Consider the following 68,579-nt stretch of genomic DNA (forward strand, 5'->3'; position numbering starts at 1 on the left):
ACACTCACCAGTGGGAGCCATTCCGGGGATTGTGGCCACTGTGGCAGCTTCTAGGCGCTGCTGCAGGTGAGAGCTGAGTGCAGGTCAGGACCAGAGGGGGGCAAAACTGCCCATGTGGACGTAACTGCCCCTTCTCTCGGGGTCCAAGAGCACTTTCCTTGGTATCAACGGAGGGAAATTGGAGGGCAGGTTCTGCAAATCCCAATTTCTGGCTCACCCCTGATTTCACTGCATTTTCAGAAAATGCCAGCCCGTGTCTTACGCTGTGTTTCTGCAAAGTAAGTGGAGGATCCTGCTCCTTCTACGCAGGGGCCCCTGGCCTCCGTTTGCCTGCCCTTCTCTCTCTCTTCACCAAACAACCCAAGATTAAGAATCGTAATGAAACAATGAGCTAGTTAATAAGACCTGATGGGATTGATTACTGAGAATGATAACACATTCTCACACACACCCCCAAGCCCATTTCGTCCAAAGGTCCCAAAAGCACGTCAGCAATATATTAATTAATTGACTAAGCCCAGTTAACCTTATCACAACACAAGCACTGCAAGGGGAGACTGCGCGACGGTTTTGGATTGCAGTGGAGCTCAGGCTCTGGGGACGATGGCCGGCTGCTGCGGTGATGGGAAAGCACCACACCTGCAAGACCAGCTCAGCCTGCTCAGGCCTTGCAGGCTTGCTTTGGGACTCGGCCTGCACCCAGAGCGGCCGAGTGCAGGAAGCCGAGTGGAGCCAATAAGGGCACCTGTTTGCCTCTGGGGATTATTTCCGCTGTGGCCGGACTCAGCATCTGTGCCAGGAGAGGGTATGGAGCGGGGGAACTGAACGTTGTGTGCACGTATGTGTGAGTTTGTTGGGGGTGGGCTGGGAGATCTTTGGCTCAATGCAACAATCCCACATCTTCACCATCTGACCTGCACCTCTCCAGGACACAACGGTGCCAGGACGGCCGCAGGGCTGTGCCAGCGCTTGGAGCATGCAGCTGTCACCTCCAGCTCAGCCTTGGATGTGGCGGAAATGGGGCTGGGGTGCGTGTAATCAGATTGATTTCCCAGTGTAATCTCGCGGGGCTTAGAGATAACCTAGGGAAACGGGGCATATTGTCATGTGGGAATGCCCCACACTAGCGGCTTTGGGTTCCAGGCGCATGTCAGGAAGAAGAGCGGTACAGAGACTTCTTCCGGGTGGAGTTGGCCAGAGCTATCAAAGCTAGTTGTGTCCCCCCTTCTGATGCTACAGGCGTGGAGAGCACGATTTTGTGGCCACAGTCCTAGGCAGGCCTTCTTCAGAATGGCACCGTCCCTTCAGAACGGTGGGTGCTCTGGTCAGAGATGGGGGGGCAGAACGATGGGCTGGCTGTGGTCTTCTGACTGTCCACTGTTGGAAGGAGGGTGCTGGGCAGAGTGGATTTCTGGTCTGATCCAGGAGCAGAGGGCAATTGGTGACTACAAGAGGGATCCACAGCAGCCTGCTGAGATCTCCTTTTTGTGTTTCAATGTTTGTTCAAGGGTGTTTTAATTGACACAGGGATTGGTGCCATGGGTTAATTAAATGTGCGGTGTGGGGCTGACCTGAGTCTGATCTAGCAGGCTCTCCCTAGGCCCTCTCAGACTTTCGGCCATCACTAGCTCCCCCCCCTTTCCAGGGCATAGAGTTGTAGACTTGGAAGGGACCCCAAGGGTCATCTAGTCCGAAGAGGGGCAGCTGGCTGGCACCCCAAACAGGAGCATTCCTCGCTGCATTCCACATTTTTATGATTTCTAAATGCAGGGGCAGAAGTATTGTGGTGGGAGGATGCCTTGAAGGACCTCTGAACCCCTCTAACTAGTTCCTTTCTCCCTGCTGCTCACCTTTCTGCCCAATAAACTGCCCCCGGGTGTTTTGGGCCCCTTCTGCATTCCACCCCACCCTGATCCAGCCTTGGCCCCATCCAGCAAAGTTCTCTTAATGAACTGAAAAGGTGCTAAGTCCTTTTAAGAGCTAGTCACGTGGCCACCTCCCCCCCCCCCGCCATCCAGCTCTTGGCCTTAGTCCCCCCCCATCTCCCCAATCCTTTGCCCCCCCCCTCCAGTAAGCTGACACAGCGTCTCTAAGTGTTATCAGCTTTGGTGTCTAATAGGCTTAGTCAAGTTTAAAACTGTCATTTGAGTGAACTAAACCCCCTTGATACCCCTGCCTTGCACCTCTTTAGCCAATTTGGCTTCAATTAGGGTAATTGGGAAACGAGGAAAGAAGTGTAGCATTAATATTTTAAAGTGATGAAGTGATTACAGGACCCGGCCTAGGAAGGAAATCAATTTGCTATCTGCGTCTTGGGAAGGCAATTATCATCATTGGGCAAATAATCGCCCTCCGGCTTCTTCCTCCTCTCTGCTCAACACCCTCCTTTGACGACACCTTAAGGAGGTTAGGTGGGGGGGGGGCAAGGAGGGGGAGCCTGGCAGGGTGTGGAAAAACTAAATCCTCACACCGCTCAGGCTGGCAGAGGGCAGCTGGGTTCGCCGCTTTCCTTCCTGCCAGAAACGGAGCCCCGAGATCCCTGGCTCCAGGACCTTTACCCTGAGATCAACCACTGTGCTTTCTGGCCCCAATCCGCAGCAGATCCACCCCCAGGTGAAATCTGAGCAGCATTGCATCAGGGGCATTGTGAAGCACCTCACAGGCCCTGCACCCCAGCAGAGGGCTTGCCTCACTTCCCCAGAGCTTCCTAGTGGTGCTAGCAAAGTCAGGTGCTAGTCCTCATGATTCTGAATGGGCAGGAACCTGGGAAGCCATCTTGCATCCAGCCAGACTATTCCTCTGTTTCCCCCAGTATGGTCCAGTCTTCAACCTTTTCAGAACCACCACCCACTTTTAACCAAAACATGCATCGGGGCGGGACATTTCTTCCTCTTTTGCCATGTGTTTGGAACCCACCTTGGGTCAGGCTCTGGACGTACCGGCTTTGGTCAGGGGAAAGGCAGCGCTGCTCAGGAGACCAGCATTTTCTGCCGGGCGACTTGCAAGCATCCTCCTTCCGTCTCCAGGGACACGAAGGACAACTCCTTCCTCTCTCTTTTAACTGACTCTCAGGCTTACAATCTAAGAAGAATGACTCCAAAGTAGGTTGGGAGGGAAGAGGAAATGTGTGAACTCAGGTTTAAGTTCTTAGTTACAAGTTATTCTAATAACTTTATATTGCCTTGCGGAAAAAGTATATTGGCCAAAATTGCATCTGAAAACATTTATATATTGGGGAAAATTTTTAGGAGGACTTTACAAATTAATGAATCTCAAACCAATGCAGAAACATGGAAAAATGAATTTTAAGACTGGGAAGATGAGAATCGGAGAGAAAGGAAGGTTAATCTTCCCTGGTCGTCCTGCACATGTTGTTGGCTCCCATCACCCCCCCCCCCCGGTAAATGGTGTCAGCCTTATGCTGAAAGACTTGGCCCTGGGAGCTCTCAAGTCCCCTCACCCCCAGAACAAGGAGGAAGCATCTAGCTTGGATTGGAGTCTCTCTTTCTTGTGACGTTAAATGCTTCCCTTTGAAAATAAAATGAAACGACGATTATTTTTAAAAGAACTTTTCTTCTTTAAAAATGGTTTTGCACGTGCATGTGTTGCAGTTGGTGAATAATAATGGCTCGTTTGCTCTCTTTCTCAGCTTTGCGGGTGGGCTGCTTATTACGCCTAAATAGTTGATTTAATTGAAATGTCATTTAATTAATGAAATGAATTTAAAGGAGCCCGACTCCACTTGGGACAGATGGTGGAAGCTCAGGGGTGGTAAAATCAAGACCAAATTGCCTTCTGGTTGAAAGAATGCCAGCGTTGCACTTCTAGGGGTGACAGCCTCCGTTGCTGGCTAAGTCGGGGGGGGGGGGCGCTGTACAAACTCGAAAGCTCTCTGTTCCCCAGCTGGACATTGGAGGGGAAGCATGCTGGTCCCAGCAAGAACACGGAGTGGGAGAAGGAGGTGCAATGAGCCGCATTAGAAATCATGCGGGGTTATTTTTGAACATTTTAAATCAGAACCTCTTGGATCAGGCCAAAGGCCCATGAGTCCAGCGTGCTGTTCTCTCACTGGCCAAGCAGATGCCCCAATGGGACCCCCACAAGTAGGGGGCATCTAGTCCAACCCACTGCAGTGCAATGCAAAGCATCCCTGACAGATGGCCACCCAACCTCTGCTTAGAAACCTCAAATATAAAATCAATATATAGTATATATTTTCATTGAGAGAGAGCTGTTGGAGAATCCAAACTAAGCCTTCGTTATTTGAGGGGGGGGGTTGTTTTTTTGAAAAAGCTATTTGTGCACAGAAACACGAAGGCGCACGGCAGAGGAGCATCTTCTCGCGATACAAAAACGTTTGAATCTTTTAATCCTCCACAGGCCAAACAGCAGGGGCATGGCTGGATTTTGCTCTTCTCACCAAAGAAAACCTGAGTTTGTGTGGGTTGTGCTTCCCTTAAAATCCATTTGAGAAACCAGCCTCTGGAAGACTTGCAGGAGGCAAAGTGTGGCCAATTTGCGTACCCTGAGCCTGCTCTGCCATATCAGTAAAGAAGGGCACAAAAACAGTTTTAAAATAGGCCACAAGCTTGGTGGTTACAGATGTCAATGAGTTTAGTGTTGGGCAAATGGACCTCAGAGGGAAGCAGAGGCTACTCTTCTCCCTCTGCCAAAGACCAGGAACGAACCCAGTGCCATATCCGCCAAAGTTGTGGGCAAACCCTCAGACAGGCCCAGTTCGCCTGAGGGGACAAATTCCTCCCTGGACCCAAAAGGGGCAACCATGAAACCCATCGCAAGGTCCCTCCAGGAACAGACGTGGTGGGACAGGAGAGGGTGCTGGGATGTTGCCAGGCCGCAAGCACCACATCACCAGGAAGCGGTCAGAGGATATTCGGGGGGGGGGGCATTTCTCAGACCAAAGGGAACCTGCGAAGCTTCCTTTTTATTTTTGCTGTGGGGTGCTGGAGGCCCTTTATGTAATCTTGCTATATTTACAGTGCTGCACTGAAATGTTGCCTTTTGCATGCGACTAGATTTGCTCTTGTGTTGTTTTGCTGCCTTCATTTCATAATAATTAAATTGTTTTTGCAAATGTGCTTGTGTTTTCTTTGCTGTAAGCCGCTTTGAGCGTGGTGTGTGAAAAAGACACAGAAATACAACGAACACAATGTAACTATGTTTTAAATCCTTTGCTCACAGTTTATACAAAATAGAACATTTCAAAGCTTACATTCTGAAAAGCAATCATGTTATGAGTTCTGTCAGATTCTTTACTTCCCCAGTCTAGAACGAGGCTGGGAAATCTCAGAGCCGCCCCCCCTTGCCCCCAGAAGCCTGCACGGAAGAGATTTTGGCCCTTACACTGAAAAAGGTCACTGGGAAACTGCATAAAAACTTGTGTATCATTCGGAGGAATTTGCACTAGAACACTCATGAATTTTCATGATGAAATAGCAATAATTGCAAAATGATGTAGAAATTTGAAGAACCGAACCTTAGACTGGGAAAAGTGAGAAAGCGAGAGAAGCCCAAACTGACTCAGCTGCCCCACCATAGTCAACATCTGTTAGTCATGGCAGGTGAACGGGAGCTGCGTAGGGAGAGGAACAGCTCCCACCCACAGCCGGCATTTAAAGCGCATTGAAAGCGCATGGCTTCTCCAAAGAATCATGGGAAGTTTAGTTTGTGAATGGTCCTGCAAATGGTAGCTCACTGCCCAGGGTTCTTGGGGGAAGCCATGTACTTTCAAGGTGCTTCAAATGTCTGCTGTGGATGTGTCTCCCTCTCTCTCTCTCCTGAGGGACAAAACGTGGGGCAGACCCTGGCTTGTGGGCTTCCCACAGATGCAGGTTTGAGAGCAGGATACCGGCCTCTCACCCAGCCGGGCTCTTCGCAATGGTCCAAGTATCTCAGTACATTTTGGAGGCCGAGGGCGTGGTGTCCAATGCAAAGAGGTGCTTCCCAGATAACGGCCTCAAATCCAAGGGCCACCATAGCTTCTCCATCCTGGCCACACACAGCCAGGCATCGGGGGGGGTGTCAGAGGGAGGCCCCCCCATAAGGCCTGGTCACTTGCATTTCGGAGGACGAAACGGGGGCGGAGGGAGAGGCCTGTGGGCCACAATCCTGCCAGAAGCTTCTCTCCTCCTGCATGTGCTCCTTCAAGCAGTGTCTCCCTACACTTGGACACACATCAGGGCTGCTGAAGCTGCTACTCGCTTGTGCCCAGGGCTCATCAGTGGCATTACGCCACCAGCCACATTCAGCTTTGCACCTGACCCCCCAAAGCGTCCTTGTGGTGCTTCCAGGCCTGCCATGCCAGTTCAGGCCTCCCTTGGCTGCAGAGCAAGGAGCCCAAGTTAGGAAGTGGCCCTCCTTCCACCCCCCCACCCCGCCCTGGGATCCATCCCTTCAGCCTGCTGCCCAAAGACAAAGGCCATTGTTTCCGCCCTCCCGGGCGGGGCGGAAACCCCCCTCCATTTCTGTGGCGCCCCTTCTTTTCTTCTCTCTGTGTCTAATCATTCTTTCCCTCTCCTGTAATGAGGGGATTACGAGGGGAAACTGCAGCGGGGTGCTTTTGTGTGGAAGACAATCCAAGTGGGGAGGGGGCGGGCGCCGCTTGGCCCATCATTGCGGTGCCTCCTCGGTGTCCCCTCCGCACCGCCAGCCGCCCCCAGCCCAGCCCAGCCCAGTGGATGAACCAAGGGGACACTTAGAGCAATTACTTAGCCAGAAAGTAACTGTCAATCATTCTTAAAGGGGAAGGCCTCCAATTAATAACCTCGTCCTAATCCGCTGGACTCATTTCCAATCTGCAAGGGTCCGGTGACATCTGCAAGACTAAATAAAGAATCTCCTTGGGGCTTTGGGCGAGGTGGGGTCCGTGACAGCTAAGGCGACCACGGAGCATCTTGGCTGCCAAGCCAGAAGATTGGGAGCGAGTGAGCCGCTTGTTTGGCTTCCTGAAGGGGACCGTCAAAGTTAAATACTTCTGAGCAAATCCAAGTAGGGCCGGGAGCAGGTAACAGAGCCTTCGTAACCATCTTTCTTTTCTCTTGTTTCCTTCCGTTATTATTATATCCATCGCTTGTTAATGTTGCTGCCCTGGGGGATTTTGCCAAAGATTCATACCAAATCCTGACAGAAAATTGAGACAAGTAGATTGTTTTCCTCTCAGTTCCAGAGAGTGCTAGAGGTTTGGTATGACTCCCAACCCCTGGAACAGGGGCTGCAAATATAGAGGATAATTGCTTTTTTTTATTTTAACAATTTGAAAGGGAGGAAGGAGAGCATAGCAGTGAGTTGCAGAGGGGCCCAAACTTAACCCCTCGACCCCACTGAAATCACGGCATCCCAACATAGATGTGAATAATAATACAAATTATTATTATTATGAAGAAGTGTGCATGCACACGAAAGCTCATACCAAGAACTAACTTAGTTGGTCTTTAAGGTGCTACTGGAAGGAATTTTTTTATTTTGAATACAAATTAAGGTCATCAATAGGCCGTTCAAGCTGATCAGCTGAAGCAAGAATATAACACCCAGCCCCAGTTGACCTGATTTCTACATTCCAGGAAGTCTCTCTCTCCTTCCCAAGAAGGCCGGCTTCATTGAATTCTACAGCTGGGAACTTTTATTACTTTCCTCCCCAATATTAGACCATATTAGGAGGGCATGGGGGACCCCCCCAATATTCCAGAACTGCTCCCCCTTTGCCACGTGGGCCCAGCAAAATGCCCTTTCTGCCCCCCATCCTGTTTCCAGTCCCTGTAACATTTCCGGAAAGCAAAAGTGTCTTTTAAGAATAAATCAACATTCGGATAGCAACTAAATCCCCAAGAGATTGTGCGTCTCGGCGATGCTTTTCCTTTCAATCTTCGAGCTTAAGAACTTAAAGCCAAAAAGGGGGAAAAAACCTGCTGTGCATAAGGTGGAGTTGATTGTTTCAGAAAGAAAAAAGATATGAGGGGGGAAAGGCATACGGAGCCTGGCTAGGACAATCAGGCAGGAAAACGTGGATAAATAAACTGTCTATTTTTCTAACTACATACATTTTAGCTAAGACCTTTTGTTAAGGGTTTGAAAATAAATAAATCAATCCATCACATCTTTTGACCTCCCCTCTGCCTTCTTGAGTCCTGGGAAGGCCAAGAGGCTGAATTGTGGAAGGAAGTGTTGGACCAAGAGAGCTGAAACTGACTCAGTTTCTTTTCCCAGGAAGTCACTTGTGGACAACTCCACCCCACCTGGCCTGGGCACAAATCCTGCAGGGCGGGGGCTACAGATGGAAATGCAACAGGGTGTCAGAAGAATTTTGTTGGGGTGGGGCGGCGAAGGGAAGGTGCCTAAGAGACAAACTTTCTGTTGCAGTGCGAAATTTTGTACAGGGAGGGGGAAATCCATTAATTTCAGTTTCTCAGATTTTGCGGGGGGGGGTTGCATCATTTCCATTCTTAAGTTCTCCACATTTCCAGGTTGTGGCTGGGCGGAGCAAATATTGTTTCGTTTTAGGGAGTGTGACTTAGGCAGGTTTGTCTTTAAACATGAACCAAATTGGATTCCTTCCCCCTTCTAATTTTGTGTAGGGCAAAATTAGGCCCTACACAAAATTAGGCCTGAGGGCCGGATCCAGAGCATCGCTGAGGGTGATGGATCCAGCCCAGGGAGTGGGGAAAGGCATAGCAGACCCAACAGGGACGTCTCCTGCACAAACGACAGGGCTATACATTTATTTTTTGCGATTATGTTTATATCCCCCCCTTCCTTCCTAAGGAGCAGGGGCGGTGGGGGGGGGGGACAGGCATCAGTAAGTGATCAAACAGTCTTTAAAAGAATTGCAAAAAGCAATTCTGATGCAGATGCAGATTGGGAAGTTCTCTACTTCAAAGGCTTGTTGCAAGAGGAGGCGCCCAGAAGACATTTAATGGAAAGGGAATTCCAAAGGGCCTACATTGGGCAGAAGGAAACTCCTGAGAAGGTGGCATCACCTACAGAGTCAATGGGAATATAGGGGGGGGGACAGCCTTTCAGGTCTCCTGATCCCACACTCTATAGGGCCTTTTACACCTTGAACTTAGCCCAGTAGGTCGCTATGTGGCAGCTGGTGAGAGCGACACATGCGGGTTGCACAGGAGAATTTCCTGTTGGATCAGGGCCCATGCAAATTACTCGCCACTTCCCGAATCAATATAATGCCACAAATGCTTACGCCGCCATAAGGTGTGCAAGGCCAGTTTTTCAGGGAGCAAAAATGATGGCTCAGAAACACAAACACGCCCCCCCCCAGCCTCCCCCCCCCCAGCAGCGTTCATTTCAGGCCACTTTAGAAAAGCTTCCCCCTTCCCAAAATCATTTGCTGTGCAACTGGGACCGGGGACAGTTTTCAGCCAGTGAGCCACAATGTCATGGTAGGCAGTCTTTGGAACAGCAGGACACATGGTGCTGGGGGTGGGGAGGGTCTCAGGCGCAAAACTGGGTGACTCCTCTGCACAAACAGCTACATCCTAGCCGCACAAGGGTCCCCCCCCCCACACCCCGTTCTCCATTCAGGCCAGGGAGAGGCAGCCTCAGAGGAAGTTGCAGGGCCAGGCCAGCGAGGAGGGGGCTGGGGGTATCCCTGGGGGCCCCACAGAATTATAGCGGGAGGCATTTGCCCCCTGGATCTGGGAGATTCCTGTCCCTACCCACACTGTGACAGGAGAAGTCCCGTTGAAATCAATGCACCATTAGCCTGCTCTTCGTATGGCACAGGGGGACACAATCCTGCCCCCACTTTCTCTGTATCTCCAAACTGCAATGATTGCTCCTCTCCCACAAGCCTCCCTCCCTCTCTCCTTTTATACCTCACCCTCTTATCACCATAATTAAGTTGGCTGCGGAGGTCCTGGGGGAATCCACAGCATGCCATTGGGAAACTGAGGCTCGAAATCCTTAACAGCTCCTTCTGCCAGTCGGCAGAAACTCATTTTAAAAGGAGCATCTGAAAAGGAGAACATATCTGTCTGGCTGGATCACGACATCTGACTGCAAGTCCCGTTTGTGTTGCTATGTAGCTGAACGCTTGCAAGCCTCTCCCTAACAGTTGGGGGGACATTGTTACAAGGGCACAAACTGGCGGTAGAGACTGGTCCAGTCACGTAAAGGGGACATTGCCCCACCAGCCTCAGTCCACTCTCATCCAGCCCCCCCTTTCCTGCCTTGCAAGCCTGCCAGCTTCCTGCTGCTCCATGGGCTCCGTGTCCCCCGTGCAGAACTCGGAAGGAGGCAGGAGAAGGGGACTCCCCGTGGGAGCTTCAGTCCCTGGTGGGGCTTCAAAGGGACTCCCTGTCTGCAGCCCTGCAGCCCCTGTTGCCCCACAGAGGGAGAGGGACTCCTGGACACTTCCTCAGTTCCTCTTGGAAACAATGGCCTTATTCAAGGCCATGAGGTCTAGAATCTTTGCCTTTGGGGGCAGGACCACCCCTTGGCTTGGTAGAAGGTTACCCTAGATGTGTGTGTGTGAGAGAGAGAGGGGGGGGAGGAAGGAAGTAGTGGCACGAGACAGGTGTCTCCTCGTCCGCCTGATCCAGGGATTTAGCCAGGATCAGGGCTCTTGTAGTGAGCTCGGCAGACCCAGCGTTGCGCCAACTTGGAAAGCAGCAGGCAGATCAGGAGCCTCTGACCGCTTCCACCTGCTGGCATCCCCCTTGGACCTGACATCTCACCAGGCCTTCTTCATTTTCTTCACCGAAAGAGTTCAAATCTGAGGTACTAGCACCCCACCCTGCTTTTAAACAGCTGCAATCAACTTTGGGGAATAATTAAATTGCACTAAATTGTACCCGAGGCAATGAGCTGGTCTGGGATTCTACTCCCAAACTGTTGATATTTTATTGTTGTTAATTATTATCTGCAAAAGGGGCGTTTTTTTCTTTTGCCTTAGAGAGGCAGGAAAGATGGCCCTATCCTTAGGGGACTAAGGATTCCCTTATTGCAACCCTAAAGGAGGGATGGAAAGACCCTTTCCCATTTTAAATTCAGCTTTCCACATTTCTGCCACAGCTTGTAAGAGAAAAACATTAATCCTTATGAAAATTCCCTAGCATTCTAATGCAAATTTATGCTAACAATCAGATTTTGGTATGCAGTTTTTACTTAACAAACACATTTTTGAAAGACATTTATCCTAACGTTATGTATCATTGAATGTTATTTTCATATGCATATATTCAATTTTATGCACACTTTCCTGTAATATGTTCATTTTTTAAAAGGTTGTTTGGTAGGAGAACTGCATCAAAAACAGGGTGTTGCGGATCTCATACAGCTTTGAACATTGCAAATTTGATAGATTCCTCTTTAAATGCATCAACTGCCTCCTTAGCATAAAGTCATAGATGACATTTCAGGTTGGGATGCAGTAGGGAGACACATGCTCTCAGTTTGACCCTTGGCATCTCCAAGCGCAATGAGGTCCTGTCAAACCAGACACCTGCTGCCAGTCAGTGTGGGCAACAGAGTTATGAGGACCAGAATCCTATTTCATTTTTAGGCGAAGAACACTAGCTCAGAGCTAGAACACTTGCTTTGCACACAGAATGTGGCGCGCATTAATGTGTTAATTGCGATTTCTCACAGTTTCTCATTTTCCAGTCTCAAGCTCAGTTCTCCTTGTTTCCACCTCAATTTGCAAAAATATTGTTTAAAGTGAGTCTTCATGAAAACCCATCAACATTTCATGGCAAATGCATCCTAATATGCCCATTTCTGTATGCAATTTCCCCAAGCACCCACACATATTTTTGCAAAGTGATTTCTTTTGATATAACGTGGGTTTCGTGGGTTATTTTCACTAGTTTGTGAATTTCTGAGACACACTTTTAGCTCAGTACAAACATTTTTGTACAGCTTGCTTGGCTCCTGCATTCATTGCAAAATTCGGGTAAGTGGAAAAATTCAAACGATGGCTATGTTTTGCTTTGTGCAAAACACTAGAAAGTTCTTCGCAATGTTTAGCCTAGAAACTCGGTTTACTAAACCTCTTGGCTAATTGCAATCATTCATATACCAAGCGGACTAGCCCTTGGCGGGCCCTTTAAATTTCTGCACTGGCTCTGCAGCCGCCATTGGCCAGCGAAGGAGGAACCAAGCAACCCATCGTTCCTCTACCCATCTCCTCCTCTCCTAATTGCCTGCCGGGAATTCCTGGCCACTGCTATGGGACCCACTATATCTGCCCCTGAAAAGTACGCTGCTCAGAACTATCCAGAGTTCTCTGACTTTTCTGCGCAGATCGACGGGCGAGATGTTCCTCAGCAAGTGCGAGGGGGAGCTGAGTGAGCTGCCGAAGAGCGTGGACAGCGAGGGGACCATGCCGGAGATCCTGGAGGAGGAGCAGCCCAAGAAGAAGCATCGCCGGAACCGGACCACCTTCACCACCTACCAGCTCCATGAGCTGGAGAGGGCCTTCGAGAAGTCTCACTACCCGGACGTCTACAGCCGCGAGGAGCTGGCCATGAAAGTCAACTTGCCAGAGGTCCGGGTTCAGGTGAGCAAGAACAACGAGGAGCTCTGGGGACAAAGTGGTGGAGCTGGCCGCTGAATTCTGCCCGCTGAATTTATTGCAATTATATAGTTTTTATCAATGTTTAGTTTATAGATAGATGATAGATGGATAGATAGATGATAGATAGATAGATAGATAGATAGATAGATGATAGATAGATAGATAGATAGATAGATAGATAGATAGATAGATAGATGATAGATAGATAGATAGATAGATATAGATAGATGATAGATAGATAGATAGATAGATAGATAGATAGATAGATAGATAGATGATAGATAGTTTTTCTGTTTTTAGCAATTCTTGTTTTTAAACTGTAAGCTACAATGAGTGCCATCAGGGGGAAAGGCAGGGTGCCAATAAATATAGAATAATAACAACAACAACAGTGATGATGATGCTGATGATGCCGTGGATGCTTTGAGAAGGTGCTTCTCCTTTTCGCAGGTCTGGTTCCAGAATCGGAGGGCCAAGTGGCGCCGGCAAGAGAAGATGGAGGCCAACTCCATGAAGCTCCACGATGCGCCCATGCTGTCGTTCAACAGGCCCCCCATGGCCCCCAACGTGGGGCCCATCGGCAACTCCCTGCCCTTGGACCCGTGGCTGACCTCGCCCATCTCCAGCGCCACGGCCGTCCACAGCATCCCGGGCTTCATGGGCCCCACGCAAGCCCTCCAGCCGGCCTACACAGGGCACTCCTTCCTCAACAGCCCACCCGCCATGCCCCAGAGCATGCAGCCCATGGCGCCCGCCGCCTACCAGTGCGCCACCACCTTTGTGGACAAGTACCCTCTGGAGGACGTGGACCAGCGCAGCTCCAGCATCGCTTCGCTGCGGATGAAGGCCAAGGAGCACATCCAGACCATTGACAAAACGTGGCAGCCCATTTGATGGCGGGGCAGGCGACCCACCGTGCCAAACCCTGGCCAGGAAGGGGGGCAGAGGAAGGAAGCGACACCGCGTGGTCTCTGGCCAGGCGACTCTCAGCTTCTTCCATCGCGGCCAGTGACTATGACGTGGCCTCTCAGGCACTGCGGACGGTGGTTCCGCTTCAAGCCAGCTGGGTTTACGCTGGCTAATGGCGACGGTTTCGCTGTCATAGTCGGGCGTTGCCTCGAATGAGAGAATTTAGCACCAGGGACTCAAATCCTGAAGTTCTTGCTCCCCCCACTTTCCCTCTGACTCTGGTTGGGGCAGTGGGATTAGGGAATTCCCCCCAGGGAATCTTCTCCTTGCATGGGGGCGGTTCCAGTGGTTACGGGGATGAAGGACATCTCTCCACAGAAGTTTGGCAGTTTGGGCTCTGCCATATTCCTCTTCTAGCAGATATTTGGGGGATATTCTGAGTTGTGGATTGGACTGGTTGGATTCAGTGATTCCTGCACCCCCTGGAAAGGGGATATCAAAAACAAGGAAGCGAAGGATGTGGTGGAGATTGCAAAAACAGGACCAGATGCCCTTGGCAAGGCTGTGACATCGCACCAAGTCACTAGTCCTCATAGAGGGCAGATTCAGTCTTGGAGCAACTGATTTGTATTGATTGCAGGAGAACAAAATGACTATGAACCATCTCGACTGGCCCCCATCAGTCGTAAATCCCTCCAGGCCAGATGGACAGCTCCTTTGTTTCTGCCCAAAGCAGCCAGCTACTCCAAAGGAGATTGCATTCCAAAGTGGGCACACCACTTTCTGTTTACACATCCATTTCCCTTTCTCTCTGTGTGGGTTTCACTTGCTCTGCTTTTTCTTGGGTAGACATTTCTCTCTGATGTTTGTCTCAGAATTGCCACATTTGGTGTGATTTCTATGCAGCAGAGTTCAGCCAACAGAATGAAGGAGGGGAAAATATTTTCTTTAATAATTTCTCACTTTCTCACTTCTTTCAGTCCATCTCAGCATAGTGAGAAAGACCGGTGTCTGCTCAGGCTGGTACTCAGACGCCTTTTGCTGGTCTCAATGCAGGACAGAGAGGTTTGTGCGTGTGTTGAAACTCGCTTACTGTACAAAGGTACCGGGGCATCCGCTGTTCCACACATTTTGCCTTCACCCACCCCTGGGACTCCCCCCCCCCCCGCAGCGAAGAAGGGAATGGGACACTCAGGCTGCAAAATGCTCCTCCCCTGCCTTCAGCAGCCGGTTTGCTCCCCAGGCGCCCATTCCCAATCTGTCAATGTGCAGTTAGCCGCACTGGTGCTGACTGGAGCTTGTTGCCCCAAAAGAACGGGAGCTGGGGGGCGGGGGGCGGGGGTTTGGGAACTAAAGGCTGCCTCAACCCCCTCATTTCTCATTTAAGGTGGGTTGTAGGGCTCACCCAAAAAGTTGCACTTTGCACATGCTAACTACTCCAATCTTTGCTCTTATAGCAGTTCCTCACCCCCTTAGATTGCGGAGTATGGAGGGGGGGCTGTAATCATCATTAGGAGTGCAATCCCACTTAACCTTTCCCCTGTTATTAATCCTAATGAAAATTGCCCCCCTTCCACCGGAAACATTTGCGACTGAAGAAAGGGTCTACGGCTGCAGCAAAGCCTTGCGGATGCTCCAGAAGCTGGGGACGACGAACTCAGGCCCCCCTTGACCACTGGGCATGCTGGTTGTTGCTGGAGCAGGAAGGTTGCGGCTTCCTCATCTGTGAACCACCCACTTCTGCTGTTTCTCCGCCAGGGCCCTTGCACAGTCTCCGTCCTTCCTCTCCCTCTTTTTTGGTCCAGCTGCCGCCTCTCACCTCGTCTCCCCTTCCACCGGGGGTGGGGGGTGGGGGTGGGGGGCGTCAGACCCGATTCCATATTGCACGCCTGGCTGCCCCCACAACAAAAGGGGCCTGGCCAGGGCTGCTTCTCCCAAGCCCCACCGACCCCCACGGGCCACTATTGTTGTCTTGCGACAGATGCGAGGCTCTGGGGTGCCCCACGGCGCTCGTTAGGGGGAATCTGCTCACCCATCACTCTGCCGGAGGTTCCCAGGTGGGGCAGGGGGGCCCGTCCCTCCGCCCCAGCCGACCAGGGCTGAGACTTTCCTTGCAAAGGGCTCCCTCTTCCCCAAAGTGGGGAGGCAGCAATCCTTCGGAAGGCCAGAGGCTGGGATCCTGGGGCTGGGAGAGAGCTCTTGGGCTCAGATCCTTCTGGCAGGGATCGGCAGGGATCTGGTGGGCCGCTGTGGGAGCAGGATCCTGGGCTCCGGTTCCGTGTTCTGAAGGAGGAAGCTGCCCAGGTCCCCTGTCCCTTGGGGGGGGGGGGATGCAGCGGCCGGCTGTGGACTTGCCCGGGGCCCCCTTGGGGCAGCCCTTGGACCTGCCTCACTCCAAGAGAGCAGCTGGATCCGGCCAAAGTCCCACCTGGACCCGCTTTGCACAGTGGCCTGACCAGGGGCCCCAGCAGGGTCCCAGCAGGGGGTGGGGCCGGTGAGAAACAGGGCTGGGTCTGTAGCCAGAGCTTAGGGGTGGGGGGGGGGCTGCCTGGGATCCAGAGTGGCAAGGGGGGGGCTATAGATGCACAAGCCACCCGTGAGGCGTAAAAGAGGCACAGAGACGGAGAAATAGGAGGCTCTCAGCGGCTCCTGACCCTCCCAGAGGGAGACACACTTCTCGGCCCTTCATTCTGAGAACCAGCTGCTGAAACAGCACGGGGGGGGGGAGTTTTCCTGCTTCCTGGCTTCCCATTGGGTCACCTGGAGTTGATGGGCCCTTATCTGAACCAGAAGTATTATTTTGATCATTTATTGAATTGATGTACCGTCCTATACCTGGGGGTGTCAGGACAGTTCACAGCATAAAATTAAGATATAAAACCACAAAATGCCTAATAAAACTAAAAACAACAACACAATAGCCCCCCCCAAAAAAAAACACATTTTAAAAGGCATAGGATGTAAATTGGATCAGCCAAAGGCCTGGTTAAAAGGGAATGTTTTTGCCTGGCGCCTGAAGGTGTATAATGAAGGTGCCAGGCAAACGTCCCTGGGGAGAGCATTCCACAGACGGGGAGCCACTGCAGAGAAGGCCCCGCTCTCGTGTTGCCACCCTCTGGACCTCTTGAGGAGACACACGAAGGAGGGCCTCAGAAGATGTTCTCTTCTTATGGACTTAATAATAAAAAAGTTCTGTGACCAACGTATCTACTTGCAGTTGCCTGCCTTCCCAGCAACGCCACCATGACAAAAATCATTTCCTCCATTTCCTGAAGGGCTGGTGGTTCTCCCTGGCCCCATTAGATGACACGACAATTAAATGGCGCAGCAATTCAATGCCCTCTCCCTCCGCCCTTTGCCACACCTTAGCCTGCAAGGTAGCTCTTCCCTTCACCGGTCGCTGTGGGATACGTGCTTGGGGAGGGGGGCAGAAGAGAGGAGCACCCGCCCACCCCAGCGGCACTAATGGGGTTTGATTGCTGACAACCAGAGCAGGCTCCCGGGTTTGGCATGAAAAGGGGGTGGGAGAGGCTTTGTACATCTGGCGCCAGAGTCCAGCCTGTCAAGACCTCGTCAAAAGAGGCGGCTCGGTGGCGTGTCCCTTCAACAGCTGGCCCTTCCCCAATTAACGGGGCACGCTAATTAGGTCACGGGCTTTGCTTGGGCCAGGCCCCGACTCAGGAGTTTGGGAAGGAGCCTGCACTCCTTCAAGGCACACCTTTTCTTTTCCCGGGAGGGGGGCAGATTGAAACAGGCTCTGTAGTTCAGGGCAGGGGGGCCGCTTTGCATGCAGGAGGTCCCTGGGTCCATAACCTGGCATTTCCAAAATGGGCTGGGGAAAACTAATAAATAATAATAATTTTATTTATTCATTCATACTGCTCTCATCTGGCTGGGTTTCCCCAGCCACTCTGGGTGACTCCCAACAAAATATTACAAATTCAATCAAACATTAAAAACTTCCCTAAACAGGGCTGCCTTCAGATGTCTTCTAAAAGTCTGATAGTTGTGATCTGACTGACATCTGTTTGGAGGGCATTCGACAGGGCGGGCGCCACCACCGAGAAGGCCCTCTGTAACCTCACTTCTTGCAGGGAGAGAGGCCCTCGGAGATGGACCCCGGTGTCCGGGCTGAATGATGGGGGTGGAGACGCTCCTTCAGGTGTCTTGTCTGAAACCTTGGAGAGGTTGTGGCCTGTCAGTGCAGAGCAGGAATGGCCGGGAGTTACGAGGGGGGGGGGTGAGAGAAGCAGCTCAGGGTCCCAGTGGAGCTGAGACAAGCCTATCTGAGCCTCAGCAGTTGCAGTGGGTGCAAGTCTTGCCCTCGCAGGCTGCATTTCAGTCACACAAGAGTTGAATGGTTCTACACACAGACACAGAAACAAGCAAGCAAGATGGAGCGCCCTGCTCAGAACACCTTCCCATTGTGGAAGAGCAGAGGCGGACGCAGAGGTCAGCCCTGAAGGGGCCACATTACGACTGAGGAGCCCAACCGTTGCTTCTTCCACCGCACCTGACTCAGCCCATGGCAGCCAGAGGTCCTTCCGGAGACAGCTAAACCAGTCATTGCAGAAATCACACCTGTGCTCCCCCCCCCAATATCCCCAGCCGCATTGAAATATGCATTCAATGATTTGTAGAGAGACTTCCATAATGTCGTTTTGCTTTCTATAATCCTAAGTGATTGTACAGAACCGAAAAGTGTGCCAAATGACTTGGCAAGCATCTATCTCTTAAAAAATAAAAAGCAGCCGGACACAAATGGGGGGAGGACACTGGATCACTCCAACTTTATCAGCAGAAAGTACAAAGCTCACAATCTCTTAAGTTCACCACGTAGAAAATCGTCAGGAGTGTTGTGCGGTTGTTTCAGGGCGATGGGTTATCTTGGCAGATTTTCCTGCTTTGGGGGGGGGGGCTGGGACTGAAGTTCAGAGCAAGAAACGAGAGTCGTACCAACTTGAGAGTTTCTGGAATTTGTCAGGGTGTGTTTCCCATCACTGCTCCCACCCACCTCATCCCACCAGCGACACATGAAGGAGCAGCTTAGGGTGGTCTGGAGAAGCCATTAAGCTCACCATCAATACTGGAGGTCGAACACTGGCTTTTATTTGCAAGTCTTGGCATTTTCCCAAGCTGTGTATTAAGAAGATGGAGAGGACTCCAGGCCTTGCGCTGCTTTTTTAATGTGTTGCAAGATGTGAGCTCAGGACACAAATGTAGAGAAGGACAAGGGAAGCGTTTAGGATGATATCGCAATCTGGATTGCTAAGTGCTGCTTCCCCATGGAGACCCAAACCAGAAGGCCAAGACCCCCAAAGCTCCAGAATGAGAGCCCACCTTTTTGTGATTACAGGTTTTCACGCGCAGATCTGCATCCCGGCCGTACTAGGAAGCAGGGAAGCTGTTAACCAGCTGGTTCCTGGCATCTGCTCTGCCAAAGCTCAGAAGCAGCAACCTCTAAAACCTTTTTTTGCACAGCCTGAGATCCAACCGGGGGGCGGGGGGGGGGCAGCCTCATCAAGTCTCTCTCCACCCAAGGAATAGCCAACCGCAATTGCCAGGGAGAATATTCGGGGATGGAAGGATCGCTCTGGAAGTGATCACACTTTGTGACCAAAGACATAAGAACGTGGTTGGAGTGTCAGATGGGGATTAATCCAGGCAACCTCTGAAGTCACAGCACCCTCTGCTGGAGTTCAGAAAGGAAAGAAGGATATCTTGGGGTGCTCAGTGAACAGGCAATCAAATCACATTGGTGGCATCGCCACACATTTCCGGAATTTGGTGGCGGCGAGGAGGGAGGGGAGCCAAAGGAATGATCTTATCGTAGGTGCGCAGAAAACCCCCCAAAGTCTTTCCCAAGCTTCCAGGGTATTCCAGAACGTGGGCATCTTTTCTTTTGCTTGGAAGTTTAAAACGTCCGTTGCTCAGTCCTCTGTCCGTAGGGCTGTTCTCATGGCTTCTTTGGAGGCTGAAAATAAACCGAGAGAAAAGGGCGTCTCGTGAGAGCAAGGGAGGGGAGAGCCTGTTTCAGTCCTTAAGCTCAGATCTCCCCGTTCCAAGAAGACCTTGCGGGTTCCTTTAAAACCTTCCTTGAAAGTTCACATGCAGGTTTGTAGGTAATTTTGTCCAATACATGCATTTTTGCCAACCGTTTCCCCTCCCTTGCATTCCTAGGCATTACTGTATTGGCCTGAATATAAGCCGCACTTTCCCCCAAATTCCGAGTGTGGCTTAAATTTGCAACCTTACAAAAATGGGCTTTTACGATATCGCTGTAGGATTTTCTTCTACATTTGTCATTCACTGGTGTGAGTGCCAGTGGAATTTTAACGGAGTGGCTTATATTTGGGTATTGTCTTTCTTTCTTTTATTGAATTTTAATGGTGTGGCTGTCTCATACAGAGTCAGACCCCGGTCCATAAAGCTCAGTATCGTCTGACAGCAGCTCTCCAGGAATTCAGAAAGGGCTTCTCTCCTAGCCCTCTGGATATGGCAAATGTTCTCCCTCGGAGCCACAGATATTCCCCATCAAATATCCATTGGAATCAGAGCAAGAGGTTTCACTGCCAGCCAAGAGTAGGCAAAGAGCTGAGATTTTCTGCAGTGGGGAGACTTAAAAATAGCCTCTTTCCCCACCAGGAAATCCCAGCCTCCATCTCTTGCTGGCAGCCAAGAGCTCCGCCATCCTCTAATCCACTTTGTGCAAAGGTAGAGAGATGGGCTAATCCACATCTAAACTTAGCTGGCAGCTGGGGAACCCATTTCCCTGTCACTAGGTAGTGGTGGAATCTGGATTTATCTTTAGAGACAGGAGCACGTGCTCCCCGCTGCAGAGGAAAGTCAGGCGCATATTACGCTCATCAAGCCGATCTGGGAGCAGGGAAACTATTGCTGACATTTATTAATAAGAAATAAAAAGGAACATTAATTCTATTGGGGTCAGAAGATTGGGAGAAGATCGCCTAATCGAAAATAGATCTGTTGGGTCTCATTCTAGAGTCTTTTATGTAACTGAGAGATGGAAAATCACAAGTCATTTTTATTTCTCTTCTCTTCCTTGGGTCTTTTTCTTTTCTCTTCTCTCTTTGCTTTAGTTTTAATTTAGATTGGTTTCTCTTATTTTGTTGCATTGTGGACAGAAAGCTTTAAGGAAATCTTAATGAATGCTCATTGTATCTTCCCTGCCTTGAGCCCCTTAAAAAGCCACATGGTTTCTTGAACGATGACGGCTGATGTTATCCTTTGGGGAGGGCGACCTACTCGCGAGTAAAGACGGTGGTGGAAAGCTGCCTGGCGCACAGGTGGAGGTCAGCTGTCAGCCAGAGATTGCAGAACTAAGAAGACAAAAGACAAAGGACAGGGAAGAGAGCAGAGGGAATGAAAAGCTGCAGAAGGAAGAGTGAGAGATTGCGAAAGGAGGAGGAGGCCAAGCCTTCGACTGCTTGCGCACAAGAGCAGAGCAGAGTCGGGATGCACATGCCAAATTTCCAGGGTGGTTGCTTTTCAGGTGTGTTTTTTCCTTTAATTTTTGGGGGGGCCCCAAGAGAGTGGGGCTCAAAGCTATAGCTTGCTTAGCTTATACATAAATCCGGCACTGGCCTGGACACACACGACAAATTTCCAGGATCATTGCTTTTCAGAGTTTACCTAGAACAGCTTTTACCCCCCTGGGAATATTTTAAACCCTTAAAGGCACGGCTGCAGCTCAGCTGCCGTCATTCATCTTGCCTGTTTAAAAGGCTTTTAGGGCTGTCGTTTTTTCAAAAGGGCCAAACCCTCTCTCTAAGCAGCTTCCGGAATTAAAACACGATGCAACCACAGATATAAAATCCATAACCATAATTGACACAATTACCTTCCCTGGAGACGGTGGATGCGACGTGAGCGGCTCGGCCGCCGAGGTCGCTAAGGACGCTGTCGACGGTCTGGTGGTGCTTCAGAAACCAGGGGCGGATGACGTTGCGGTAGAGGACCTGGGAGCCGTTCCACGAGACGGGAGCCATGCACCACAGCAGGAAGAGACACTGCGGGGCGGGGAAAGAGGGCAGCTCAGCGTCAAAAAGCAGGGCGCTGCAACAAGGGGGCGCAGCGCATCACCACCAGCCACAGGCGTCCACTTGGAGGGGCCCAGCCACATAGACACTTTCCCAGGATACTCCATTCCCATTCCCACTGCTTTACCTGGGAACGTGGGCATCTGAGATGATATTTATTATTATTATTATTATTATTATTATTATTATTATTATTATTATTATTATTATTATTATTATTATTATTATTATTCCCTGACCACTCTGGGCAGCTTCCAACAGGATATTGAAAACACAATCAAACATCAAACATTAAAAACTTCCCTAAACAGGGCTGCCTTCTGATATGTGTGTGTGACCCACCCTTAAATGGCTCAGGATTGCACCAGTGTTAGAAACCCAAATGGCACTTTAAAACTTTTTTGTTATCTGCTACTTGACTGTAAAAAAAGAACAACCTTCAAAGCAGTTTGCAAAAAGATAAGTAAGGAAAATCGGGGGAAATTTACAGCTGTAAATTTTTCCCAATTTATCTTTCTGCAAACTGCTTTGAGGGTTTTTTGTTTTTTTACAGTCAAGTAGCAGATAAATCTTATGATAAATAATTGCTCTTCAATTGTAGACATTTAAGTGTTTTGTGTGCATATGTTTGTATTGTGTATGTGTTTGTATCTCTATCCTGCTGTTCTTAAAAAAAAACCTCAAAGTGATGTGCAATAACCATATATAACTTTGATTTAATTTTTTTAAAGAACAGCAGGATACAGATACTTTTTTAAAACGAACGACGTTACCTTGCCGGCATAATAAAAGGGAAACCAGTAAAGGAAGGTGTCCGAGAAGAACTCCGCCACGCTGAAGATCCCGTAGACGACCCAGTAGGTCAGCCACGTCGTGTCGTCGTCCTTCGTGGAGCTCTCAATGGCCTTGATGCTGAAAAGAACGGCAAGGCTGTGAGAACGTCCCTCGTTTATGCAGCACTTTGGGTCCTCCCCAGGAACCCCCCATCCCTTCCGGTCCCAACCATGTTCACCCGCAAGACGCCTCTGTCGCCACCAGTGCCAGAGCAGCCAGGGGGCCGGAGGGCTGGGCGACTGGGCCAAGGGGAGCCTTTCAGAGCTGGAAGGGTCCTCCAGAGATGGCTTCCTTATAATCTTCTAAACATGCCCAGTTCTTCCAACGGCTCCTCTTCAGGTGAGGTTTCTAAGCCCTGCTCCTCCTCTCCTGAACACTCTCCTTTTTGGCAATGCCCTTCTGCATTGGCCCTCAGCCCTTCTCTGCACTGTACTTCTAAAGTAGCGTCCCACTTCAACAGCCATAGCTTCCCCAAAATAATCCTGAGAACTGGACCTTGTTAAGGATGCTGAGAGTTGTTCGGAGACCCCCCACTGCTCCTACAACTGGGAAGAGGGATTGACGGTTAAAAAACTCTGGGAATTGTAGCTCCGTGAGAAAAACTGGGGTCTCCTAGCAACTCTCAGCCCCCTTCGGCTCCGAGGATTTTCAGGGCCGCCACGACTGTTGAGGTGGTCTGGGACTGCTTTGGATGTCAGGTGCAGGGGGGGGGGCTCGCTCTGCACCTCGATATTGGTTGCTGCTTTGGGGCAGCGGCTCTGCAGAACAGCTCCAGCGCCAGCCAGCAAAAATGAGCCCCGAGAGGGATGGAGGGAGACGAGAAGACGAGTGTCTGGCTCTCAAGATGGGTACTCACGAGACATAAGCAGGGTAGACAAAACCGATGAGATTGCAAAGCAACGAGGCGCCATAGCCAAACATCAGGTAGAGTCCCAGAAACGCAATTGCACCTAAATGGAGCAAAGCCATACTCAGAGCCTGGAAAGTTCACTTTACAAAAGGAATTCATTCCACTCCATTATTTCCCAGAAAGGAATTAATTCCCCTTCATTCTTGCCTCTTTACAAAAAGCATTTGTATTATGTTCAGTTCATGTTATGTTCCTGAACTCTAGAAGCGTCTAATCTACCCTTTATTCACAGTTATGAGGATAATAATCTTTATTAATAATTGGGGAAGAACCACAGCTTGGTGCCAGAGCATCTGCCTTGGGCACAGACGGTCCTGGGTTCCGTTCTCAGCCCCTCCAGGCCAAGGTGGGAGCTGCTGCCTCTGTCCCTCTTGAAAAGGGGAAGGAGGGCAACTCAACACACGCAGAAGGAAACAAAGGAGTTTAATAAACATGCTATGCTATGACCATTATTGTAATGTTCCGTGAAGGCCAGGAATTCTGCTGCTGCTGCTAACTTTTCCACTGGGCGACTCCAACTAAGGCAGCCCTCCATGTTTCTGTTTGAATCAGCCCCCTTTCCCTAACCAGGAGCACTGGGCTCTTTCTTCCTCAGCTGGAGGCTCAGGGCAGGTGAGGCTCGCCTGGTCGTCAGGAGCAGATGCTGCAATCAGCCGGCAAGGCATAAAAGGGCGGCAGAGGGGCTGGGGCTGCTCAACTGCTCCTCAGCTTTGGGTTTGTCTCTGGAGTGCGTCTCCCGACTGCTGGACTTTGGACTTGACATGCAGTAGATGCCAGCGGGACTTGGTGCCAGGTAAGCTGGGGGTTCAGGCCTGCTTTGCCCTCTGCCTGTTTGAAGCTTTGCTGGGGGGCTTTCTCCTGCTGGAGAGGGGATAACAGCCCATGTTTTGAATGCAGGTCTCCTGTTTCTTTTGATAACTAACCCACACATACATGGGTTGCAGATCTTCATTCTCCTACAAAAATTGCACCTGCTTGGCCTCCTCCTGCCTGTACAAGAGGCTTCTATTTGGCAAGAATGACTAATATTGATAATAAAGCAACCATAAAACCATTTTTAGAAAGTCAGCAATGAAGCTAAATAGAAGAGCAAATAAAAGCCATTCCGTTTGTGGTGGCCAGGAGCTTAAAACATTTTAAACCACCTCAAAAAACAAGGCTTCACCCTAAAGCCAGCCACTCTCCATGGCAGAAGAACAGCCAGGAACAGGCAGCTGAAAAAATGCTGAGAATTTGTTTGTTCCTTTCACTTGCTTAGAATGTTTGGGGAAAAGAGAATGCAATAAAATGGGGGGGGGGGCACACTTAGCACACCACCACCAGGGCTACATACACACTACACATTTACAGCACATTCCCCCCCCCTTCCTCAAAGAATCGTGGGAACTGTAGTTTATCCCTCAGAAAACTACAATTCTCAACAGGCTTTTTTCAAAAAGCTCAGTTCCCAGGATTCTTTCTGCTGGAGGAAAGGTGCTTTAAATGTATAGCGTGTGTTTGTGTGCAGCCATAATCCACCTGACAAGGCTGTTTCCAAAGCCGGGCCAGAACAGGCCATTTCCTCCCACACTCGCAATGGCTGCAGGCTTTTGTAAATTCTCCATTTACGAAACGGCCCTGCACAAACCGCGCCGTTGCAACAGGACTCTGCTCCGTGACAAACCTGATATTCCGGTTTAAGATTATCCCGTTCCCCCCCTAGCTGTTCCTCAGTCGTGTGCGGCAAGAACCGTTTGGGTATCTTAGCAGAGCTTGGTCAGTTTCAAACGGGGGGCTTGTGGTTTTCCTTGCGCCAACCTGGAGCTCAGGAAAAGTCCCTCTCCCTAAGAACCAGGGGGTGGCATTCCTGGGCAGAGCAGTGGGCTGCCTGACCCCCAGATGGGGCCCCGATCCCTGACAGAGCAAGTGCATCGGGGGGGGGGTGCTGGATCCAGTTCTGCGGCTAAAGGCACCTGTGTCCTCAGGGACTAAAAGAAACTGAATGCATTTTTGGAAAGCGTCCGATTATCCATGCACTAATTTGGACAGATCTGGGACTTCTTGGGTCAGTTTTAACCAGTGATGGTGGGTGTCTGTTTAGTGTGATGCGTCAGAAAAGGAACAGAGATGCCAACAATCACACACACTTGGCATGTATTAGACATGAAAAGGACCATTTTTATGGGTTTCTCTAGAGAAGGGAAGATTGCAAGATGCTCTGATAAAGGGGTGTGGTAATTTCCGTGTGACTTACTGCCTCATCTGCACGATATATGTTTAAAGCAGTAGCATTTCCCCAATGATTCTGGGAACTGTCGTTCCTTTAAGGGTGCTGAGAGTTGTCAGGAGACCCTGACAGAGTTAGAATTCCCAGAGTAGTTTAACAATCAACCCCTCTTCCCGGGGAAAGGAAACAGATTCATGGGAGGGGAATACAGAGGTCTCCCAACAGCTCTCAGTAGGTCAGCGGCAGGGAAAGATCTCCCAAGATTTCTCCCACTGCATCACATGCTAAGGAGATTAACTTTGGCACGTGGAAGGAGCGAAAAGTTGTCTCTTGCCAATTTCGGGAGGATGGAGGGACTGCAAAACACCCCACAATGTCCCCATACCTGGAAGCAACACCTGAACCTCTGTGCTGAAAACCTTTCTGTCGTAATTTGCAATTAAAGTTTCTTATCACCTCCCGTTACTAAAGGTTAGAGCCAAGACTCCACCCGTCAGCTTCTTCCCATGTATGCAATACTAACCTTGTGGAATTACTTACTGAATTTGGGAGATGGGGGACCCCAGTTTAACCCATCTGTTAAAGAGCCACCTGCAGAAAAGGGGGTGGAACATGCAGTAGTGGCAAAGGAGGGCTTTGTTTGGGGGCAGAGAGACACAGAAGCAGAGCAGCCTTCTCCAGGGAATAAACATTCATTATTACAATATATTTCACTGCTTTATTGCCAGCCCTTTGCCCTACAGTCCTAGTGTGGGGGCAGAGATCAGGGTGTTGCACTGGGACCTGGGAGACGGGTTTAAATCCCCACTCAGCCACAAAGTTCACTGGCTGACCTTGGGCCAGTCACTACCTACTCAGAGTAGACCTACTGAGGTGCAAAGACATGGCACACTTAGGCCCACGATTCTCAGACACCCCAACACTGGCATGTTTAAGAGGGGTTGCATGATTTTATTTTAAAATGCTCTATCCCAGTTCAATATCCAGCTTGAACCTCAAGACAAGTTGCAGTTGAGGAATTTTCAGGTTACAGAGACTACATGCCTTCTGGGGGGGGGGGGCTATGATTAATAATAATTAATCGTATTAATTTATTATTTATACCCCGTCCATCTGGCTGGGTTTCCTGATCACTCACCTAGGAGACAAACAACGTTTGGAAAGCAATGAGCTTTAACAACAATGTCAGGGATTTTAAAAAGGAAGTGCGGGGGAGAATATTAAGTACTGTATGTACTAAAAGACAACAAGTTAAACAATATTTGAAGGACAATTGCAAACAATTAACACTAGCAGGGTTGATTTAAACAGACTTGTAATGTTAATGAATTTTTAAAACTTTTTAAAAATATGGGACAATTATAATAAGTGAAACGTAAATTGGAAGAGGTACAAATGCGATGATACAGAAAGAATGAGGAAAACCATGAAGGGGAGGGAGGGAAGTCCATTAGCTGCTATGAGCAAAGAGGTAAAAAAGAAGGATGTACTTAAATACTATAAAATGGAAATTTAATAATAAGCAGAAGACAACAAGTTGAACCACCCTGCCTTCTGATGGGGTCCCTCCCAGCCCTTTTTTCCAAGGGGAAAAGGGGTGCTTCTGAGCATGGACAGAGTCCTCCCTCCTCCCCGGAGGGATGGAGAGGGCTTGGCCAGCCTTGCGCCTCTCTTACGCACGGCGCTTTCCCCCCCCCCCGGGGGCGCCCCGGCTCACCTGCGGCCAGGTAGTCCCTCTTGAGGCCCGTCTGCGCCTCCAGGCGGCCCAGCAGGTCGCCCACGAAGCCCGGCCGCTGCAGGAAGGCCTGGAAGCGGAGCTGCGCGGAGCCCATCGCGGAGAGAGAGAGAGAGCGAGAGAGGAGCGCACCTTTGCGCGCCGGAGACGCGGCTGCCCGGCGGGGGGGGGGCGGGGCGGGGGCGCCCTGGCTGGGCCAATGGAGGGCGAGGGCGGGGCCGACAGGTGGGCGGAGGCGCGCAGGGGCGCGGAAAGGGCGCAGGGGTGCAAAGGCGCGCAAAGGGCGGCCAGGCGAGCGCGCCGCTTCTTCAGCAGATCTAGAATCATAATCTAAGAATCATGAGGTTCCTCTCTAACCTTCTGGTTTTGTTTTTTGTGTATGGATCTTGAATCCTCCCCCGTAACTAAACCATCTTCGGTTTGATTTTATTCCAGTGCTGGGCAGTGGATCTAAACGTATAAAGACATTATTTTGGCTTAAAAAGTCGATAATTGCTTTTTTATAAATGTTTGCGCAAGGTGTTTTTCTTTTAAAAATGAATTTAGAAACAAATCTCATTTTTGCATGGCATTTTTGTTTTTGTCTTTTAAAAATGAATTGATTTTAATTGTGTTTCCCCCCCCAAAAAACACATTTTTTGCGTTTTTCTTTCTTCTGCCTCCCCTGTCAAAAGCGGGGAGGGGGACGGGGCCTGGGTTACTTGGACCCAACTTGGGACCCCTCCTGGGAGGGGTTGCTCGAGAGGAGGGAAGGCGAGGCTCCTGAGCAGGTGCAGAGTTCGCTTCTCTGGGCCAAAGTTCCCTCTCCAAGCGAGGATGGCATGTGACGCAGCACCACCTGGTGGTGATAAAATGCAGCGCAGCCTGACTCCAGCCTCAATTTAAAAGGGGAAAAAGAAAATACATTTGCCCCCGAGTGTGGGGAACAAGTCCTGCAAGAAGAATGCGCAGAAATGGTTGGCATCGTTCCCGAGGGATGCACCTGCTGGCCCTGTTTGCAGAAGCGCAGGGGGGGGGCGGGCTTCGGTGGGCCTCCCCCCCCCCCAGGTGACATTGCACCATCAATATTTTGGGGGGGGAGGCTGAGGGGGATGTGAAAAACACAAAGAGGAGAGTCTCCTTCCCAGCCACCCGTGATTCTCGTCCCCTTGCACTCCACGAATGGTGTGGCCAGCCTCCCAGGGCTGCTCCCAGGCATATATTACGTAGCAGCGGGCAAACATGTCTGAATCAAGTCTCTGTCCCTCTCAACTTCTCGTTTCTCCACCCTTCAGCTCCGCTCGCCACATCCCAGCATCACGTTTGCTATTGTTTTATTACAGTATTTTAAGTGTCCACACACACACAAATGCAACAGTGCTTCAGCACAGATTTCTCCTAAATATACTGTACATGTTTTCGTATGGAGATTTAGGATAAATCCACTCTAAAAGGCTGGCAAATTTTCTGAATGGGCTTAATAATAATAATATATTTGTACCCTGCCCATCTGGCTGTTTCCCCATTAATTTTCATATGCATTCCAGAGTTTTCGCAAACAATTTTCCTCTATTTATTTTTATATCATAGAATCAGAGTTGGAAGGGATCAATCAAGTCCAACCCTCTGCAGTACAATAGGAATGCAACTGGTTCCTGAATGTCTTGGGAGACAAACAAATCGGCTCCTGAACGATCAAAAACCGGATGTGATTGTTCTGGTTTTTGAACGTTTTTTGGAAGCCGAACACCCAGTGCGGCTTCCTGCAGCCAGTCAGAAGCCGTGCCTTGGTTTTCGAACCATTTTAGGAGGCAAACAGACCCCTGGAACGTATTAAGTTCAGGAACCAAGGTTCCACTGTATTATTATCACTGGTATGTTCTTTTCACCAATATATGCATTTTCGCACATGCTTTTCCAGCAGTAGACACATTTTTCAGGTTGGAGAACTGAAGAATTATCAGAAGCTTTTTTATTTCCGTTCAAACGGGGATACTTTATGAGTCTGCAAACTTAACAGGGCAAGAGAGAGAAGGTGAAAAGGGGAAAATAATAACACAAACACACACATTTAATTCTGTAACGGCTTAAATAAAAATGACTTTTAATGCAACTTTAAAAACAAATCAGCACCCAAGTGAAGGTTCTTCGGAGAAACAGTGGTGCCCCCTCCCTCTCCCTCCCCCCCTCCACCCCAAATCAAATTATTTGTGAAAACTGTAAGATTATAAAATAAATTACATATTCTAGCTAGCAATGTAAAAGTGAGGCGGGGGCAGTGTGGAGCTTTTGTGGGATTCCTGAGATGGAAAAACAGAAGCAACTTCATAAAAACAGAGGAAGGCGTCTGTAGAAGTCAGGCTCAGCGCTTCTGACTGACAGGCAGCCGTTCTCCAGGGCTTGCGAAAGGGAGACATTCCCAGCACTGCATTTTGGATCCTCAGCTCTCAGCCAGAACAGGAAGGGGTGTAGCTGCTGTTCGGCTTAATTTTTATTGTTGTTTTGTTAATAGTGCTTTACAGAAAATAGTTGTTTTACTGACGATTGGTAATTATTCTATGTGATTTACGCTGTCGTCGTGATGTTCTAGTCTTGTTTGCAAGTCACTTTGTGACTTGCGCAAGTGAAAAGCGGCCCAGAAATGGAGGAACAGAATGAAATGGCGGGACTTTCAGGAGCGAGAGCTTTTTCCCTTACAAGAAATGCCCTCTGCAAAATTGCCAGCTGGAATATGCTATGAAACCGATCAAAACCCATTGCACGTGTCTTGTTTTACTGCAAAAGTCCACCAGAAATACTTAAACCTCATGCTTGAAAGCAAGATTAAATGACACCGACTTCTCCAGGGTTTCCTTTCTACTGAACAATCGTAGGCATATTTCACTAAAGGAGACGGGTTGATCGATTGACTGGCGATGATGGGAGGTGGGATTCCTGAATATCTGGCACTCTCAAGGTTGAAGGGGGCGATTTAGGGCACTGGAAAAAGGGAGACAGATGGCGGATTGGAAATTCTCTGGGAAACCCAGAGCCCACAGGACTAAAATGGGCAGACACAGGAAAAAGCACACTGCGCAGGCCAGAGAGGAGGAGGACTTCACTGTTTGTGGGAGGACAGTCATAAACTGCTAGATTAGACCCAGCACCGTCCTCACGATGAGAACGCAGCTGCCGCCTTCTGCTCTTGCTCTCCACTGTCCGAAGGGAAGCTGGCTCTGCCTATGGAGGTTCCACAAGGAAACTAAGAAGAGCACGCCGGATCAGGCCCACCCAGCCTCCTCTCTCCAGGAGAGCCCAAAAGTAGGACCCAAGTGGCAACAGCGCGCTCCCAAATTTGTGGCTCAGGGGAAGCCAGGAAGAAGCTCCATGGCGGATCCCTGGGTCCATCGAGCTCAGTTCTACACTGACTGGCAGGATTTCAGGAAGATGGGAATTCCCAGCTCTGCCCGGAGAAGCCAGGGCTTGAAACTGGCCCAGTCTTCTCTCATTGAGCTACAATCTGGACCCTGAGGGGGCTACTTTGAAGGCCTGTAAGGCATGGATGTTCAAATATTTCTCAATGTCCGATTTCTGACCCATCACCAAACTTTCTGGTCATACCATGTAGACTGGAGAGTTGGACAGGCAGCTGTCAGGGGCAATAGTGACGAGGGGAGATGGACTCCAACGACATTTGGCCGGCCACAGATCGCGCCCCCCACCCAGATCCCTGTACTAAACAAAGACGGGAGCCATTGTAGACTCTACGGGCTCAGAGTCAAGACACTTCAGATATACAAGGATCTTCACACTCCAGAAAGCCGCCCCCACCTCTTGTCCCATTTGCGAGGCCAGAAAGCGGCTCCGTGGCTCTCGCTCGCCAAGACAATTCCACTGGGCTAAGCAGGCGGGCGCTTGGGGAACTCTCACTGAGAGTTACTAGAGAAAGCAGAACCAATTAAAGATTTTAAGAGATTCAAATAGCAATCAACTTTTCTTTTACAAAAAGAGAGAAAAGGGAGGGGGGAAGAGAAGGATCCACATATTTCCACTTGAACAGATTCCTCCTTCTCCTTTTAAGCCAAGACATTAGTCATTTAGCTCTATTTTGACAGGAGAGTCTGACACCCAACTCCATTCGGGATTTTTAAACACTCGGGTTCGTCTCCTTTTAAGTCTGCAACGCCCCGTGACTTTTTTAGAGCGAAGTTGGCACGCTGGTTTTGAAAACGAGACTCTTTGAGCTCTCTGTTGAGCGTGGCGCCCTCATCCTGCCATGTTCAAAAGAGGAAAAATACAATTTTTTTCCTGCAATACTTGTAAGGGCAGCTCTCCTTTGCCAGAATCCAGAATGTTTTCCAGACAGGGGCCGTTGGATCTTCTGCTCCAACCACAGAGAAACTGCTCTGCCAGGCAAGAAAAGGAGTCTGGGCGAGTCTCAGGGGTGTCTCCCCCTCCATCTTCATTGTCGTCCCCCCAAAAAAAAATCTTCTTAGGAAGTGTCATCAAGGAGGCGGCGCCATTCCAGTTTTACTCCAGAGGCCCCTCCCAGGACACAGCAAAAAAAGTTCAGAAAAGGGATCTAGTACCACGCTGAGATTCTAAGGTACAAAGTGGTGTTTGGGGGGGGGGTCTGAGCAGCATCTAGCTTTCGAGGCACTGGAAAAGAGGGCTCAGGGGGGCGTGGGGGGGGGGAGAAGGCAGCCCCCAGTTCCTGGAGCAAGACCCAGCCGAAGAGAAGGTGTGCGCTTCGGATCCAGAGGTATATAGTTGCCAGGTTTGAAAAAGGCAGTAATGCAGAGGTCCGTTCGTTCTTTAAAAATAATAATAATGGGAGGGGACCCCAAGAGTCATCTGCTCCAACAACCCCCCCCAAAAAAAACTAGGTCAGAGCAAAGGAGGCCTCTTTCCACCCCACCCCCTTTCCTGCCCTAAAGAGGGCATCAGAGGTGTTTGGGGGGCTGGCAGAGTGGAAAGCTCTGACCCCCTTGACGAGGGGTTAGAAAATTCCCGCGGGCAGGAGTACGTTCTGCTGCCCTCTGCTTTAAGCTACAACGTTTTTGTATGCACCCTTTTTGAAAAACCCAAGTCAAGACAGGAGGCAAAAAATTTCATACAAATTGGGGCTTGGATTCTTGGATATTGCAGGAGGCATAAGCCGCCCCCCCCCTTCCGAAATCCTAGACACACAATTTAAAAAAAACCCTTTGACTCCTCCGCGGCAATCCAAAAATAAAAACTGCTCCAGTTGTGTCTGGAAAGGGGGGACCTGGAGAATTGAAAGAGGGTGCAAAATCGTTTCTTGGGGAGTTATCGTTGATCACCGGACACAGAGAGGGCCCTGCGGCTCAAAATCAGGAAGGAAAACCCGCCCCCCCGCCCCCAAGGTACTGTGAGAAAAGTTTCTTTTCCAGAAGTGCAACAGCGAGGGAGCAGGCGGGACGCGGGGCTCGTGCCTCAGTGCTCGTTGTGGCAATTGATGTTGCTGTCTGAGTGTTTCAAGTCGCTGAGCATCGCCGCGATGATGGCCTGCAGAGCTCGCCCCAGCTGCTCGGCGCTGTAGGGCCTCCCCAGCGGGGGAACGTGGATGAAGGCCGAGCGGCCGTGGCTGTGGTACAGCGAGGTGTAGTAGGTGAAGTCGCAGAGGTACCTGCAAGGAGGAGAAGCAGCCGGGGATTAGAACTCGGAGCCGAACGGCAGAAGGTGGCTCTCTGCAGGGACGGCCTTCTCGCTTCGCTAGCATTAATTTGATTTACAGTGGTCCCTTGGTTCTCAAACTTAATCCGTCCCAGAAGTCCGTTCCAAAACCAAGGTGCGCTTTCCCATAGGAAGACATGCAAAACGGATTAATCCGTTCCAGACTTTTAAAAACAACCCCTAAAATAGCCATTTAACATGAATTTTACTATCTAGCGAAACCATTGATCCTTTAAATGAAAGCAATGAACAATGTACTGCAGTCTCAAAACGGACGTGTGGCACTCAAAGCGGAGCACGTTCAGCTTCCAAAAAAAGTTCACAAACCGGAACACAGTTGTCCAGGTTTGCAGTGTACTGCCCTCTATTCAGAGAGCCAGCATTAAGAACTCATGGTAGTAAAAACACAACCAAAAGCATAATAAAGTAATCATAATAATAGTCCCGTTTCCCCACCCCCCAGCTTTAATAGGCAATAGATTATTTCAGGGGTAAAGAGGACTGGTTTTGCCCAAGGACATGCAATGATGGCACCAGGTGAGCTGGGGAGAGCATCCCACAGACGGGGAGCCACTGCAGAAAAGGCCCTGTTCTCGTGTTGCCGCCCTCTGGACCTCTCGGGGAGTGGGGGGCATGGGTAAGGTAAGGTCAAGGACCCCTGGGCGGTTAAGTCCAGTCCAAGGCAGCTATGGGGTTGCGGCACTCGTCTCTCTTTCAGGCTGAGGGAGCCGGCCTTTGTCCACAGACGGCTTTCCGGGTCATGTGGCCAGCAGGAGTAAACCGCTTCTGGCGCAATGGGACACCGGGGCGGAAACCAGAGTGCACGGAAACGCCATTTACCTTCCCACCGCTGTGGTACCTATTTATTTACTTGCACTGGCATGCTTTTGAACTGCTAGGCTGGCAGGAGCAGGGACTGAGCAATGGCAGCTCACCCCGTTGCGGGGATTTGAACTGCTGACCTTCCAATCAGCAAGCCCAAGAGGCTCCGTGGTTGAGACCCCAGCGCCACCTGCGTCCCTGGATGACAAACGCAGGGTCATCATCCGTTCGCATGGGGAGAGGCGCTCCGTGAGACATTGAGGTCCTGATCTGCTCTAGCCTTTGCTAAACTGATTTTAATTGTTCAACTGCGGAACTCCCTGCCGCAACAGAGGAACAGAGAGACCTGCTTTTGAAGGGTTCAGACCCTTTCCTCCGCCTAGTTCTGTACCGCCTGCACTGAGGGGCAGAGGCTCTCCAGGGTGTGGGGCTCAGCCTTACCACTGAGCTGGGGGGGCTTCCTTCTGTCGCCAGCCGGGATTCTGCCCCGCCTACCTGCCGGCATCCTTCGATATCGTCACGGCGACGTCCAGCCCCAGGGTGGAGACCCTCTTGCAGACGGCCTCCATGTCGATGGCGGAGTCGATGCACTCAGGGCCCCCCTCGACGCAACACTGGGAGCCCGGGCAGAAGCGGCAGTTGTCCAGGCCGCGGTAGCCGATGTTGTGGCCGCACTTTTCCAGCGTCACCGTGGTGGCCATGCCCGACAGGCCCACGTGCACCACCAGCTGCAAGGGGAAGAGGAGCTGCCTTGTGCCCACCGCCCGCCTCTCCGGGTCGGGCGTGGAATATCCCTCCCTCCCCGCCACCTCCGGAAACCCCTGGAGAACTGCTGCCAGGAAAAGGGGGTGGCTTTCATAGAGCAAATGTTTTCTTTTACGTAACTGGCAGGCAGAAAACTGGGTGTCCTTTTTATTTTTCTTCTCTCTTTATTTTTGGTTTTCCTTCCCTTTGGTGTTTTCCCTCCCTCCCTCTCTCTCTCTCTCTTTCTCGCTTTGGGTTTTTATTTAGATTACTTTCTTTTACCTTATTGTATTATGAAAGAGAACTGCTGACAGGTCTGAGCTAGATGGACCAAAGGTATGACCCCGCTTAAGTAGACAGCGTCCTATATTCTTATTTAAATGGGTGCTGTGTTATGAATTACGGAATTGTAGAGCCCAGCAACCCCCTGCAATGCTGGAATCTCGGCTTAAGCACCCAGGACACTTCATGAAAACGGGAAATGGTTCCAACACCTTCCGGAAGGGTTTGGAGAGATGTCCTGTCAGGACCCCAGGAGAGTCACTGCTGCCAGCCAGTGTGGGCACAATAGTCTGTCTCCCGCTTGGACTACTGCCATGCGCTCTATGTGGGGCTCCCTTGGAAGGTGACCCGGAAACTGCAACTAATCCAGAATGCGGCAGCCGGACTGGTGACTGGGAGTGGAGACCATAGAACACCGGTCCTGAAAGACCTACATTGGCACAATTCAAAGGGTTGGTGCTGACTTTGAAAGCCCTAAATGGCCTCCGCCCAGTATACCCGGACACCTGGGTCCATCCCCTGAGGGCCTTCTGGCGGTTCCCTCCCTGCGAGAAGCAAGGTTACAGGGAAACAGGCAGAGGACCTTCTCGGTAGTGGCTCCCACCCTGTGAACGCCCTCCCTTCAGATGTCAGGGAGATAAACAACTACCTGACATTTAGAAGACATCTGAAGGCAGATTCCCTGTTTAGGGAAGTTTTCAATGTTTTAATGTGTTTTTAATCTCTTGTTGGAAGCCGCCCAGAGTGGCCTGGGGTATAAATAATAAATGATGATGATGATGATGATGACTCGATGTAAGGCAGCTTCCTGTGGGCACCCAGCTGTTGTGTCGTCGCCCCCCCCCCCGCCCCCCGGCCATTCACTCACTCACATGCGGGCTGTGCTTCTTCCACAAGGCAGGGATGAGCCGCTCCACAGCCTGGTATTCCACCGGGATTTCGCTGACGTGGAGGTCGACGTCGTCTCCGAGGCCCAACTTCTCCAGCTCCTGGAAAGGAGAACAACGTGTGGGGGGGGGGGGAGATTTTTAAGCAGAGAGAAAGACAAACTCACAAGAGGGACAGGGCTTGTTTGCCGAGGACTCACTATTGGGAAGAAGGGGCACGGCTTAAAGAGGGTCCCAAGTGCCAAGTGGAGAGATGAATTGGGGAGGGGGCCACCTCAAGAATGCCCTCCCCTGCCTGAAGATCAACACAGTCCTCTCCCAAACACATTTGGAGGCTGGGACTTGAAGCCGAACACCAGAAAATTCAGGGCAGGCAAGTCGGACAGGACTAAAGCACTAAACAACAACAACAAAAGGCAAAGGACTTATTTGTGCAGCAGTTAAACTATGGAACTCCCTGCTGCAGGAGGCAGGACGGCCACCAAGCTATTTGGCTCTGAGAGAGGGCCAGCCCAGTCCATGGAGGAGGAGGGGGTCACCGACGGCCCCAATGCTCCCATGGAGGCAGCAAGGCTGCAGAATCCCAGGTGCTGGGAACCACGGGAGAGGGACGTGCTCTTCTGCAAAATCCTGCTTGCAAACTTCCCGTTGGAGATTGTGGTCGGCCATGGAGAGGACAGGATTACGGAACAGATTTCTGTTTAGACAAGTCTTCCCAGATGCTCAGAAAGCTGGTGGGACGTTTGATCTGTTCCTAGCCTCAGATAACTTTTTTGGAAAGCTTTACTAAGGGATAATTATATCATTTCAGCATTTTCATGAACCGCTTTGGTGTGCGTTTTACAAGCGGGAAATGAATTTCGTGAAATTAAATAAACTGGATCTTTGGGGGGGGGGTCTCTGTTTTAAACACCAGCGCATCTGGGGTGCTTAGAGTTCAAGCAAGAACCCACAACCCCCTTCCCCCCCCCTTTCTCTGTCTCTCTCCTTGAGGTTTTGAACACTTGGCTTCCTCTCCTGTGTACTTTACTAACTCCTTGCTGAAAGATATACTGGGTTTGGCTTGCTGTTGTTTTTTTCTTCAAAATCTGGAAGGGACAACACTTGTATTTTATTTCGCATTTCTATTTTATTTTTTAAAACCACGCGTGGATTATTAAAAGGGGGGGGAGAGAGAAAGAGGCCACATTCCCCGCCACCAAACATTCTTCCCCGCTGCCTTGGGCGTACCTGACAAATGCAGAAAGGGGGAAACCACGTGTGTGACCGATTCCCTGACCTCTCCACAATGGGCCGCTTTGTGCCAATCTAATATCCTTATCTGGTCTGTCTAGACGTCCTGACAGTGATTGTCTCGGAGGGATGGGGAGACTCGCTGCTCTGACCTCCCTCCTCCGAGGGATTTGGAAAATGGGGGGAGCGGGAGCCCCCCAACAACTTCACAGTCCGCAGGATACACCTGGGCCCCCGGCAACCTGCTGGACCACAGGCCAACTTTTTAAATAAAAGAAAAAGAAACGGCCCGGCGTGTCCCTGCAAAAAAGAGCAGATTCGGCTTGGGAAAGTGAAAGCCTTTGGGAATTTTGCAAACGGCGAGCTGTGCGCCTTCGCTCTGCAAAGATGCAAAAATCCCCCTTCAATGGGGTAAAAGAGCCTGGAGGAGCGAGCAGGCTCTGGGCGCTTTCTAATAATTCCGTCAGCGCTGGCAGGGTTGTAAGAAGTCTTGCAATGTTCAAGATTGACGCCTTTTTACACTTATTTAAAATTGAGAGCAGCAGAAATGGAAAAAAGGGAAAACGGAGGGTGTGCAATTGCTATGATATAAAGATGAGTTTTGAAAGCCAGGAGGCGGGAAGTCCATAAGCTCATATGAGCAAAAAGTAGGGTGAACAATAAGACTGTGTTTTAATATTAAAAAACGGAAATGCAATAGAAATGTTATATATAATAATCATAATACTGTCAAGGCAGGGCAGGGGGGGCTTTGCAGATCTCCCCAAGATCCATTGAGCACTTTCGAGTTGGGACAGTTCTAGGCTGGGTTGGGGGGGGGTGAGAGACACACATTCAACCCTGGAGGGGAAGACAAAATATAAATCCCTTAAACAGGAGAAAAGGAATTGGAGGGGGGGTCTTTCTCCCCCCCCCAGTTCTCTTTTCCTTCAAAAGCTTTCGGATGCAGGACGCCCAAGACTTATTAAAGCAGGAACCTGCTTAGCGTGCTCCCCCCCCCCCGAGAGCTGGGGGAGGATTTACAAAGATTGTTTAATTGATTTTTGTGTCTATTAAAATGCAGATCACACCGTCTGGAACTCAGAAACTCAGACACAGGTCTTTGTGTCCAGTCAGCTCCATGAAGTCCTGTCTGAGGCAGACACAAAGGTCCACTTTGCACGTGTTCAAAAGCCGCCTGGGGTGGGCTGCCTCTCTTTTTGCAGGGGCCCCTCCAGGCTGGGACGGGGGAAGAGGCAAAAGAAAACAGCGCAGGGGAAAACTTTCGGCTGAGATGGTGCTGGAGACTCAAGATGAAACCAGCCAGGGATTTTTCTCCGTGAAGGGGCCATAAACATTTAGGGATTGAGGGGGGCGTTCCATTTCTGTTTCTCATTTTCCCAGGCTTAAAAAATTAACCGCGAACAGCCCTTCCAAAAATTCATCAACATTTTACTGCCGATTCCTCCAAATTACCATGTTTTTCCGTGTATATTTTTGGGGACTCAAATTTATGAAAATGGGGGAAGATGGCCCCCTATGTATAAGACGACCCCTGTTTTTTAAAATTATTTTAGAGTAAAAAAACCCTAGTCTCATACGGAAAAGTACAGTAACATGTTTGTCTGCACCCTTTTCCCAAATCAATTTTCCCTAATGTTGCTCATTTTTTAACGCTCTTGTCTCCAAACACACATGTTTCACGGTAAACAATACCAAAGCATGCAACTTTTTCCTTCCCCTTAACACAGGGGGGAAGAACCGTGTTGCAAAATGTTTGAGAAGCGCAGCTTTCGAAGGATGGCTGCATCCGAGTTCACCTGGGGAGCAGGAACGAGGAAGGGGCGCCTTTAAATAGGAGCTGAACCAAATTTCTCTCCGATATAGACTTCAGATATACTATGGAGTTATTAAGGCTACCACAGCAGAGGGGACACCCTCGCTCTTTGCATGCACACAGACGGTGACTTTTAACATAAGCATGTAACCAAATCCACAATAAAAAAGGAGTTTCAAAATACAGACTCCTTATCTTTCCTTTTAACAAACATGTCCTCGTTTTGAAGGACACAGGAAGGAACTTGGCTACATTAGGATTGGTGTCCGCTACTGAAATATAAAACTTGTCTGAGTTTCCCCAAGTGCAAAGAAACTAGGCTGATAAAATTGAGCTCTGTATTTTAAAAAGCAGACTACGGGAGAACATGGGCTAACACCTCAACTAACACCAGAAGTCACGGCACTGAGCAGAGAAAAGAAAGTCCTCCTTTGTGCACAGTTGAACTGTGGAACTCACTCCCACTGGAGACCATTTCCTGGGGTTCAGCGGAGCCACTTTTGCAAGCTCACGCTCTCAAATGCCAATCCGCCTGTTTAGCTGGCCCAGTAGACCTGAAGGAGCGTCTCCACCCCGGACACCGGGGTCCCTCTCCCAAGGGCCTTCTGGTGGGTCCTTCACTGCGAGAACAGGGAACCAGGCAGAGGGCCTGAATCACCTTAAGAAGGCAGGCCTTGGGCTGGCGCAACTCAGGTGGGGAAGAGCAGGCGGCTCTTGATCTGGGGGGCATGGGTTCGAGCCCCACACTGGGCAAAAGGTGGATTCCTGCAAGGCTGGGGGGCATTTAACTAGATGGCCCTCTCCAATTCTATGTTTCTAAACTAAAGTCAAGATGTATTCCATTAAAGAATAATTCTAGGGTGCATGTCAAGTATGGCAAAGGCTTGATTAAGAACAACGCCCCCCAACACCATATCTTCTTTTCTTGGTTGGCCAAGTGTGATCTCCCACCCCTTATTGTTGGAGGCAAAGTTCAGGTGTCAAAACACCTTTCCCCAGGCATTCTGCACCAGAGGCCGAGAGCCAGGATCCGTCTCACCTGCAGCCCGGGGCATTGCCAAATACAAGAAGCTGGTTTTGAAGGAGGGGAGGGGGCGGAATGGGGGGGGAGGGAGAGAGAGATGTGAACACAGTCATGGCCCAGACATCTGGCTGGCTGTCCATTAGTCGGCTGCAATTGATTACGGGCTCAGAGTTTAATTTGAAAGCATTCGGAAGGGGAGGGGACTGGGATGGAGTGGAGGGGGGGGGGCACCAACTTCCCGTTCAGCAGATCAGCTGTGCCATAAATTCGGAGCCAGGCTTCCAGTCGCAATTTCGCAATTTGCCTCGCTGAGAATCTCAGTTGCTACGTGGCCCAGGGGTCGGACTCGGTGCAGAAGCCAAATGTGCTTCGTTTTGAGTGTTATACGCTTCCAATTTGAGTGCCACACTTCTGTTTTGAGTGTTACGCTGAGGTCTGTCTGTTTTTGCTATTTATTGTTTTTGCAGCTCTTTTTGTTTTGTTTTTGCGACTGTGCAGAACCCAGTTCAGGTCCTGGTTGGCTGATTGTGTGACTGCAGTACATTGTTTATTACTTTCATTTTACGGATCAATGGTCTCGTTGGATAGTAAAATTCATGTTAAATTCTTGTTTTGGGAGTTGTTTATAAAAGTCTGGAATGGATTAATCCATTTTGCATGACTTTCCACGGGACAAAGACCTTGAGAACTCGCGCCATTTACCTGAACCGCGATCCAGCTGGCATTGACCGAATGCTCCCCGAACGGGCCAAACCCTGGAACGACACAAGCAGAGGTTTCACCAACGTGGCTCTGGGCTCGCTGGCTGGTCTGAGCGTCCCCAAGCAAGGCGGACTCCCCCCTCCCACCACCCTGTCCCATTGCCATCCTCAGAACAACCCTGCCAGGGAGGCTTGGCCGAGTACCTGGCCACCTCACAGCTGGGTGGGGATTTGAACTCGGGTCTCCCCCAGGTCCAAGACCACACTGGCTACATTCCAGCACGGCTGGCAGCCTGGATCTGGGGGCTCCAAATCTTTGACGGCTCCAACTCCCCCCATCCTGACCGCCAAGCCGTGATGGCTGCTGGAATGTGGAGTCCAGCAACATGGGCAGAGCCACAGCTTGTCTCCCCCAACCATGCGCTGCCCCCCCCCATCTCTCACCCATAACTTCATCCTCCAAGGAGTTCAAGGCAGTGAGCAGAGTTCTCCCCAGTCCTTGGAGGGAGGACTAGACTGAGAGAGAAGACAGCGACTGGTCCAAGGGGACCCAGGGATGGGGGTATTTGAACCCTGGTCTCCTGAGCCCTAGTGCGACACCCTAACCACTAAACCACACTAAAATTCTCCATCCTATGCAGGTCTACTCTGAAGTAAGTTCCACTGGATTGTTTTTGATACTGTTGACCTCGATATTCTCCTGGGACACACCACTTTGGGAATACATTTCCTGCCACCTCCCCAGCCCCCCCCCAAAAAAACAAAACAAAAATACCCCCTCAAAACTGATTCAGAGAGATTTCCATTCCCCCCTCCCTCGTGCAAGTGATGGGGACACAAACACTGATATTTGTACCAGCAGAAGCACCTTTGTCCTGAAAGAGAGAGAAAATGCAACTTCTACGTGCTCTGGAGTGTCTTTGCCAAAACAAGAACAGTTTTAAGCAGGGAGTTCTGGTCAGCTGCTGATGACGCCCAGGCTGCAGGTTTGGTCCCCGTCTGGGACAGCTGCCTATTCCTGGACTGCAGGGGATCCCTTTCCAGCTCAGCTCTATGATTCTCTGAGTCAAAGTGTGGGTCCTGCCACACCAAGGGATTCACTTCTTACAAGAGGGGAGAGACTTCATCAGGCAAGGCCTTCTTCCCCCTGCTTGCCCACCCTCCAGTCTCTGCTTCTCAATTTGTATTGTATTATTTTATGCACCGTGGCTTGCCATTGTTTTATTGATTGTAGTTTAGAAATTGTTTATTGTAATTGTTAAGAGTGAATTCATGTTTACTTTTTCTATGCCGATATTATGATTCTATACAATTCTAATGATTGCTGAATGTTACTTTCTTGATGTAGGTTGCTTATTTTAAAGTTATGTTTTATTCTCACTTTTTTGTATTGCATTAGATTGTTATAAGGCATCGGGGGCCGGATCTGGCCCAATCACCTTCTCAATCCGGCCTGCGGAGGGTCCAGGAATCAGCGTGTTTTTACATGAGTAGAATGTGTCCTTTTATTTAAAATGCATCTCTGGGTTATTTGTGGAGCATAGGAATTTGTTCACCCCCCCAAAAAAAAAAAGTCCGGCCCCCCACAAGGTTTGAGGGACAGTGGACTGGCCCCCTGCTGAAAAGGTTTGCTGACCCCCGGTGTACATTCTGTGTTTCTTCAGCTTGTAAACCATCTTGAGTATTGCAAGATAGAAAGACGGCATACAAATTAAAAGTGATGATGATGAGTTGCAAAAGCAAGTCTTTGCCAACTCAGCAGATCAAAGAGATCAAGGCAACAAGCTGGTCCTAAGCGGCGATGGACTTTTAGATGCAGTATTAAAATTAACACCCATGCGGAGGTGTTCCTGCAAACAGGCACCTGTCAGCAACTATGCTGCAGCATTCTGCACTAACTGCAGATTCTGGATCAAACCCTCACAGAGACTGCACTGCAGTCATCGAACACGGAAGTCGGCAACTGCTGTGGTCAAGCTCTGCCAGCCCAGGCATGAGTGTACCAGTTGCCAATCAAATCCACGCACAAGAATGCAAACACACACCTGCACTGTGGCTTCACAAGAACCCTCTAAGGTAGGACAGGCAGGCAGAAACCGGCTTTCTCAGCGAACCTCTTACCCCCCGATGGAATCTGAGCTCAAGTCAATGGGGTCTGAAGTCCAGCGCTCTTTCCTCCCGACCAGATTTTTTTACTTAGTAAACATTTCCTTTGACAAAGCTGCGTTACGTAAGAATTGGCCCAAGACGCAAAGGTTACACCAGCATTCTGCTAAGAATGCCCCTTTGGCTCAGTAATGAGTAACTTTAGTTAACTAGCAACCCATAATTGTAATTACTGAATGAGAACGTCTTGGATTCTGCACCCCAGCTAATGGTTAAGTCGCCCAGGTCAGATTTTTCCTTACTGTACTGGAGGAGCTTGCTGACATGACAATAATTTTTTATTACAAGCACAAAGTATTGGTACCTGATCGTCTGGAGGACTGTTTCTACTCACCATAGGCAAGCTGCTATTTGCAAGGCTGGTAAAACCGCACAGATAGGGCAGTAAGCTTCTGTTGACATGCATGCCTCCTTTGTGGGTGCCCATAAGTGCCAGAATTTACCAAACCCCCCGCAAAGATCTTGAGTTTAGGGGAGACCACTGTACCCATTTACAGAAAGCATTAAATTGGGGTCTGGGCACCCTTAGGACAAAGGGATGCTGGCTATGAAGGTGAGTGCCAGTTTCCTGGAGTGAGATCTCCCAATTAAATAAAAAATCCTAGATTCAGATAGGTAGCCGTGTTGGTCTGACACAGTCGAAATAAATAAAGTATAATAATTGTCCAGTAGCACCTTAGAGACCAACTATTTTGTTCTGTGTATAAGCTTTCGTGTGCATGCACTGCTTCTTCAGAAACTTTTAAGACACAAGGAAGGCAATTCATATTGGCAGTTCCAACGCAGCCTCAGACTCATAAAAAGGGACCTGCAGGAAGTTACATGGCTCCAATCTGCCTGCCTGCCCGCCATTTTTGACCCAGAACGAGGGAGAAAGACAGCCAACTTTAACCAACATTTTCCAAGTCCGGTCACCCAAAGGTCATCCTACAGACGATCAGGGAACCTAAAAACCGGATCTATTTGTTCCAAGAAAAGCATCGTCAACCTTTCCTCTCCCTTTTTCATTAAAAAAACAAGGAAGTCTGTAAATAATAACAGGCATATTTCTGAGAGCACAATTTCAGCTTCGTAATCCTACAGGTGCCGGCCTGCTACATAGCTGCAGAGTGTGTGTGTGTGTGTGTGTGTGTGTGTGTGTGTGTGTAGGGAAGACGGCCTCCCTCCCCCTCCCCCCCCCCAGACAGAGGACTCCTTTTGTGTTCCATTCTTCCTTCCACAACCAAGGAGAGAGGCCTGCCATCAGATAAGAATTCAATAGAGTGTTTCAGAGTCCTTCTGGGTGTTTGGGCTCACCAGAGGCCTCCTTGGCTAATTAGCGGGAAGCCAGCTGCTCCCAAATGCCAGATTATCTTGACAGAGAGAGCGAGAGAGCGAGCGCACTTGTGGACATGACGCCTGTGGCACTCAGTGCTCTCCTCTTGCGGCAAGAAAAGGAAGGTCTCCTCTGCAATAAAAAAAAAAAAAAATAAATCCAGTTTTACTTTCAACACGTCTGCAAGGCAGTCGTGCTCCACAGGTGTGCAAGAACAGCTTCACATGCTGGGCTGGAGATCTCAGCAATGGGGCTCCAAAGACCAGCACCTCTTTCGCTGCCAGGAGCCAAGTGGGGGCGTCTTGGGTTCGAATTCAGGCCACCCCAGCTGCTCCAGAGGGTGCTGCTCTGACTCCCATGACGGGGAAGCGCAGGTGGGAAGAATTGCGTCACTCCTCTGAGCCCCATCCCCCAGTCCAGAGGCTGTTCCCATCTCTCTGCTCCCCCCCCCCAGATCCCACCCCCTTTTGTGCCTCATTCCCCCCCAGCCTTCTCCGGCCCCTCCTCTCTCTCAGACACAACTCTGCTGTTTCGAATAACCCACTGCAGGAAAACTCCCGGGAGCAACATTTTTGGACTCCTTTCTTGCAAGTCAACTCTGCTGGCTTCCCCACCCCCAACCCGTCTCCCCCTAGGCGTGATTTCAGAGCTGGTTTTTTTTTTGGGGGGGGGGAGAATCTGGGAAATTAAGAGGAGGCTGTGCATCTAACCACTTGTCGGAGTTTGCATTTGATTCCAAGGTCTCCAGCTGCAGCTGCAGGGAAAAAGGAGTCCGCCCCCAGAAAGCGGAGAGGGGGGGAGTTGGCGAAGAACCCAGCCCCCCCCCCATCTCAGACAAGAGACACAACAGCAGACCCTGAGCCAATTTCCATGGGACTTTCCCAGGGCAAGTTAAGCTAGCCTTGAAACACAGAGCATGACAACGGGAATCTGATTTTTTTCCATCACACAAACAGAAAAACCTGACTGTTTATATGCCACCTTAAAATGGTGTCAGTAACACTGCGCCTTTATTGTTAATAAAAACAATAATTTATGAATGTTAGCCAAGCGGACACCCCCCCCTCAATAACACACAACGAAAAGAGCTTTGCTCAACCACATATGCAACACAATTCTCACACAATCGCCCTCAATTGCCCAGGGATTATTTTCACAAAAGCACAACTAGGAACCTTCCCCAAGCCACCCTTCACGCCACTTTCCCAGAAGATCTGGTTTAAAATTTCAGTAGGTAACAATTCGAATTAGGTGATGATAAATATAGTTATTGGGGGGGGGGTTAAGGAGGAGGAGCTTTGGAAAGGCTGGAAGGAGAGAAGGCATTCAGGGGAAGGGTCAAAAGAAAATGAGTAAGAGGGAAGGAGAGATTATTTCAGGGAGATGATTCAGGGGAGGGGAGTTAAAAGGGCTGGAGAAGCAGAAGAAAGAAAGGGGGATGGAAAAAAAGGAAGAGTTTAATCCTAGAGGGCTCTGTTGGGTGGGGCTGAGTGTTGCTTCTGCAGTCACATAACGGGAAATCGCAGCGTTTATTTATTATTAATTTTGAGAAGAGTTAAGTTTTAAAAAACAGGAAAGAGAGGAAGGATCTAAAGAGGGAGGGGCCAATTAATTAGCATTAATTAAACTGTTGCTTCTTCAATCACATAACGGGAAATCACAGCATTTATTTATTTATTTAGAATTTTGAGAACAGCGAAGTTAAAAAAAAACAGGAAAAAGAGAGGCAGAATCTAAAGAGGGAGGGGCCAATTATTGAGCATTAATTAAAGGAGGCAAGAGTGGATTTTTTTAATAAAAAAAGTGGAGGGGAGGAAGAGAAACAAATTGCAAGTTAGTGACAAGTCAGAACTTTCGTTTATTTGGAAGGGGGGAACCAAAGGCGGGGGGAACCAGAGGCGGGGGTCGCGGGAGGTGGGGGGGCACATTTCGAGGGGGGACAAAGTTCGGCCCTTAAATGCTTCCCCCCACCCTCAGGAATTCTGCCCCCCCCCATAAAACACCGAACCCGCCCCCTCCTCCGCCGCCCGCCGCCCTTACCCGTCACCACCACCAGCCGCCGCGGCTTCTCCATGGCTCCTGCCCGGCCGGCCTCCCTCCCTCCTGCCCGGCCAACTCGAGGCGACTGAGCCGCCAGCCAGCCAGCGCGCCCCGCCCCTCCGGGCCAGGCCCCGCCCACCGCACGTGACCGCCCCCAGGAGGAGCCTAGAGCGGCGCCCCAGCGCCCCTCTCGATGCTCTCCCCTCCAGCTTCCTCTTTCCGGCTTCACCATGGAGAGCGGAGGGCAAGAGCGCCTCCCAGCAACTCCCAAACATCTTTCCTTATTGTCATGATCTTTTCATAGCTCTGTGGCCCCTCTAGCCCCGTTCCGGCCTCTGAGACCCCTCTAGCCTTTTCCTAGCTCTGTGGCCCCTCTGCCCCTTTCCTACCTCTGAGACCCCTCTACCCTTTTCATAGCTCTGTGGCCCCTCTACCCCGTTCCTGCCTCTGAGACCCCTCTAAACTTTTCCTAGCTCTGTGGCCCCTCTACCCCGTTCCTGCCTCTGAGACCCCTCTACCCTTTTCATAGCTCTGTGGCCCCTCTAACCCCGTTCCTGCCTCTGAGACCCCTCTACCCTTTTCATAGCTCTGTGGCCCCTCTAACCCCGTTCCTGCCTCTGAGACCCCTCTACCCCGTTCCTGCCTCTGAGACCCCTCTACCCTTTTCATAGCTCTGTGGCCCCTCTAACCCCGTTCCTGCCTCTGAGACCCCTCTACCCTTTTCCTAGCTCTGTGGCCCCTCTAACCCCGTTCCTGCCTCTGAGACCCCTCTACGCTTTTCCTAGCTCTGTGGCCCCTCTAACCCCGTTCCTGCCTCTGAGACCCCTCTACCCTTTTCATAGCTCTGTGGCCCCTCTAACCCCGTTCCTGCCTCTGAGACCCCTCTACCCTTTTCATAGCTCTGTGGCCCCTCTAACCCCGTTCCTGCCTCTGAGACCCCTCTACCCCGTTCCTGCCTCTGAGACCCCTCTACCCTTTTCATAGCTCTGTGGCCCCTCTAACCCCGTTCCTGCCTCTGAGACCCCTCTACCCTTTTCCTAGCTCTGTGGCCCCTCTAACCCCGTTCCTGCCTCTGAGACCCCTCTACGCTTTTCCTAGCTCTGTGGCCCCTCTAACCCCGTTCCTGCCTCTGAGACCCCTCTACCCTTTTCCTAGCTCTGTGGCCCCTCTACCCCGTTCCTGCCTCTGAGACCCCTCTAAACGTTTCCTAGCTCTGTGGCCACCTCTACCCCTATTCTACCTCTGAGACCCCTCTACGCTTTTCCTAGCTCTATGGCCCCTCTAACCCATTCCTACCTCTGAGACCCCCTCTACACTTTTCCTATCTCTATGGCCCCTCTACCCGTTAGAGCTATGAAAAGGGTAGAGGGGTCTGAGAGGTAGAATAGGGGTAGAGGGCCATAGAGCTAGGAAAAGGGTAGAGGGGTCTCAGAGGTAGAATAGGGGTAGAGGGGCCATAGAGCTATGAAAAGTGTAGAGGGGTCTCAGAGGTAGAATAGGGGTAGAGGGGCCCACAGAGCTAGGAAAAATGTAGAGGGGTCTCAGAGGTAGAATAGGGGTAGAGGTGGCCACAGAGCTAGGAAAAGGGTAGAGGGGCTTTAGGGGTAGAGGGGCCCACAGAGCTATGAAAAGTGTAGAGGGGCCACAGAGGTAGAAAAGGGTAGAGGGGCCACATAGCTATGAAAAGGGTAGAGGGGCCTCAGAGGTAAAATGGGGTAGAGGGGCCACAGAGCCATGAAAAGTGTAGAGGGGCCACAGAGGTAGAAAAGGGTAGAGGGGCTACATAGCTATGAAAAGGGTAGAGGGGCCTCAGAGGCAGGAAAGGGGTAGAGGGGCCACAGAACTATGAAAAGGGTAGAGGGGCCTCAGAGGTAGAAAAGGGTAGAGGGGCCTCAGGGGTATAGGGGCCACAGAACTATGAAAAGTGTAGAGGCGTCTCAGATGTAGAAAAGGGTAGAGGGGCCTCAGAGGCAGGAAAGGGGTAGAGGGGCCACAGAGGTAGAAAGGGGGCAGAGGGGCCACAGAGCTCTACCCCTTTCCTACCTCTGAGACCCCTCTACCCTTTTCCTACCTCTATCCTCCCTTACAGCCCTTTCCCTACCCAGAACCCATCACTATTTACGTCTGAGGGCGTGTGCGTTTGTGTGTCACTCTTCCCTTTTCCTGTCTCCCTCTCCCTTGCGTCCATCACTGTCAACTTACAGATTTGAAAATAAGGGACCAGCAGCCTCGAAAATTAGGGATCAGCAGCCAAAATAAGGGATCAACAATTACTTTTATAAAATACATATTTTGTTGCGTGCAAATGGCTTGAGATACCAATTAGGTCCATAAATTACCATATAGCATATATTCAACAGAAAAAAACCAGCAACAATTTGTTGTTGACAAAGGACAGCTGGATCTAGAAAGGGCCCCATTACCTTCAGGAGCTTATTTAAGGGACATCATCAATAAGGGACAGCAGCGGGACATGGCCCTGGAATAAGGGGCTGTCCCGCCAAATAAGGGACGCTTGACAGCTATGGCTGGTACCTCTGCCAATATACAAGAACGCCAATCCAGAATTATTTCCATCCTTCCGCTGAGGGGAGCTGCCAGAGTTCTCATCCAGTCAATATTATAATTCAACCACAAGGGCAGCAGATCTTTGCCCACTATCTGAGCCGCTTAAGTCGAAAGGGCAGCGGAGTCAGTTTGGCAGAGGACAGGCAGCAGGTGACAGGCCCCACGGCAAAAGGGGGCTTCCTTTCTGGGTGCCATTAAATCGGCGTGAGTGTGAGAGGAATTTTATGGTCTTAGATATATGGTAATGTTCATAAGTGTACCAACCAAGCATGTACATAGATCAGCACCTGCAACCATTTTGATTCCTAAACTGAGCCAATGTTTTCTCTGCAAGGTCAAAGTGGGAAACCTCCCCATTGTCTCTTCCCTCACAAATCCTGTCTTAAGGGCACATTTAAGATATGAATAGGGTGTGAGCCTGTGACCTGGCCCAGGAAATAAGTATTGATCATTACAAAAGACTGGCCAGGATCCCCAGGCAATCCAGTCAAGTAACCTGCCAGACAGGAGATAAACAAGGACAAGAGAAAAACAACATGCAATTTTCTGTTTTAAGACTGCCTTTTATGTGATGTAGGTATGATTTTTCGGGGGGGGGGGTGGTCTTGATCTACAGGGTGGCAATTTCAAAAGTCTTTATAAGGCCTTGCACACCATTTTTCTGGGTCCCTCCTCTCTCCTGCAGGTGAGGGGAGCCCCCTGTTGCAACAGATCAATAAAGATCAGGCTCACTAGCTGCTTTGCTTCTCAATATTCTCTGCTTGGCCTCTGTTATTCTCTCCTACCAAGAGGGAACCCATGTAAGGACTCTATATGGGCTCTTGGGTACCCCATTAAGGGAAAAGGGCATTTTTTTGTTTACAGCATGAGTCAGCCTTGTCCTTTTCCTCTCTCCCTCGCCTGCTTGCTTCTCAAGGCCGATGGCTATCGCTCCGTCTAGTCTGAGCGCTGGCTTCCTTGAATTCAAGCCAAGGTCGCCCTGCCAGCCACTGATTGCTACTGAAACAGGAGGGGGAGATACCGTATTTTTTTGCACCATAACACTCACTTTTTTCCTCCTAGAAAGTAAGGGGAAATGTCTGTGCATGTTATGGAGCGAATGCCTACGGATGGCGGGGGGATCTGCTGCAGTCGTGAGCAGAGGATCCATGGTTCCCCTTCCTTCCCTCCTCCGTGGCTCGCTTTGAAACAGCAAAGCGGGAGAAGAGCCACTGAGTGGGGAGGAGAGAGGGACAGAGAGCCTGCCTCTTTAAAGGAGCAAAGCGGGAGAGGAGAGGAGCCTTCTCCCCTTATACCCCTCTTCTGCATTATTAGCAGCATCCTCCACCCACCCCACGCGTGCTCCTTGTCCCTTGAGTGCTTTTCCTTCCCTCCCCACTTAAAATGTGGTTACAAAGCACGGATCCACATGGATCCTCAGGATTTTTGCACTGGGTCACCCCAAATTCACCATCAGATCACATAGCATGTGCATGGCTACAGCCTGCACCAAAAAAATGACGCACCCACTGTTGCATGGGGTCGCAGTGGTGCAAAAACGTTGCAAAGCACGGATCCACATGGATCCTCAGGATTTTTGCATTGGGCTACCCCAAACTCACCGTCAGATCACATGTCTGTGGCCACAGCATGAACCACAAAAATCATACATCCACTGTTTCATTTAGAATATTTTTTTTCTTGTTTTCCTCCTCTAAAAACTATGTGCGTGTTATGGTCAGATGCGTGTTATAGAGCGAAAAATACGTACATTCAATAAACTATTGTGATTGTGATTTGTGAGACTCCATCAGGCAAGGCCTCCTTCCCCCTGCCTTGCCCCACCCTCGACTTCTCAGTGTGTATTGTATTGTTTTATGTACTTGCCGTTGTTTGATTGATTATACTTTAGATATTATTGTCACTGTTGAGTGGATTTCTGCTTCACTTTTATATGTTGATATTATTATTTTATACTATTCTAATTGATGAATGTTACTTTTTTGATGTAGGCTGCCTATTTTAAAGGTGTTTTATCACATTTTTGTATTGCATTTGATGGTTATAAGATGTGCATTTTTGGTTTCTTCAGCTTGTAAACCGCCTTGAGTAGTGTAAGACAGAAATTAAAAATGATGATTTTCCTGCTTTTTCTGCAGAAAACAATGGGAAGCCGCTTGCAAAAAAGCCAAACCACTATGAAAATCACAAACACAATGATACAGTTAGTGCATTTTTTTTTTCATTTTGCAACACACTAAAAAGTGAAATTGTGGTTTTAGTTTAAAAGTATTTAGAAAAGAAAATGAGCTGAGCTCATGCCAAGTAGGAGCTCAGGGAAAAAATTGCTTATTATTTTTTATTTTAGTTGTTTTTTGATGAAAGAAAGACCGCCCCGCAAAATGCAATGAGGCCCATCTTTATTTAATATTTCCTCCTCTTGGCCAGAGGCGGAAGCAGCCGCCGCGCTGCATTGTGGGCAAGGCGCTCCTTTCTCCGCCGCGGGGCCTGCTGGGTAAAGCGGACCCGGCCTCTTTGCGACACTGTCGCGCCCCCGCTCCCGCCGTCGCTTTACGGCCGCCGCTCAGGAGGCTCCCCATTGGACGGGCGCTGAGGCCGAAGCCTTCGGCGGGCGGAAGCCGGAAGCGGAAGTCGACGTTGCTGGGGCGGCGGAGCAGCAGCAGAAGCAGCAGCAACGTGAGCGGGAAGGAAGATGGTGAGGCTGGGCAAAGGGGGAGGGTCTACTCGGGAGTAAGCCCGCGGGGAGGGGCTTCTCCGCCCCAGGTCAAACCAGGGGGGGCTCACACGGGGATTGGCTATGGGGCAGGACCCACTCAGCTCAATGGAGTGTCCTGGGAGGGGGCGACGTGGGTGCCTGGGGGGCTAGAGGAAGGCAATGGAGCAGCCTCTCTCCACCCACCCCAGATAAGGCAATGGGGGCTCCCTCCTGCTCCCCCGCCCCCGGGAAGCTGAGTCACTCAGGGGCAGGACCCACTCAGCTCAAGGGAGTGTCCTGGGAGGGGGCGACGTGGGTGCCTGGGGGGCTAGAGGAAGGCAATGGAGCAGCCTCTCTCCACCCACCCCAGGTAAGGCAATGGGGGCTCCCTCCCGCTGCCCCCGCCCCCGGTAAGCTGAGTCGCTCAGGGGCAGGACCCATTCAGCTCAATGGAGTGTCCTGGGAGGGGGCGACGTGGGTGCCTGGGGGGCTGTCAAACCAGGAGGTGGGGGTTTCACATGGGGAGGGGGCTTGGGTCAAGCAAAGGGGGTTCGCTCCTCCCCGCCTCCCAGGTAAGCCGGTTCCTTTAGGGATGAGACCCCCTGAGCGCAGTGACATACCAGATTGCAGCATTAGTGTGAAGCAATGGAGGGGGGGTTTGTGTGCCTCCCCCTTGGGTACAGTCAAAGTGGTTCGCTCCCCACATCTTCCAGATATTCATTCAGCAGTCGGCCCCATTGAGTTCAGTGGATTTTACTGGGGTAAGATTGCTAGAGGAAGGCAGTGGAAGTGGGGCTTATTTCCCTCCCTCCAAGGTAAGGAAATGGGGGCTGCTGCGCCCCCTGATGCCCAGTAAGCTGAGGGTTATGTTCAGCTGGGAATCACAATTCTTCTTATTTATTGAATTTGTATACTGCCCTATACCCGGAGGTCTCGGGGTGGTTCGAGTGGGGGGAGTGGCGGCTCAAGTCCTGCTGGGGGGCTTCCCTATGGGGTTTCTGGGTGGGCAGTGTGAGGGCAGGAGCCTTTGGCTGGATCCAGCAGGGCTCTGCTTAGGTTCTGAAAAGCAGGGCAACGATTAAGGTCGGCTCGGCTGTGAAGACTCCTTTACCTGCCAGGTGTGTTTCTCAACCTGCCCAATTTGCCCCCCTCTTGCAGCTTCCGCTCTCCTTGCTGAAGACGGCGCAGAACCACCCCATGGTGAGTCCGGGGCGCGTCTAGCCTTCCGTCAAACTGCAGAGGAGGAGGCGGACGCGCTGCTGAGCTGTACAATTTCAGACTGGCTGGATGCACCTCCCATTTTATTCATTTTAAAATCCCTGCATACAGAAAACTGGCTTTCGGGGGGAAGAGACTAATCTGGAACCAAACCAGAGCCAGCGATGTGTAGCGGTTAGAGTGTTGAACTGAAACCTGGGAAACCAGCTTTCCAATCTCCCCTCTTGGACTAGCCTGCCTTGTAAGGGGGGAGACCTATGAGTGCTGCCTTGAACTCCTGGGAGGAAAAGGTGGGGTATACAGCGGGACCTTGGTTCTCAAACTCCAAAAACCCAGAAGTAAGTTTTCCAGTTTTCGATAAAAATTTGGAAGCCGAACATCCGATGCGGCTGTCAGCTCTCGTTTCCAGGACACCTGCACCAATCAGAAGCTGCGCCTTGGTTTTTGAATATTTCGGAAGTCAAACGGACTTCCGGAACGGATTAAGTTTGGCACTTTTGTTTTTGCTCTTTATTTTGCATTTTTGTTTTCGGAAACCGTTCGGAAACCAAGGCACGGGTTCTGATTGGCGCAGGCGCCTCGGAAAAAATCGTTGACATCAGATGTTCCGCTTCTGGAAAACGTTGAGGAACCAGAACACTTCCGGGTTTTCAGGCATTTGGGAGCCAAGGTCCCACTGTCCTGGGCTTTGGGAGGGCAAAGCAAGGGCTGTGGGGATGTCAGATGTTGCCCCAAAGGCCTCCAGGGCTGTGTGAGAGAGGGAGGGAACTGCCTCTTTAGATCAGAGAGGTGTTTTTGGAATGCGGAGGGGGTTGTTGTCCGACACCTGGAGGGCCCCAGGTGTTTCCCCCATCCCTCCTCCCCAATATCCTGGTGCTCTGGGTGCCCAGTTCCCTCATCTACTCTCCCGCCTTCTCTTTCCAGCTGGTGGAGCTGAAGAATGGGGAGACTTACAATGGTCACCTGGTCAGCTGTGATAACTGGATGAACATCAACCTGCGCGAAGTCATCTGCACGTCCAGGGTAAGCGTTATTACTATTTATATTATTATTACTGTTATCTTCAAGTGATACTGCAAGCTCACACGTCTCCCTGTGCTTGTCTACCTACTTAAGGTACACATGTAAGAGGCTCGTTTCTAATTTTATTTTGGGACTGATGCACTGCATTGCTTAATACTTTCCGAATGGCCATTTTATACTGCAGTTGTGTTCTACATTGTAAATCAAGCAGAGCTAGGAGCTGATCCTTTTGTTTTCCAATGTATTTCTTATCCATAATAATGATTTTGAGAATGACTGTGGCACGAGCAGATTTTTATTCCAAAAGTGTGGTGCAGAAGTTTGAGAGCAGGCAATGGATGTTATGGATAATTTTCATTTTGTGTTGTTATTTTTTAAAGTTCAATCAAGTAAGTTAAAAGCAGAAAAAACCCAGTCTGAGGGTCATCCAAACCTTTGGCGCCAGCCCATTAGGGGCCTCTTAGCACAATCCCGCCATCCCAGGGAGCGCTCTCACAAATTTGGGAACCCCTCTCTAACCCCTGCGCCACACTGCCCTGCAAACCAGCATCCCTTTTCTGCCTTTTGGTGGGGTGCTGTTTGCCCGCTGTCCATTAGGTGGCGCTGCCTTCCAGCCCAACCTTCTCGGAGATGGGCGGGCCGGGCTCTGGCGTTGGCGAGACTTCAGTTGCAAGCGGGTGGGGGAAATCTCCTTTTATTTTTCAGCTCAGCAGGGGAGGAGCCATTTTTGCACAAAACTTCTCCTCCGGAAGAGAGGGAGGTAAATGTTAGTGCAGAGCTAAGCAGGTTGGCAGAAACCACATTGGGGGCAGGATTAGAAATGGGGTTTCCCCTTAAGCTGTAAAAAGACAGCGTTTGTGTCAGCCGGTTTTGCAACAAGAAGCACGAAGCTTCCAAAACAAAGGGGCTGGAGGCAGCCTGCCTGAGATTGCCTCCAGTTGGGCAGGAAAACGTTCAAATGAGGAAAGATAGGGAGAGAGAGCAGTACATTGCTCCCTTGGTTCTCAGACTTAATCCGTTCCGGAAGTCCGTTCCAAAGCGTTCCAAAACCAAGGCGGCTTCTTTCCCATAGAAAGTAATGCAAAACGCATTAATCTGTTCCAGACTTTAAAAAACAACCCCTAAAATAACAATTTAACGTGATGATTGATCCATAAAGTGAAAGCAATAATCAGTGCATTGTACTATAAAATAAATAGGACAGTATTGTAGATGATAAAAATTAAAATTATTTTTCTTTCTTACCTGCACTCATGACAGTCATTGTTTGGATGAAGGGCTTTTATCCATTTCCACAGTCAATCAATCAATCAATCAGTAGCTGAACTGGGTTCCGCACGGTCACAAAAACAAATGAACTGAAAACACCTCAAAAACAAATAGACAAAATAAAGAGTAAAAACAAATCACCAAACTTAATCCATTTTGGAAGTGTGTGTGACTTCCGAAAAGTTCGGAAACCAAGGCGCGGCTTCTGATTGGTGCAGAAACAATAGCCGCATTGGACATTTGGCTTCCCAAAATCGCTTGAAAACCAGAACACTTCCATGTTTTTGGAGTTTGAGAACCAAGGCGTTTGGGAACCAAGATACCACTGTATTATTGAACTGGCTCTTTTCATTCTATTTCTGTCTTGAGTCGTCTTCTTTTTTAATCTGTTTTGGTCCTGGTTTCACCCGTTCTTCCTTTTCTCTTGGGCAGGACGGAGACAAGTTTTGGCGGATGCCGGAGTGCTACATCCGCGGCAGCACCATCAAGTACCTTCGCATCCCGGACGAGATCATCGACATGGTCAAGGAGGAGGTGGTGTCCAAGGGGAGAGGCCGCGGCGGGATGCAGCAGAAGCAGCAGCAGAAGGGGCGAGGAGTCGGCGGCACCGGCCGGGGTGAGCCCCTCTGCGGAGCTCGGGGGGCTGCAGGGGAATCTCCCACTTCAGGGGGCTCCTGGCCTTGATATGTTGTTTATTAACATCCTTCCTAACTCCTGCTAGCAAGTTTCCCCACTTAGCAGAGTGCGTCCCCCTTCTTACGCAGCAGAAAACTCGTTGCAAACTCGTGTGAGTTTCTTCAGAAAATACACAATTCAATCTGGCCTATTCCGATTGAAATGCCTTCTAATATTTTCCTGGTAAGACACCTTGAATCCCTCCCAAGAGAATAAAGACGCCACAGTCTTGTCCAAATTCCATATCGGGGGCCAATCCGGCCTGCCGGTCGATTTAATCTGGGCCCCGTGGCAGACACCTGAAGGCAGCCCTGTCTTGGAAAGTTTTTAAGGTTTAATGCTGTATTGTGTTTTTAATATTCGGTTGGGAGCCACCCAGAGTGGCTGGGTGAGTGGCAAAGGGGTTCCCCTGAGCTCAGCCCCTTCCTCTTTTCTTCTCTCCCCCCCCCCAGGTGTGTTTGGCGGCCGTGGACGAGGGGGGATCCCAGGCAGCGGCCGAGGAGGACAGCAGGAGAAGAAGCCCGGGCGTCAGGCAGCCAAGCAGTGAGGAGCCGAAATGTCGCCCCGGACTCAAGTGCCAGGCCAGGAAGGCTGGTCTGCCGTCCCTCTTCACCCACAAAAGAAACTCTTAGGTCCCTCTGTTTCCACGCACCTCGGGGGAGACGCAAGCCACCGGCCTCAAGTTTTTGTCTCTTTTTGCTTTTAAGTTCCAGTTATTAGAAATGAGTGTTTAAAGCGTCTCCCCCGAGCGCATACACACAGTTTAGCTCTTAATTTGAGAATGCAGGTAACCTTTTGGAGGGGCGATTCGACTTCGCCTCTTCCCCTTTTTGTTTTTTGGAATCGTTTTGGCAAGAGAAACGCCTTGCCAGCCTTTGGAACGACAGAAACGGAGAGGACGAGCGAGGCTTTCCGCTCAGAGCGTCAGGATTAAACGATGTAGCTTTCTTTTTATTAGGAAATGGGACTTGTCGAAGGCAACTTCAGCTCCGGGTTCAGTTTTTGGGGAGCGGGGTTGGATGAAAAGGCATCGCCAAGCAAGGGAATTCTGCTTCCACCTGGGCTCCCATCACACCTGTGGGAACATACCTCTTCAGCCGGAGTTTAGTCTCCCAGCCTCCCTCTGCTCCTGTCTCTCTCGTTCAGCCTCCCCCCCCCCAGCCCATTGCCCCCCAGGTATTTCCCAGGGATGTTTGACGAGCAGGAAGTGATCTGCGTCCATTCATCCCCCAGGATGTTACCGGACTCCGACTCCCATCCGCACGGCCGATATTCTGGGATGCTGATGGGAACTCCAATCCAGCAACATCTGGAGGGAGTCAGGCTAATCTTTGCTTCCAAATTCTCCACACACCCATTTCCCTCCCAGGTGGAATTTGTTGCCTCAGCCTTGGAGCTAAAGCATCCCGTTTGTGTGACCCTTCTGAGAATCTCTCGGGAGGCTGTGTCGGCCGCCTCCATGATATCACCAGGGGTTGGTCAGAGCCAGAACAAACGAGCTGCAGCCATTCTTTCCTTTTCTTCTCCTTTTTTTAATAAAAAAATGTGCTTTGTAACCCAGTTTTAAGTTTACGGGCAGAATAAACTTGGAATCGGCTGTTTGGTGTCTGCGTTTCTGCCGGAGGGGCCCAAGAGAGCTCCCGTTCCCCTTCGGTTCTCAAAACACAACTTGCAAATCTTGTTTTGCTGTTTCACGGTTCTGCAAGAAGTCCGTATCATGGCAGTGCCTGGCATGAGCTGGCTGGCTCAGGGAGCGGTCAGTCTGCTAGTGGAAGTGGCCTGTCTCGGCCCCCTCCACCCACAGGCAGCTCCTGCCCCCGGAACACTTTGCCCTTTGCGAAATGTGGTTCTGGAAGCCGGCCGGAACCAGAGGCGGGTGTGGTGCTTGGATTCCCAGGCAAAGCTTGTTTTTGAAAGATTTCTTAAATGGATAAGGACATCCCAGGATGTTTCTGAGCACAATTCAAAGGGTCAGTGCTGACCTTGAAAGCCCCAAACAGCCCAGTATCCCTGAAGGAGCATCTCCACTCCCATCATTCAGCCTGGACACCGGGGTCCCTCTCCTGAGGGCCTTCTGGCAGTTCCCTGCCTGCAAGAAGTGAGGTTACAGGGAACCAGGCAGAGGGCCTTCTCGGTGGTGGCACCCTCTCCCATCAGATGCCAAGGAAATAAACAACTACCTGACTTTTAGAAGGCATCTGAAGGCAGCCCTGTTGAGGGAAGCTTTTAATGTTTGATGTTTTATTGCTCTATTATTACCAGTAGTAGTATTCTGTTGGGAACCACCCCGAGTGGCTGGAGAAACCCAGCCAGATGAGCAGGGTATAAATAAGAAATGATTATTATCCTTATCCAAAGAGCCCTGGGGCAGCTGGCTCATCCAGGCCATCATCGTGGCCCCACAGCGGCCAGCGAAGCCCCCAGGCAGGGCATCTTTCCTCCCTTGCGGCAGCCAATACAGAGAATCTGCTGTGCATGCAAGGGGTCCCATACCCTGCCTGAAACCCTGGAGAGCCTCTGCTGCCAGTCAGTGTGGACAATACTGAACTACATAGGCCTGGAACGTGAGGAGCTTGAGCATTTCCTCTTCCCTCCTGAGCCGTTTTCCTTTGATCTCGCGTCTTTCCTGGTTGCAAGCTGGAGGGCAGGCCAGCCCTCTGCCTCTCTCCCCGCAGCACCTTGTGAGCAGGCAAGACGGCCTTTTCCGTGGGGAGGGAGCAGGTGTTTCCACACCCATGGGAGCCAAAGGTCTCCCCCTCCCTCTGGGAGACGCGCTTCTCCTCTTCCAGAGCCGTGAGTCACGGCAGCCCCTGCCACTCGACTCTGGAATAGCTGCGCCCCAAGCGGAGCAGAAGAAATGCTTCCAGGCCTTTGCTCAGCGGATAAAAATAATCTCTTCTCTGCTCCCCCCACCGTTGCCTCTCCTTTATATATTGTTTTTATTAAGGTTTCCTTTCCCCCTGAGATGTCACGGTCAACGGCTTCTGAGGCCCCCTGGAAGAATCAGGGCTGGGGTGCAGGGAAGGAGTCCCGATTCCCCCCCCTGATTTGGGGGGGGGGAATAAAAAATAAAATTAAAAATGGTGGCGGCCAAATAGTGGGGGGTGGAGAGAGAGAGACATGTTCAGGGGTAAACAGAGAAGCGGCAGCTCCTCTTCCCTCGTAGCTTTGCAGGTGTGGACTTGAACCCTCACAAGAGCCAGCAGGCTCAGTGGTCAGGGCTAGAACCACAGATCTGTCCATTTGTTAGAGACTCCTGCCCCACAGCTGTTCCTGGGTGGGGTCAAGTATAATTTGCAGACGACACCCAACTGGGAGGGGTAGCTAATGCCGCAGAAGACAGAACTGGGATTTGAAATGACTTTAACAGATTGGAGAACCGGGCTGAAGCTAACAAACTGGATTTCCATAGGGACAAGTGTCAGGTTCTGCCCTTAGATGTGCAAATATAGGGTGGGAGATTCCTGGCTCACTAGCAGGACATGTGAAAAGGATATAGGGGTCTTAGTGGACCACAGGCTGAACACGAGTCAATAGTGGGATGCAGCAGTAAAAAAAAGGCAATGTTATTCTTCGCTGCATCCACAGGACACTAAACATCTGGGGTCCAGATCAAGGGAAGTCCTACTCCCTTGTTGGGCAGACCCCACCTGGAATCCTGTGTCCAGTTCTGGGCATCCAAATTTAAGAAGGATGTTGACAAGCTGGAAGGTGGGCAGAGGAGGGAGACCGAGAGGGTCAAGGGTCTGGAAACCTGATGAGGAATGTTTGAAGGAGCTGGAGTTGTTTACCCCAGAAAAGAGGAGACTGAGAGGAGATAGGGGAGACATCTCAAGGCCTGCCACATGGAAGACGTCAACTTTCTAAGCGCATGAGTCGGTTTTCTCCTGCCTTGGAGGGCAGAACTCGAACCCGTGGCTTCAAGTTGCAAGTGAGGAGAGTCCGACTCAACATCCTTAAGTGTAAGACATCTCCTGACCCTCACCTTCCCCCCAAAAAACAAATCTGTACTAAGCTTTTCCTTCCTTGACAGCTTTCGTTCTGTTTTGTTCCTCTCCAATGTACTTTTAAAAATGAGATTCGCAGAGGCCTCCATCCCTGCGCAAAACCTGCGTGAAGCCACAGCGTCACAACCTGCGGTTGCCTAGGACCCCTTCCCTGTTTCCAAGGGCACCTGGGGGGGGAGTGGAGAGGGAGCGCCTGAACTGCGTGTGCCCCCCCTTCTTGAATTGCCAGGTGCCTCTGCCGTCTCCATCAGGGTTGGGCCAAGGCTGGCTCTGGCTGCGTCCCCAGCCAGGAAGGGCTGCTCTCCCTCGCTCCCCCCATCCTGGGACAGCGCCAAGGCAGAGAGAGGCCTGGGATGGATTAGAAAGCCCTGGAAGGCTGCTTTTAATTTTGCAGCCTCCTCCGCTGGGAAAGAGATGGGGGGGCAACCCCAGAAGAGGGGGCCAGATCCAGGCCAGGTGAGGGGACCCCAAAGGGGGAGAGGCTCCCCTGGGTGGGGAGGCAGCCAGCTGAAGGCTTTTTCAGGGGCTGCGACCAAATTGAGCAGAACCAGACACACACACACACACACACACACACACAGACCACGCACCCTGGGAACTGTAGTTTGAGGGCGCTGGGAATCAGAGCTGAGGGACAATGCTGCCATTGCAGTGGCCACCCAACCCTGGCCAGGGTCTCTGCGAGGAGCCTCGAGTTGTTCTGTGTGTGAGACTTGCCCTTGCTTCAATCATTTCTAAAGCACAGCTGTTTGTCCCCTTTGGCTGCATGCAGTGTGCGACAGAGAAGGCACATGCCTCTGAGCATGCACAGAGAGCTTTCCCAAAACACATTGCTAACGGGGGACAGGCGGACTTGGGTCATCTTTCATAATACGGTGTGCCCTGGGTGAGGCCAAAATTGGGTTCCCCCAGTTATGGATCTTCTCAACTTTGCTGTGCCTTGGGCAGGGGGGTCGCATCCAGCACCTTTGCTGACCTATACCTCCACCCTTTCTCCAGCGAAAACAGGGACGTCCTAAGGAAAAACAGGATCAAATCAGGAAGCGGGAAGGCTTCTGTAGGTCCAGGACTGTCCCTGGAAAATGGGGACACCTGGAGGGTCTGACAGAGAGGACCTCTTCTGGGTTGGGGGCCTGTGGTGGAAGAAAGTCACCTTTCAGTTCCCAAGCTACGTAGATATGATGGTTCGGAATCCGAAGAAGGAGCGTCTCATCAACACGGAAAGTCTGAACCAGTCGGTCCGGCCGCAAAACCTGTCCCGTCCCACTAATTATGGGGTTGGCGGAGTCTTCCATGGAACGTGGGCAGGGCTTTGGGAAGAGCCCAAATTAGAAGCTGGGACTCCTTGGCTGTGGCCGGGCCTCTGGGGCTTTGCTGGGCGTGCCGCCCTCCTCATGCCTCGGCCCCACAGGAGGGCACCCCCTGCAAGAGACCCTCACTGGGAGGCCTGCCAGCCCCACAAGGGGGAGGCTTTCCAGTCTGATTTGCAAGGGGCAAGGTTTGTGCGGAGGGAGTGGGGTTTTCAGGAGCAGAGGAGGACCCAGAGGAGAACACCCGAGGCGCCCCGCCCAGACTCACAGCCTTGAGCAAACCTCGCCTTCATCTTCTGGGATTGGGGTTCCCTCCCTTCCCCGTCCTCTCTGCAAATTGAGAACTCCTGGGAGCCCAGGAAAAGCTGCCCGAGGCGCCTGCTGGCAAAACCCAAAAAGGGATCCACAACAGGCAGATTCTTTCCAGTGTATGAACCCAACACAGGAGGCCTGTGGAGACGCCTGTGACCCTCTGAGTGTTGCTTCCACACATGCTGGGAGTTCAGCAACAGCCGAGGGATGAAGGTTTCTCCTCCCCCCATCCAAGGAGAAGCGCCAGCTGCTTCCTTGGTCAGTCCTGTGTCCAATTCTGGGTACCACAATTTAAGGAGGATGTTGGGAAGGTGGGCAGAGGAGGGAGACCGAGATGCTCCAGGGTCTGGAAACCTGATGAGGAACGGTCGAAGGATTGGGGATGTCTAGCCTCAGAAAGAGGCTATAGGATAGGAGACAGGATATCTCAAGGGGAATAATAATAATAAATCCCTTTCCAAGCCAGCTTCTCTTACCCTGGTGGCATTCACAAGTGACACGTGAAACCGCAAGGAGGGTTTGCCCTCCGCTCTCGCCCTGGGGTGGGCACAGGCCTGTTTTCCATCTGGCGCCTGGATTTTCCATCCTTCCAACCTGGGCGTGTGCTGCTTGGGATACAAGCCAGTTTCTGCTGCTGCTGCTGCTGCAGACCGGCCGGCCAGCCAGCCCCACTGCGATACAATCTCTCGCCCCCACCCAGCCCGGCCGTGGGGCGTTCCTGCCCGGCTGGCAGGGGGTGAGGCTGGCAGAGGGCAGGCCGGGTCTCTTTGCTCCTGCCGGGGCGAGGAGCCCCCTGGGGTGGCAGGTGCCGTGAAAAGGCAGGACTTTGGGGGCACAACTGCAGGGCCCCCACTTTTGAGAAGGGAGGGACCTGCCCCCCAACACAGCAAAGGGGTGGGGAGGCCAAAAGCTGCCCCCCCCCGCCTCGCCAGCCCTCCTTCGCATCTTCCTTGCTTCTCCTTGGCTGCAAACGGGCTGCCCTTGCGCTCTGCTCATGCCCCGTGGAATTGTAGAGTTGGAAGGGACCCCCAAGGGACGTCCAGCCCAGCCCCCTTTGCTTGCCCGCCTGAGGAAAGAGAGGGGCTGCGCAAGAAACAAGCCTGAAGTGTCCCAAAGGCAAGGTTTTGAATGGGTGCCCCGCCCACGGCCATCACACGCCCCCTGGAAAAGCGATGACAGCAATGCTATTATTTTAATATTCTGCCCAAAGAAAAAGGCTTTTGAGGGCTGCAGGGCGAGTCGTGTTGGGCTGGGATCTTGCCCACCTCACAAGGTTGTTGTGGGGACTAAATGAGGAGGGGGGAAACTCACCGGGGGAAATTAAGGGAGATATAAATGCAATAATAATAATAATCTATAAGAATTGGCTAAGATTGAAAACGCCTTTTTTCTGGGGGTACGCAGACCCCTAAACCTTTTGTGAATCTTTTGTCCGTTTACTGGATTTCTTTCCCCCGATTTGAACTATAAAATGGTGATTTTCTTAAGTCTAAATGAGAGGACCCCTTAACATTTTTTTTTAGGAAAAAAAGCACTGATCTGTAATAATTTGCTAATGCCTCCAATCAAGCCCTACTCCGGAGGAGACCCACTGCAAATTTCAGGGGGCCTAAGTGAGCCCTTGGGGCTGGATGGGTTTACTCGGGAGTAGAACCCGCCTGGGATGGTCTCGCAATGCAAAAGGCGGAGGCACCAAAGCAGACCTGGAAACCGAAATAGCTGGGTCTTTCCAATGAGGAAGGGGCGATGCTAAGTGGGCGTGGGAGGGACACTTTCCCTTGCGCGCCTCCCCCGCACCAGTCCCGGGCCCTGACGTCACTGCTGACGCGCTCCCCCACCCCCTCGCCCGTGACGCGCGCCCGGCCGCCTTAACCCCTTCCTGCCCGGCCGCCTCCCTTTGGTTTGTCATTTTTCTTCCTCCTTTAAACTGGGAAGATGAGGAATCATGAAGCAAGAACAGAACATCTCCCGCCTCTCCCCAGTTGAGTCGCCGGAGGATCCTTCCCTCCTCGGGCCCCCTTCCAGTTTGTAATCTCCTCTACTTTCTTCTTCTTTTAAGTTTGCAGAAGTTCAACAGGTGAAGCCTCCGCTGAATGCTTCACCTGTTGGATTCCACCCCCTTGGTTCTCGCCACCCTCTTTGTACAGCTCTGTCTTTGGAAGCCTGGCTGTGTCAGGATGTAAAAGTACGTAGAAACGATCTTTCTACTTAAAAAATAAAATAAATACTGTATTTTTCCTGTGTATAAGACAACCCCCATTTTTTGAGCCCATAATTAAGAAACAAATAATTGCAACATTCCATGTATAAAACGACCCCTAATTTTAAACTTTAAAAATTTGGGGGGAAATATAGTCTTATACACAGAAAAATACAGTAATCATGTTGACTCATTTCACCTTATTTTTATACTGTGTAGACCTCTTGGACGACTTCAGGCTGCAATGCACTTTAGGCATTTGTGAAGCAACAGCAAGGAATAAATCTACCAGGTGAAGCTTTTTTCCGGCATGGTGAATAGGCAAGAACTGCACCCTTTGAATATCTGCCTGTCCCCGTCCCCCCCCCCCCCGCTTTCAAAGACACAGGAGAACTGTTAGGGGGAGGAATGTCAGGCACGCCTCTTTATCTTTCCCCATCCTGCCCCTCGGGCATTGCTGAATTTTTTTTAAGGGAAAATGTGAAATGTCCCTCCTGCCGGGACTCAACCTGCAGACTGGCCTGCGGCAATGGCCCTGACAAGAGTGCCTCTGAGCTTACACCAAGGGCACCTCTGAACTTTTGCAGACTGGGGTGGTAACATGCACAAAATCCTTGCAAAATCCCGTGCGGAGCAGTGGTTAGCGTGCCGAAGGAGGACCCAGGAGAGAGACCCGGGCCAGTCACCGCCTCTCAGCCAAGCCTCCCTCACAGGGTTGATGTGAGGGTAATAAAGCATCTGTATTTTATGTCTTCCCATCTTGTCCGTAGTATTACCCTGCAAGAGAGATTAAAATCCTGCCAATGTTTTTGTTGCTAAATAAATTCTTATCATTTAATTTTTTAAAGAAGAAATGGAAATCGGTACCACCGGGTCCCTCCTTTTTTTAAAAAAGCCTCTTATTGTTGATCCCCCCCTTTATTATTAAAGATTTCTTGGTTTACAAAAGTATGTGCAAGGCCGGATTAAGGTTTGATGCGGCCCTCAGCTCCTGAAGGCAATGGGGCCCATTTTATGTCCAGCTGTCCTTTGTCAACAACAAATTGACGCTATTTTTTTGTGTTCAATATATGCTAGATGGTCTTTTATGGACCTCATAGGTATCTAAAGCCATTTGCACATCACAAATAGGAGCCTGCACAACACAAAACACTGTTGCTGTCTGTAGGTTTTATTTTATTTGTTTTTTATCTTATATTTTGGAAATGTACATCCAGGGTTTTTTTTGCCTTTACATTTTTTGGGGGCCCCAAGAGAGTGGGGCCCGAAGCTAGAGCCTGTTTGGTGCAATGTCTCTTTTTCCATGTTGCATTTTCTACAGATCAGTTTCATTTGTTGAGACATTAGGGTTGCATTAGGAAGAAAAGGGGGAAAGAGGTGGAGGGGGGTGTTTTTTTTTTAAAAAAAGGCAGGAGATCTGAAGCTCTGTGTGCGTTCGCTTTCTCTCTCTGGCTCGCAAAGGGTTAAGCCCGAGCTGCACGCAAGAGCCTTTTGGCTCAGAGGCCCTGGTGACCTCAATGGGGAGCCAAGGGGGGGGCAGGCTCATAGCTAGCAGCCCACACCCCTCCCAGCTGCTCCTGCAGGCCTGCCTTCCCTCCCAGCTAGCATGCAAATATATTTATGTGCCAAGCTGGTGATTCAGCGCTGCTCCGCACCAGGCCAAGATTAACAGGCACCCAAGCCGAGCTGCTTAAAAAACCTGCTACGCCACAGAGGCCGACGCTGCTGCTGGCGCTGCTTTCCATTTAAATCTCTCCCCCTGGTGTAAATTGTTTTTCTTACGCAGCAGCAGCCCGAGCTGTCCGCCAGCTCCTCTCCCCTGCCAAGTTGCAGGCCGGAGGGAAGATGCGGCAAAAAAGGAAAGAGGAAAATCTCTCTCTGACTCCCCAGAAAGGAGAGGGGAATGTGAGGGGCTCCCCCAAGGAGATGCAGGGCTGGGCTGCTAGCCGGGCAGGTTTCGGAGGGGGATCGGGTCAGCTTGGAGGGAAGGACAAGCCTAAATTCGTAGGGAAGGACAAGCCTGCCGGCAGCTAATAGCTGCAATGGTCGTGTTCTTCCTCCAGCATCAGAGGCAGTCTATCTACACACCAGTTGCTGGGGATCAAGAATGGAGACAGTTGCTGCCGATGGACTTCTCTGCTTGGTGTGTGGACAGGATCCTGGGTTTGATGGGCCTCCCCTTGGCCTGATCCAGGCGCACAGGTTCCTTCTGAGGTTCTTAGGTGCCCTGAGCTTGACAGAGACGCAGCGGGTGTGCTTTAGTCAAGCGCTGGGCTGATTGACATCCAATGCCCTTTTGGGGGTAAAATGATTTTAATTCAGTTTTACACTCTACACTTCGATTCAAACATCAATCATAATCATCAGCATTTAGGATTCCCCAAATCCCCAGACTTCCACCCCCCCATGGTTTCCATAATCCAAGTTTTCCTACTGCATCACGTAATTTCTCTATTTTTAAATAATAGTCCATTTTTACCTAAGTTTTTAAGATATTACAAGCGTTACTCAAATCCTGCCAAAGTTTTTAATTGTTTACCGTGTTCTCTTAAATAAATGGTGACATTTATTCCTTCCTGGTTTCTGATTTTCCCGGTCCTTTTCGCCCTTTCGGCGTAGTCCATCATCTTCGTCAGCCATTCATCTCTGGCTGGGACTTTATCTTCTTTCCATCTCTGGGCCAGTAGTAAGCAACTTTCTCGGGTTCAGATTTGGGGGGAATTGGGGGGGGTTCCCGCTGGGCCCATTTCCCCAGAGGCTGGGGGGCAACAGGAAGCCCTTTGCCAGGAGAGGCAGGAAAGGGGAGGGATCAGTCCCAAAATGTGCCCATTTCCCCTTTTCTCTCTTTCCCGCCTTCCTTTCTGCTGCAGCGGCACCAAGAATGAAAACATCCTTTCCAGGCTTCCTGACCCTGAAATGAGCTTTGCCCTGTGACTCCCTGTGTGATTTCTCCAGCGTAGAAAAATCTTTCCCTCTATGAAGAAGGGGGGCAGCCAGTGCCAGGTTGACGTCTAAGCTCAACAAGCTCTAGCTTAGGGCCCCACTCTCTTGGGGGGCCCCAAAAAATTAAAAGGAAAAAAACCTGGATGTACATTTCCAAAATACAGTATAAGATAAAAAACAAATGAAATAAAACCTATTTGCAGCAACCGTGTTTGGTGTTGTGTCGGCTCCTATGATGTAAGTCTGGTTGGAAACAGGGACTGGCCCAAAGCGCACCTGGTGAGCTCTCTGGCTGAGTGAAGACTCAAATCACATGGACAGTGGGTTTTTCCGTTTAAAATGTCTCATTTTGACTCAAGAAAATCACCCTTTTATAGTTCAAGTCGGGAGGCAATAAAAACAGTAAATGGACAAAAGTACAAAGATTCACAAAATGTTGAGGGGGGTACGTGCACCCCTGCGTCGCCCCCAGAAAAGAAAGCACTGCGCGTGGATTTTATTTTATTTTTGCATCGCTGGGGCTTGGACTAGAGGACTCTGGAGGTCCCTTCAGTTCTGTGATTCCGTTCTGTGATGGGAGCTGTAGCGTAAAAGGTGGCCGTGCGCCCGGGGTCTGATGGGAACTGCACAGGATGCCGGAGTGAGGCCCAGCCTGACTTCCCTTTGATCCCCTGCCTCTGCAGGGGTTTGTGGAGCAAGCAGCAGGCTGAAACCCAACAGGGGCAGCTCTGATTTCCGACAGCTGCCTGTGCAAAAGCTGGCAGGCTTTTCTCGCAGCGGGAGAGGCTGCTCTGCGCAGGGTCTGCCTCCCCTCAAAGGGGCCAAGCGCTGCACATCTGCTTTGGGTTAGCCCCCTCCCCCCTCCCTGGGGAGCCCCTCCCTCTCTGCTGCAGGCCCTGATAGGCTTCCAGGAGGGGAGGGGGCGAAAGAGAGGCGCCAAGGAGGGGGGCTTATCCTGATGCTCTGAGTAACCCCTCTGTTGAGCTTTCTCTAAGGACACTGGCTTTCTCCAACTCTTCCCTGACCTTTCGCTGCCATTGTTTCTCTGCTGCACTACCGTTTATTTCATTTTTGCACCATTTTAAGGAGGCCACTCGTTCTTTTTTACATCTCCGCTCCCTGCAAAGTGCACCGAAACATGTAAATACCGAAAGGCTGTGGCTCGGGCAGAGCCTACTTAGAGGAGCGACATTGACATTCACGGGCCTAAGCAATCGGTGCCCATCCGTTGCATGTATAAAAGCAATTTCAGATAAATAAATACTGTATTTTTCTGTGTATAAGACCATGTATAAGACGACCCCTATTTTTGGAGCCCCAAATTAAGAAATAAATAATTGCAACATTCCGTGTAGAAGACGGCCGCCAATTACCAACTTAAAAAAATTAGGGGGGGGGATATAGTTTTATACACGGAAAAATACAGTACCTTGAAGGAAAAGGTGAGATATAGTTGTTGTCAGCACACATCTGTCTCAAGAGACAATGGAGTGCGCTTCCGAGGGTGAAGTCGAACTACTGCATTAGGGCAAGCCTGGGTAATAATAATAATAATAATAATAATAATAAATTTTATTTATATCCCGCCCTCCCCAGCCACAGCCGGGCTCAGGGCGGCTAACAACAATCAAATAATCAGTCAAATAATCACACAATCTAAAAATATTTCATTATAAAAATTAATTAAATCAAATTGATGGCAACCAATTAAGCAGAATTATGTGCAGGTTGCCAGAGGAGGGAGTCAGGCTGCGCCCTGACCAAAGGCCTGGCGGAACAACTCTGTCTTGCAGGCCCTGCGGAAGGATGTCAGGTCCCGCAGGGCCCTAGTCTCTTTTGACAGAGCATTCCACCAGTTTGGAGCTGCAGCCGAGAAGGCCCTGGCTCTAGTTGAGGCCAGCCTAACCTCTCTGAGGCCTGGGACCTTGAGGATGTTATTATTTGCAGACCGTAGGTTTCTCTGTGGGGCATACCAGGCGAGGCGGTCCCGTAGGTACGAGGGTCCTAGGCCGTATAGGGCTTTAAAGGTTAAAACCAGCACCTTAAACCTGATCCTGTACTCCACCGGGAGCCAGTGCAGCTGGTATAATACCGGATGAATGTGGTCTCGCAGCGAAGACCCCATAAGGAGTCTCGCCGCGGCATTCTGCACCCGCTGGAGTTTCTGGGTCAGTCTCAAGGGCAGCCCCACGTAGAGCGAGTTACAATAATCCAGTCTGGAGGTGACCGTCGCATGGATCACAGTGGCTAGGTCAGGACGAGAGAGATAAGGGGCCAACTGCTTAGCTTGGCGGAGATGAAAAAATGCCGCCTTTGTTATAGCTGTAATCTGCGACTCCATAGAAAGGGAGGTATCGAAGATTACACCCAAACTCTTAACGGCCGGTGCTGGCACTAATTGCACCCCCGCAAGAGATGGGAGTTGCCCCCTCGATCCCATATCGTCCCGCCCCAGCCAGAGGACCTCTGT

At 50.6% G+C, this 68,579-nt stretch overlaps 4 protein-coding genes across 5 annotated transcripts; 2 read left to right on the forward strand and 2 right to left on the reverse strand.

Annotated features, from left to right (window-relative positions):
• The first annotated feature begins 6,917 nt into the window (after positions 1 to 6,917).
• On the forward strand, positions 6,918 to 14,299 carry LOC308577678 (retinal homeobox protein Rx1). Its single transcript, XM_081178071.1, has 3 exons — positions 6,918 to 7,024; positions 12,277 to 12,532; positions 13,001 to 14,299. Exons 2-3 carry the CDS (start codon positions 12,290 to 12,292, stop codon positions 13,442 to 13,444), a joined length of 687 nt encoding a protein of 228 aa, XP_081034197.1. The 5' UTR covers positions 6,918 to 7,024; positions 12,277 to 12,289; the 3' UTR covers positions 13,445 to 14,299.
• Positions 14,300 to 18,221: 3,922 nt separating this feature from the next.
• On the reverse strand, positions 18,222 to 27,337 carry REEP6 (receptor accessory protein 6). 2 transcript variants are annotated; one of them, XM_081177532.1, is made up of 6 exons: positions 27,187 to 27,337; positions 23,210 to 23,303; positions 22,293 to 22,431; positions 21,321 to 21,489; positions 20,726 to 20,799; positions 18,222 to 19,433 (listed from the first exon to the last, which is right to left on the reverse strand). In XM_081177532.1, the coding sequence occupies exons 1-5, from the start codon at positions 27,299 to 27,301 to the stop codon at positions 20,774 to 20,776; spliced, it is 543 nt and encodes a 180-aa protein (XP_081033658.1). In that variant the 5' UTR covers positions 27,302 to 27,337; the 3' UTR covers positions 18,222 to 19,433; positions 20,726 to 20,773. The 2 variants fall into 2 exon arrangements, with proteins under 2 accessions (XP_081033658.1, XP_081033657.1); XM_081177531.1 differs by lacking the exon at positions 20,726 to 20,799.
• Positions 27,338 to 31,143: 3,806 nt separating this feature from the next.
• Positions 31,144 to 46,011, reverse strand: PGPEP1 (pyroglutamyl-peptidase I). The gene is made up of 5 exons (XM_081178087.1): positions 45,890 to 46,011; positions 40,370 to 40,422; positions 35,580 to 35,696; positions 34,177 to 34,409; positions 31,144 to 32,812 (listed from the first exon to the last, which is right to left on the reverse strand). The coding sequence occupies exons 1-5, from the start codon at positions 45,921 to 45,923 to the stop codon at positions 32,620 to 32,622; spliced, it is 630 nt and encodes a 209-aa protein (XP_081034213.1). The 5' UTR covers positions 45,924 to 46,011; the 3' UTR covers positions 31,144 to 32,619.
• A 5,030-nt stretch (positions 46,012 to 51,041) lies between these two features.
• On the forward strand, positions 51,042 to 56,934 carry LSM4 (LSM4 homolog, U6 small nuclear RNA and mRNA degradation associated). Its single transcript, XM_081177528.1, has 5 exons — positions 51,042 to 51,152; positions 52,311 to 52,352; positions 53,295 to 53,393; positions 55,095 to 55,278; positions 55,790 to 56,934. The coding sequence occupies exons 1-5, from the start codon at positions 51,150 to 51,152 to the stop codon at positions 55,882 to 55,884; spliced, it is 423 nt and encodes a 140-aa protein (XP_081033654.1). The 5' UTR covers positions 51,042 to 51,149; the 3' UTR covers positions 55,885 to 56,934.
• Positions 56,935 to 68,579: the final 11,645 nt, after the last annotated feature.

The sequence above is a fragment of the Podarcis bocagei genome (assembly GCF_964188305.1).
Source record: "Podarcis bocagei genome assembly, chromosome: 18".
NCBI classification, from domain to species: domain Eukaryota; kingdom Metazoa; phylum Chordata; class Lepidosauria; order Squamata; family Lacertidae; genus Podarcis; species Podarcis bocagei.

Coding starts and splice junctions, on each gene's coding strand:
- LOC308577678 (XM_081178071.1), top strand. CDS start 12,290: ATGTTCCTCAGCAAGTGCGAGGGGGAGCTGAGTGAGCTGCCGAAGAGC. Junction 12,533..13,000: donor TGCCAGAGGTCCGGGTTCAG/GTGAGCAAGAAC, acceptor TCCTTTTCGCAG/GTCTGGTTCCAGAATCGGAG.
- REEP6 (XM_081177531.1), bottom strand. CDS start 27,301: ATGGGCTCCGCGCAGCTCCGCTTCCAGGCCTTCCTGCAGCGGCCGGGC. Junction 23,304..27,186: donor GAGGGACTACCTGGCCGCAG/GTGAGCCGGGGC, acceptor TGCTCCATTTAG/GTGCAATTGCGTTTCTGGGA. Junction 21,490..22,292: donor CCTTTTATTATGCCGGCAAG/GTAACGTCGTTC, acceptor CCCGCCCCGCAG/TGTCTCTTCCTGCTGTGGTG.
- PGPEP1 (XM_081178087.1), bottom strand. CDS start 45,923: ATGGAGAAGCCGCGGCGGCTGGTGGTGGTGACGG. Junction 34,410..35,579: donor GGAAGAAGCACAGCCCGCAT/GTGAGTGAGTGA, acceptor TTCCCCTTGCAG/CTGGTGGTGCACGTGGGCCT. Junction 32,813..34,176: donor ATATCGAAGGATGCCGGCAG/GTAGGCGGGGCA, acceptor TCCTCCTTGCAG/GTACCTCTGCGACTTCACCT.
- LSM4 (XM_081177528.1), top strand. Junction 52,353..53,294: donor CGGCGCAGAACCACCCCATG/GTGAGTCCGGGG, acceptor TTCTCTTTCCAG/CTGGTGGAGCTGAAGAATGG. Junction 55,279..55,789: donor AGTCGGCGGCACCGGCCGGG/GTGAGCCCCTCT, acceptor CCCCCCCCCCAG/GTGTGTTTGGCGGCCGTGGA.